Source organism: Coregonus lavaretus (assembly GCF_964263955.1).
Source record: "Coregonus lavaretus genome assembly, chromosome: 11".
Taxonomy (NCBI): Eukaryota; Metazoa; Chordata; class Actinopteri; order Salmoniformes; family Salmonidae; genus Coregonus; species Coregonus lavaretus.
In genome coordinates this window covers 42,937,084-43,008,751 of record NC_139998.1, presented here as the reverse complement: position 1 = coordinate 43,008,751, position 71,668 = coordinate 42,937,084, and the positions used below count along the sequence as shown (strand labels likewise).

General features: G+C 43.3%; 4 protein-coding genes across 5 annotated transcripts in view; 1 reads left to right on the top strand and 3 right to left on the bottom strand.

The window, feature by feature from the left end:
- Positions 1-27,574: 27,574 nt before the first annotated feature.
- LOC311137639 (mitochondrial import inner membrane translocase subunit TIM44-like) lies at positions 27,575-39,503 on the bottom strand. Its single transcript, XM_084172152.1, has 13 exons — positions 39,457-39,503; positions 38,484-38,588; positions 38,016-38,192; positions 37,731-37,811; positions 37,376-37,525; positions 36,762-36,898; positions 36,440-36,525; positions 31,127-31,219; positions 30,905-31,029; positions 28,868-28,918; positions 28,638-28,727; positions 28,443-28,553; positions 27,575-27,707 (listed from the first exon to the last, which is right to left on the bottom strand). The coding sequence occupies exons 1-13, from the start codon at positions 39,484-39,486 to the stop codon at positions 27,588-27,590; spliced, it is 1,356 nt and encodes a 451-aa protein (XP_084028278.1). The 5' UTR covers positions 39,487-39,503; the 3' UTR covers positions 27,575-27,587.
- Positions 39,504-49,111: 9,608 nt separating this feature from the next.
- Positions 49,112-56,465, bottom strand: LOC311137636 (heterogeneous nuclear ribonucleoprotein M-like). 2 transcript variants are annotated; one of them, XM_084172149.1, is made up of 15 exons: positions 56,197-56,465; positions 55,070-55,245; positions 53,366-53,418; positions 52,647-52,654; positions 52,464-52,557; positions 52,057-52,329; positions 51,738-51,941; positions 51,571-51,631; positions 51,330-51,434; positions 51,200-51,244; positions 50,984-51,055; positions 50,792-50,893; positions 50,102-50,673; positions 49,754-49,805; positions 49,112-49,512 (listed from the first exon to the last, which is right to left on the bottom strand). In XM_084172149.1, the coding sequence occupies exons 1-15, from the start codon at positions 56,235-56,237 to the stop codon at positions 49,349-49,351; spliced, it is 2,022 nt and encodes a 673-aa protein (XP_084028275.1). In that variant the 5' UTR covers positions 56,238-56,465; the 3' UTR covers positions 49,112-49,348. The 2 variants fall into 2 exon arrangements, with proteins under 2 accessions (XP_084028275.1, XP_084028274.1); XM_084172148.1 differs by lacking the exons at positions 51,200-51,244; positions 55,070-55,245; positions 56,197-56,465 and having other exon boundaries at positions 52,647-55,062.
- A 2,122-nt stretch (positions 56,466-58,587) lies between these two features.
- LOC311137644 (ras-related protein Rab-11B-like) lies at positions 58,588-66,459 on the top strand. Its single transcript, XM_084172158.1, has 6 exons — positions 58,588-58,763; positions 63,076-63,271; positions 63,434-63,627; positions 63,749-63,829; positions 63,924-64,025; positions 66,295-66,459. Exons 1-6 carry the CDS (start codon positions 58,724-58,726, stop codon positions 66,333-66,335), a joined length of 654 nt encoding a protein of 217 aa, XP_084028284.1. The 5' UTR covers positions 58,588-58,723; the 3' UTR covers positions 66,336-66,459.
- The window catches only part of LOC311137642 (E3 ubiquitin-protein ligase MARCHF2-like), a 9,263-nt gene continuing 3,672 nt past the window's right edge, over positions 66,078-71,668 (bottom strand). Inside the window, exons 4-5 of the mRNA XM_084172156.1 lie at positions 71,388-71,597; positions 66,078-71,260 (exon numbers count right to left, since the gene is read on the bottom strand). Of these exons, the coding sequence (XP_084028282.1) occupies positions 71,102-71,260; positions 71,388-71,597 (369 nt within the window). The 3' untranslated portion in view covers positions 66,078-71,101. The remainder of the gene's footprint in view (positions 71,261-71,387; positions 71,598-71,668) is intronic.

Sequence of the window (71,668 nt, the reverse complement as noted above, 5' to 3'; positions counted from 1 at the left end):
CAGATCTTTTCACATCAGATCTTTTTCAGAGCTGATCTGATTGATCAAAAGACAAATTACTGAAAAAAATATCAGAATTGTGCTGCCTGTGTAAACGCAGCCATATTGTGGACATACAGAGTCCAGGGGCCTCATTTATCAATCATACATAGGCACAAATATGTGTGTAAACCATGCATGGGATCATTTCCACGCAAAGTGTGAGATGTATCAATAGAAATGTATCAATAGAAATGCAGCAAACTAGGAAACTCTGAAATTTCCAACTTGCTGATTCGTTGAACGTGGCACGTGTATAACGACAACCAGTTAGCACGTCGACATTTCCGTGTTTCCTAGTTCTGACTAGCACGTGAACGCGGCAATACGCGTGCTTGAGAGTGTGCGTAAATGTACGCAGAGCCATGACCATGCTTACACACAGTGCCAAGTGGTGGAATAAGGGAACTAACTGATTGTCAAGCATAGAATGGGGAAAATACATGATGTGTTGAAATTGTCTGAAATTGTGAGAGTAATAACTAAATCATTTTTCGATTTCATTGTATTTCCATTGTGAATTCATGCAGCATATCTTGACAGGCATATAATTTGACCACATCAGTGCATTTCTTACGATAATAATCCATATAAAGTACAGTAATTTGTTAAATTAGAGGCACGTGTTAAAGTGAAACAACTGTTTAAATACTATAAAATACTGAGATAATGTGAAATCGAATGAGAGGCTGATCTTTCTCTGTTGGAAAATTTGGCATATGCTGAATTTCGCAGAGAGCGCGTTTTTAGAGACAGGTGGGCCTTTTTTGCGGAGAAAGTACAGATTGGCTCATCAGATATAATTTCCCAAAACCAATCTTATAGTATTTTTGCAAGGACTTAAGGCCTACTTTGAAAAGGCAAAGACGTGCCATTCTGGTGCACATCCAAGTGCTTCCCACCCTGGGGTTTTTGGCAGCGGGATCTTGCCGATCGTTTTTGATGCAATCATCAGCAAAACGAACTGTAACATACAATTTCCATAAACCATCGTACAACAGGTTGAAGTCAAGAGGGGGTTCTTTGCCATCAATGGGTTCCCAAATACGAACGGAGCAATAGACCGCACGCCATACGCCTACAGGGAGGAGCGGTTGAGGATGGATGGCTTATTGGTAAGTGTTGCCTACCCATTTGAAGTATAATATAATATAATATAATATAATATGACATTTAGCAGTATATTTTCCGTTGCTAAAGCAACTAATTGTCTTAATAGTCCTCTCTTTGTAGCTATGTTTTTATTTTTACTGGTCAAGCCACAACTGAGCGAGCCAAATAAAACATTTTGGTTGTACTCAATCTTTGACACTAGCGCCTCTCGGAAAAGTTATTTTTTCTTAGCTTTTTTTGGTTGCTACGTTGTATTTCATTGTACGGCGTTGTACGGGCTTTAAAGGGATGATTTTGACTATAAATGATTAATTAGGGGGGGGGTTCGAAATTAAAATAGCCAAGGTCGTGCACGAGCACTGAGGCTGAGAAAAATTGGTACAGTATTTATTTATCAATGGTTATCTCCTACCGGTGTGTGTATGAGGCTTGTAGGCTTGTTTGATAAAGCACACCTTTTCTATGCGTACAACATTCTAAATTCCGTTGTAAGTAGTATTTTAGAATAATTTCTACATGATATTGGTAAATGAGGCTCCAGGAATGTTTGATAAATCACACTTTTCTATGCATATGAACATTCTAAATTCCGTTCCTCAGTAGTATTTTAGAATAGTTTCTATGCAATATTGATAAATGAAGCCCTAGGGATTTACACTAACAGACGGGAGTATAATCTTTTTTTCTAAATATCCTGTGAAAGCGAGGCGTTTTGCCCTGACAACTCAAAACTGGAGCTCATACAATTAGCCACTGTTCATATAGAGACAGGATCAGGTGTTACATAATGTACACATTTACAGTACATGACAACAGAGACATACATACATTTTAAGGCTTTTTTGTTGAGTTTAACAACTCTCCACTTCCCCAAGTCCAACATCTGTCATAGCCTAATCCCTTACTAGCCCAACACTGGGCTGCACTTGAAAATGTGTGGATTTGATTACTATAACATTAAGCACCAACTGAACAAACTCCCTCTTCAAAGTGTTAAAACCACATGTTAAAGTCAGCATTACCATAAGGAATCATACAGTAATTTGTCCAATTTCCTACAGAGCACTACGGTATGTGTCTTCCCTTATGTATGTTTCTCAGCTTCCTTAGTGTGTGGGTCCCCCAGCTCATTAGTGTGTGTGTGTGTGTGTGTGTGTGTGAGTGTCTGTGTGCGTGATCAGTGATAACGGTTTAATTGTTCCTCCAGTGACCTACATGTTGTGGAGGAGCATACATCACGCTTTACATTACAGCCACTGACCAGGCCAAGACCAAGCCCAAGCCTCTCCTGGCTGACCCACACTGCATGGACCATTAACTATTACATTTTTATGTACACTGAACAAAAATATAAACCCAACATGTAAAGTGTTGGTCCCATGTTTCATGAGCTGAAATAAAAGATCCCAGAAATGTTCCATACACACAAAAAGCTTATTTCTCTCAAATGTTGTGCACAAATTTGTTTACATCACCTGTTAGTGAGCATTTCTCCATTGCCATGATAATCCATCCACATGACAGGTGTGGCATATCAAGAAGCTGATTAAACAGCATGATCATTACACCGGTGCACCTTGTGCTGGGGACAATAAAAGGCCACTCACAAATGTGCAGTTTTGTCACACAACACAATGCCACAAATGTCTCAATTTTGAGGGAGCGTGCAATTGGCATGCAAGAATATCCAACAGAGCTGTTGCCAGATAATTGAATGTACATTTTCTACCATAAGCCGCCTCCAACGTCGTTTTAGAGAATTTGGCATTACGTCCAACCGGCCTCACAACTACAGACCACGTGTATGGCATTGTGTGGGCGAGCGGTTTGCTGATTAACGTTAACGTTGTGAACAGAGTGCCCCATGGTGGAGGTGGGGTTATGGTTTGGGCAGGCATAAGCTACAGAAAACGAACACAATTGCAGTTTATCGATGGCAATTTGAATGAGCAGAGATACCGTGATGAAATCCTGAGGCCCATTGTTGTGGCATTCATCTGCCGCCATCACCTCATGTTTCAGCATGATAATGCACGGCCCATGTCGCAAGGATCTGTACACAAGTGCTGGAAGCTAAAAAAGCACCAGTTCTTACATGGCCTGCATACTCACCAAACATGTCACCCATTGAGCATGTTTGAGATGCTCTGGATCAACGTGTACGACAGCGTGTTCCAGTTCCCGCCAATATCCAGCAACTTCGCACAGCCATTGAAGAGCAGTGGGACAACAATCCACAGGCTACAATCAACAGCCTGATCAACTCTATGCGAAGAAGATGGTATCTGTGAGCAACAGATCCATATCTGTATTCTCAGTCATGTGAAATCCTTAGATTAGGGCCTAATGAATGTAGTATTTCAATTGACTGATTTCCTTACATGAACTGTAACCCAGTGAAATCGTAGAAATTGTTGCATGTTGCGTTAATATTTTGGTTCAGTATAATTACTCCAAACTAGCTGGCCAGCTCTCAGGCCGCACCATTCTGGGTACACTCTGCCTCAGAGAGAGGCCTTCTCTGGTCCATGGACATTACCTAGCACTGTAACAACCCTGGAACTGTGCAAGTACAAGGCCGGGGTCCTAGGCATTCAATACTATGCAGTCTATGTATGGGAATGATTACTGCCATTCACTATCCACTTCTTAAGAGCCAACAGGTACAGATCAATACAGTGAAGGCATTCATCAATAATGATATTCCAATGGCAGAATGAGAATGTGATGTGTGATAGGGACATTATATTCCCACAATGACCTTAGGAATTGGATTTCTACAATTTATGTTCCAGCCTGACAGAACGCAAGGCGTGTTTACCGATATAATTAAGGCAGAAATGCATTGTAGGCCATAGTGAGAATACGTTCATATTCATAAGCTGTTAATTATGCATAGCTCTGTAATGGAAGGAAACAGTCTACACTGAGTGTACAAAACATTAGGAACACCTTCCTAATATTAAGTTGCACCCCCTTTTGCCCTCAGAACAGCCTCAATTCGTTGGGGCATGGACTCTACAAGGTGTCAAAAGCGTTTCACAGGGATGCTGGCCTATGTTGACTCCAATGCTTCCCACAGTTGTGTCAAGTTGGCTGGATGCCCTTTGGGTGGTCGACCATTCTTGATACACACAGGAAACTGTTGAGCGTGAAAAACCCAGCAGCGTTTCAGTTCTTGACACACTCAAACCGGTGCGCCTGGCACCTACTACCATACCCCGTTCAAAGGCACTTACATCTTTTGTCTTGCCCATTCACTCTCTGAATGGCACACATACACAATCTATGTCTCAATTGTCTCAAGGCTTTAAATCCTTCTTTAACCTGTCTCTTCCCCTTCATCTACACTGATTGAAGTGGATTTAACAAGTGACATCAATAAGGGATCATAGCTTTCACCTGGATTCACCTGGTCAGTCTATGTCATGGAAAGAGCAGGTGTTCCTAATGTTTTGTACACTCAGTGTATATCTGTGTTTACAGAGGTTGTGTTGGTTGGCTGGTCGGAGACATCTGGGGATGTCTGATTTGATGTAGGCCTATTCCTTGTGTCGTGAACTTGATAGTGAGGAAATTGTCCCTGCAGTAACCCTTATTTACTGTACAACTCTCTCAGCTGCTTCTACCATCAATGTTCTGATTCTCTCAATAACCTCCCTCAATAGCCTATCGCAGAGCAAACTGCTTTTGCCTACAAGTCCAGCCTGAGGGTAGTCCCAAGTGGCATGGATACAAGCCAGCACAGTCTTCCTCTTTTCTCACTTGAAGTTGCAGAATGAAATGAGCCATCATTCATTTAGCAAATTAGCTACTGTAGTGTATGAAGAATTATGACTTTGCTAATGTTTTCAAGTGGAACCTGAGAGGAGGTTTATTCAGTTTTAGAGGGAGCCGTTTTAGAGTGACACCATAGAAGAGGAAGTCTGTTAGGTGTCCTCCTGGGATTGGTCTGTTGGGGAACACCCATATCAGATTACATAGCATATATACCACAGTTGGGAGAAAGGAAGACAGAATAATCATATTAGAGATGGGGCGATTATTCTCCGGGTATCTGCAGGTATCTGTAAATCGACGCTGTAACCCTTTGTTATGAATAAACCTTATGATGAAAATACAGCGTCAGCGGGTCCTCCTTGGTCATCACAGCATAATTAGCAACGTTACTCATTTTACATTTACATTTTAGTCATTTAGCAGACGCTCTTATCCAGAGCGACTTACAGTTAGTGAATACATATTTTTTTTTACACTGGCCCCCCGTGGAATCGAACCCACAACCCTGGCGTTGCAAACGCCATGCTCTATCAACTGAGCTACATCCCTGCCGGCCATTCCCTCCCCTACCCTGGACGACGCTGGGCCAATTGTGCGCCGCCCATGAGTCTCCCGGTCGCGGCCGGCTGCGACAGAGCCTGGATTCGAACCAGGATCTCTAGTGGCACAGTTAGCACTGCGATGCAATGCCTTAGACCACTGCGCCACTCAGGAGCACTATTACTCGACACTACAAAATGGCGGCGAGGATTTGGAAGGTATTGCGTTTTTCCTCAGCGTTTCATTCATGGGCGCCGAGCTGACTCTGGCTCCAGAGGCTGATAAGGGTGAGTTTGCTCACAACTTTGGGCTCTGGTCAGTTCGTGTGTCTGTGGGTGTGCGTTGAAAAAAATGCACCGTTAAAGAGCTTGCGTGTGTGCGTTGCTGATGTGCTGTGAGATAGGAGTCCGTTCTAAATTTGTTTGCGCTGGTAAACAACGCAAAAAGGGGGGAGTGTCTATAGAGATATTTTGCTTGAATGAAGTTCAAGAAGAATAGATTGAGAGGAATAAGGCCTAGGAATATGTGTGTAACTTAGAACCGCTGTGAATCTACGGAAACCCTCTTAAGGAGGTGATCATTATGATGGGTCAAAAAATCCTATAACACGTTAGGTGGAGTAGGTAAGTCCAGGGGGCTTGAGGCTGTGGTATATTTTGATTGTATGTTACCTCTCAGCTTGTGGTTGACAAATCATTTGTTTGATGTGACCGCTCATTAGATTTCCGGCGGGACCTCGTGGTAGCAGAAATTTAGAAACAAAGGAATTTTACGACACGGCGGAGGTTGAAATGATACATGCTACATGCTAATTGCTAAAATGATACATGCTACATGCTAATTTTTTACCTTGGGGGTCCATTGGAATGGATCGAGCCTCCAAAATTGTCTTTAGAATAGTGTGAGCTCTGTTAAGTGTTATTGTTTGTCTATGAGGGGTAAAAGAGAGGAAATACAGCGGGACTGTTAACTTTCTGTTGCCTAGCGTGGAGAGAGCTGGGAGAGAGCTCCTTCCACTGTGAAATCGTAGTGATGAATGTACTGCGCATGCGTGTGATTTTATGACTAGAGTGACGTAGGGGTAAATATGCCACTCCTCTGCTACACTGTGCTGCGGGGAGACGCAGACGAACGAAGGAACAAAGAGGTAGAGATTTAGAGGCTAATAGTGTATTCTGGTTGTTACATCAGCTGTTGTTTGACGATGAAACTGTTTTCTTGAGACCTATTGAATTGATAAATGAGAGAGAGATGTTGACGGATTAAAAATAATTAAATAAATAAAATAAAAAATGTTATTGAGCTATTTATATTATTCCTGAGTTAATTCGTAGCGCGAATGTGACTAGAGGAATATTGAATGGTTTAAATAACTCAGTGACTGCATAAACTACTAAATTATTGTCTGTTTCTTTGTTCTTTTGTGATATGAGAGACATAAGAGGAACGAGGAGAGAGAGAGAGAGCGGAAGTGCTGACGTGTACATCATGTGACAGGGTGTGACGCGACAGAGTCTGCTGCGACAGGATCATGTCAAAAAATCAAGGCTAGTACTGTTTTGTTTACAAAAACCTTGCCTTCCCATAAAGGATATTTTGTGTGCCTAGCTTAATTGATGTTATGACAATTTCACAGGGACTTGGCAAAAGACTGATCAATTGATGAAAATAAAAATTGCATTTTGGAGTTTTTGTGCATGAGTGGGTTTGATTAGAGTTGTGTGGGGGAATCAAGTACTGACATTATTCTGTAAAATTAGGATAATTGGGTGCTTATTAAGCAATGGGTTTATGAGTATTGTAGTGTTGTAGGATTAGAAGTCTTTATTTTTTGGATTGCTCTGAAGTTGACTACTTTCATTTAATTTCCTGATTGGATGTGGTAAGATTGCCACTAATCAATAATTTGGTAAAATAAAATAAAATGAATAGATAAATAAATTGATGAATAAATAAATTGATTAATTAATTAATTTGGGGAAGAAGAAAAAAAAATAGAAAGAGAGAAGAAAAAATAGGGAGGAAGCCATAGGCTACATAGTCTAAAATATAAATAATTTACAATAAAGGAATATAAAATAGTTGTTACATGGGGGGAAAAAGGACATAAGAACTATGAAAGTAATTACACCTGTTGATATAATTGAAAATAGTAAACATTGCAATACCATTAACTAAAGGTTATCTGGAAAAGGGAATAAAAGTTGGCCTGACATTGAACAAACATAGCCAGTGGAGGGAATCTTAACCCTGACGTCATCAACATGATGAAAGTGATTGAATAATAGAGAGAGAGAAGCAGAAACGACCATAAAGATGAATCCAAAACTCCAAAAGTAGGAAGAGAAAATGAGATGTCTGGAAGAAGAAGATGATGAAGATGAAGAAGAAGATGATGATGATCAGAGTGATTGAGAAGAGATCATGGGTGGATATGACTCTGTGATTAGAAGGAAGAAGAAGAATACAAGATATTTCAGTTCTGATGAAAGCAAAGATGAAGACAAAGATGAAGATCTGGAGATTAAATATTGGAGTGCTTCATATTCAAGAGGATTTTATTCTACAATGATTAGTAAAGAAGAAATAGAAAGAGATATAGACTGAAGTGTATTATGCCTGGATAAGGGGAATAATTTAGAAGAGACAAAGACAACTGGAAGAACAACTCAAGAAGCTGAAGATACAGAAGAGAAGAAAAAACTGCTGAGAAAAGGATCCCAAGAATTGGAGGAGAAGAATACATTGAGGAAAGGAAAGAGAGCAAAAGTAAGAAGATGATGGAAGGTGATCATTCGAGGACAGAACTTAGAATATAAGCTTTTGAAGAATACCGATATGTCAACAACAAGAAAGAACAGGACCAAGAAACTCTCAGAAAACTTGATGAAATACAACTGGGGGAGAAGAAGGAGGAGAAGAAAAGCTTTGGTTATGAAGAATCAGTGTGCACCAAATCAACAATCACTGCCATAGCTTCAACTGAACAAGGTCAAATGCAATTGTACCAGCCACAACTAGTGGTATAAGTTGTTTCATATCCATAGATAGTTTCTGGAAAGAGGGAATTTCAGAGGAAGATACAGGAGCAAGTGAAGATCATCTGGAGGACAGGTGAACCCTTAAAGGAGCAAGGATTCTAGGAGTGCCTAGAAGATCCGAAGGGGGGTGTCAGCTGGTAGCACCAATTAGGAAAAAGATCCAACAATTGAAGTGAAAATAAACAAAGGACTATGGGAAGTGATAGCGGATAGTGGAAAAGCTTTTATCTGTGTTCAGCCTGAAGAGGTTACACATCTCACTATGTAAAATTAACTAATTAGGATAGGGATTTGAGGGAGTAAAACAGCTGATTACTCTTAAGGAACCAATTGAGCTCTGCTATAAAAATCAAGAAAATTATAATACTCATACTGGTATCAGAATATATACCTATTGCATTGTTGGGAAGAGAAGCATTGTGTAAGTTGAACTGTACAATAAGATGTACACCAGACGGCTGTCTGGTAGAAGATTTTAAAAGAGTAGGGTTTTTGGGAACCATATTTGCTTGAAAAGATTATATCATAGGAAGGAGCACAATCTGTTTGAAAAATAATGTTAAAAGGGTGACTGTTATTCTTGGTTACATTCCTACACCAAGAGATTTCAAACTAGGCTAAAAGATGCTCAATCGTTTGCCAAGTCTGTGTGTAAAGTAATCATAAGCAGGTGGGGACTTCCCGATCACATATTGAAAAATTAGAGGAGAGGATTTTGTGGATAAATCAGTGAAAAGGGTTTTTAAAAGTTAGGAGAAAAGTCAGATTAAAAAGTTAGGAAAACTAGGGTTGAAGGAACTCTAGGACAGTAAGCTAAGTTTCAAAGTTAGTAGTAAGAGAGAGAGAACAGTGATGAAGGAAAAATTTAGAGTTTAGTGGGAAGATAGATATGGTAGGAGTTTAGATCTGTTAGGAGCAGATGCATTGAGAAAGTATGCGTTGCTGAATGATAAGAGAAGATTGAGGGTGATTGAGTATCTATATTTACAATTCCCAGCAGGAAGATCAAGGTGAATAAGAGTTTCTTTTTTATAATGAAAAGTTTGAAAGTGAGGGATTAGAGTTAGGACTGAGAGTGAATGTAGTGACACTAGTGGTGATAGATGGAAGTACAAGTAAAGAGTTCAAAGCTTAGGGGAAACTAGATGAAACAACAACAATGACATCAACACTTCAGCCTATTATAACAACAGTGAGAAGCAATTTAACTATTTAAACATTGACAGTTATTAAAGCCATGAATATATCACATTTGATTACAAGGGAGCCAATAGCTCTAGCACCAATTTTAGAGGAAAATACTGTTATTAGGGTTAGGATGGGTGATACAGCTCATTTTCCTTGTAGTTGTGGAAACATTTGTTTAGGCCTAGGTTTAAGTGTTATTGGTTAAATGAATTAACCTAGGTGAATTTGTTAGATAGGAAGGAAAATCAGTTAACAGCGCTTCATGAAGCATTGGAGAGGTAACCAGTGAAGGCTAAAAGCTGTTTTTGTTCTAATAAAACATATGATGGATAGGAGTTATTTAGGGGTTTGTGTGGTGAGAAAATATATTCTTACCTATGGATGGATAGGATGTTGTTTTTGTTGAAGTTGAAGCTTCCATATGAGGTTTTTAAAATTTAAAATAGGGGAAGCAAAGGGAAAGAGATAAATCTGATTCTGAAAGAGAGAAGTTTCATAGTCTGGGAAGCCTATCATTGGAGGATAAGTCTAAGAGAGAAGTGGGGATTTTTCCATGATATGGTGTAAAATTGGGGAAGATAACATAGATAATATTAACTATAATTTGAGGGGTTTTGCGAATGAAACGATAAGAGGGTTTAACCTTCTGTCAAGACTCAAAGGAGTATTGATAGATAGATTTCAGAGGTTTCAATATTAGGGTGATTTTAGTATTTTGTTATGAATCAAAGGGGGGAATAGAATGTGATTCATTTAGATTCATTTTATATATCATTTTTATATTCTTAGTTGATATTGATGTTTTAATTTGAATGTGTTGTTTTGCAAAATATACTGTTTGGTCTTTTCTTTTCTTCCAGAAGCATTTGGGGGAATATGTAGAGATTGAAATACTCAAACAAGGACAATATGAAGGGACAATATGAAAGGACAATATGAAGGGACTGGAGGAGATGGAACAAGGAAGGTGTGGAAAGGTTCTGATTCCATTATCGAAGATGCATTGGAAGTCGACACTGCTGAGGAGATGAAGTGTAGTGGACTACATTCCAGTGTCTGCAATGATATATAGACATATTTGCATGTGGAATACATAATTTGTGTCATATTCTTTGGTATTAATTTTTGTAGAATGATATTTGATGTTATTGGATACATGTGGGGATCTCAGATGTTTTTGTTTATTTCGTGAATGCTTAGGGATATGGAGTCTAGGCAGGGATAGAGAGAATCCACAGTAGGGTCCGATGGGTCGACCAGCCTGAGTGTGGACATTTTTGATAGTATTTTGTTTGCTGAGGCTTTCATGTGTATTTAATTGCAACATAGTTTCAAATGCATTGATAAAGATGTATGAATTGATCTGGAGTACTTAAGTGGTTGCCTGGGGCAGAGGGGCCGTGAGAGAATTTTACTGTCTTGATTGATTGATGGATGGATATTTGGAAAGAAGGCTGCCAGACAGGTTTTTCGCTCTCACACTCCATAGAGATTTGTTCATATTTCATAGTAATGTATTCACACTCCATAGAGATTTGTTCATATTTCATAGTAATGTATTCACACTCCAGAGAAAAGTGTTTTGGGTTTATTGTTAAAAAATACTCAATAAGAGAAATTGTTACTTGTCATAATCCTATTCTTTTTGTTTCGAGACTTTTAGTTAGTCTCGAAGGGGGGAATATGTAGTGTATGAAGAATTATGACTTTGCTAATGTTTTCAAGTGGAACCTGAGAGGAGGTTTATTCAGTTTTAGAGGGAGCCGTTTTAGAGTGACACCATAGAAGAGGAAGTCTGTTAGGTGTCCTCCTGGGATTGGTCTGTAGGGGAACACCCATATCAGATTACATAGCATATATACCACAGTTGGGAGAAAGGAAGACAGAATAATCATATTAGAGATGGGGCGATTATTCTCCGGGTATCTGCAGGTATCTGTAAATCGACTCTGTAACCCTTTGTTATGAATAAACCTTATGATGAAAATACAGCGTCAGCGGGTCCTCCTTGGTCATCACAGCATAATTAGCAACGTTACTCGACACTACACTACAAAATGTAGTCTTTCCGCATTACAATGATGGACAACGATAGGGTAGGTCCATAACATGCAGCATGGTGGAGTCAATTGTACTACATAACCCCTCTTGACATACAGTAACTCTTTCTGTGCAGTGTGTGCATACTGCTCTGGCTATCCCTTAGTGACTGAGGAGGGCTGGGTAGAGGGATGGACTGAGATGAGAGAGGACAGTTTGCACAGGCCAATTGACAGATGACGCCCATTTTAAAATTCTCCACCCGATTAGCATCGCCAGAGGATTAATTCTGGCTACATTTAAAATGATTGATCATTTTCATAAATTAATGAAAAAATAATTAATATATTAATAAGGAATGAGGACCGAGTTGCGTCAGAGGCAGCCAGCCGCGCCGATGCCATGAATCACATTCAAATGTGTTATTTTCCCCAGAGTTGCCAGTGGAGAGAACCTATCCCAGTCCCTCATGCATGTACGCATGCACACACACATGCACATGCACACAGGGCCTGGCTATATGTTGCTCTCGAAAAATAGGTTTTTAACCTCAAGGGTATTTCCTGGTTAAATAAGGGTTAAAGTTAAGGACCTCTAACCAGGATATGTCTCCAGTGGTTTGACTGGATGTCCTCTGCTCTGGATCTAACCCTTGATCACCCCCCTCCTTCCCTCTCCAGTTTAATGACTCAATATTTTCTATATAGTTGTCTATATACTGTGATTAACAGCAGACTGGGTTCAATATAGTTTAATCACAGGCTTGTCTGGAGTCATCAGAAAGCAGTGACAGGGAGTCTCCGTCAGATGAAGATATCAGCAGAGTGATTGAGGTCTTCAGTCCAATCAGTCTGGATCTCCAGTGACCCAGGGAGGAAGGAGGTGAGGCTTCCTAAACAAGGAGAGACCAATCAGGCAGGAAATTACATGTTCAGGCCCCCGAACCAGCTCCCACCAGCTCCACCCAAACACTGATGAAACAAATCCACGTCGATGCAAAATTAAAGCCCAGCAAAAACAATTATTTGACAGAGCTTAAGATGACAGTTAATAAATTAAATGGCATTTTTGCATAATTACTGCCACTTTCAAATGAAGCGTTACCAGCCACGAGGACATCAATAATGGAAAGCGTTAATTATGAGTGAAGGAGTTCTGGAGGTAATTATGTTGGGCCAAATGAATTTCTCCAGCCAACTAAAGTGTTGTTTTTTAATTAATGGGGACTCTCCTGATTGCATGGGGGAAGTCACTGAGTCGAGTGGAGTTCGTGGACCTTTAGTGTTTTGTCTCTTGGAATTCACAATATCTAGGACAAAGTCTCAGGAAAGCCATAAGAGTTCAGATGACAGTTTTTTTTTTACATGATCAGGTTACTTGGTCAAGGAAAACTCCTGGCCCTATTAATTATTTAAAATATGTAACCTGATCGGATAAAAGACCTAGCCCTGGTTATTTTTTGTGACTATTTGATCACAGTTGACCTGACCGTGAACACCTGACTGAACAAGGTGAATTAAGTTTAGTCGCGCTGAGGTTCGTAAGTCAAGAGGAAAACCGCTTGTTACCTCTGGGAACCGACCTGACCTGGGTAGTGTTAACTGAAGCAACTGCCCAAGAAGCTTCAATGGAGCCATGAAGGTATTCACTAGACCAGGGTGGGGTGGAGAGAGAGTGGGGTAGAGACAGAGGGAGAAAGGAGAGAGAGAGAGGAAGGAGGGAGGGAAGGAAGGAGAAGGGGGGCATAAAAAATTATAATTGGCTCTGCTCTCTTCATCAGTCAGCTAAAGCATATTAAAGTCAGATCACATGATGGATAGCAGACGGAGGGGAGGAGGAGGGGAGGAGGAGGGGAGGAGGAGGGGAGACGCTAGGCTGATTTTGATATTTTTGTCTGGGATTTAATTTCCTCCCTTTACATATTTTATCAAAATCTTCCCCTGCTTCCTGAATCTCCTCCTCCTTCCCTCCTCCTCCTCCCATCCATCTGATCCTTCCCTCCTCCTCCCCTCCGTCTGCTATCCATCATGTGATCTGACTTTAATATGCTTTAGCGAGGAATATAAGCCATTCATCACGCTGGCAAGGCCCAGGCACTGCCACGCGGCACATTTCATAGGCCAGTAAGTGGCGGCGGAGGCCAGCTGTAGCGCCGCTAATGCTGCTATTTATTCTGGCAGCCAGAGCCGGATCCATCCGTCACTCCCAGCCGTCTCACCAGACACCCCCGGCCACGCCTTTTATGGAGCCATGAGCCGCTCCTTAGTCAACATAATTTTGTCTCTTGATTGGCCTTTTGTATGGGAGAAAGGGAAGAGGGTAGAGAGAGGTAGAGGGAGAGAGTAGAGAGAGAGACAGACAAACGTTATATACAAAGTACAGGAACAACTGCAGTTTTTTAATTAAAACCATCAAGGTTTTAACCTTCTTTCCTCCTTGAGGAATAATAAGTAACCTATACCTCTGTGGTCATCAAGGACAACAGTCCTTTCCCTGGGCTGAGCACAGGGCACTATGGATCACTGGTGCACAGTAGTCTATGGGAATTAACTCACAACAGAAGGAAATATTTTTTTTTTTGTAGTTGTTAATGACTTAAATTACTCTTTGAAGTCTATTAGCCCATACCGTATTCACATGGGAACAGTGAGGTCAAAAAAGTACAAAGTAAATTCTTGAAAATTAAATGAGGGAAAGACCGATGTAAGAAAAAAAAACACTAATTCATAGATTTTAACATCTGGAATTAGCATGCATAATTATGTAAGTCACAGTGCTACTTAGCCATCTTTAATAAATGAAAGTGTGATGGGTGATTTGAAGGAGTCAGGCGCAGAAGGGTAAATCACAGAATACAGAGTTACGCAGAAAAGCGTCAAACAGTCCAGTCCGCAAAACAGGCGCACTGGAACCAAACAGGCACACGGGGAAAATATACCCCGGCAATACAAAATACACAGAGCTCAACTGAGCTACACTCTCCTCACAATAAACAATCACCCACAAGGACAAGGGGGCAGAGGGAACACTTATACACTTACTAATGAGGGGATATGAACCAGGTGTGTGTAATAAACAAGACAAAACAAATGGAATGATGAGATGAGGAGCGGCAGTGGCTAGAAGGCCGGTGACAACGAACGCCGAAGCCAGCTCGAACAAGGAGAGGAGGCGGCTTCGGAGGAAGTCGTGACAGAAAGACACTATTATGACTGTTAATTACTGTACCATATTATTACAGTACTATGAATACAATCAATACAACTTTGGGTTCAGTTCTTTAAAGTCAATCCATATACAGTACTTCCCCATAATTAATTGTGTGTTGCAGCTAACTGTTTTGTAACAACCGGACATGCTCAAAAGCCCTGATCAGTAAAATGCAAATAGAGATGTTCATGACCTTTGTATTAGTCCCCTTTTCGGAGCAAAGCTAGCTGTAGCTAATTGTGGTGAAATGGTTGCCTTCCTAGTTCTTGTAAAGTCACTCAAATGGTCTATAACTGTGACTAAAGACCTAACTATCAGCAGTTTTTTTTACCCCAAGGTTTGTCTCTACTTGATCCTCAACCCTTCCTCCTCCTCCTCCTCATTCTCATGCACATTCTACAGCTGTGAAATTAATCTCGCACACTGCTCACTATAACCCTCACAGTCATGCTAATAGTGCAGCACAGTAAAACAACTACACTAATGGGAAATAGCCTGAACCGCTGTACCTTTTTAATGCAAAGCTGAAAAATAAACTATTGAAGAATAGTTCCAAGGTTTCTAGTTTCTTGACAGTGGTCACCAACCACTGGAGAGCTACAGCTACAGATCTTGTTCCAGGCAAGCTCGATGTTCCAGCCCAGCTCGATGTTCCAGCCCAGCTCGATGTTCCAGCCCAGCTCGATGTTCCAGCCCAGCTCAATGTTCCAGCCCAGCTCAATGTTCCAGCCCAGCTCAATGTTCCAGCCCAGCTCGATGTTCCAGCCCAGCTCGATGTTCCAGCCCAGCTCAATGTTCCAGCCCAGCTCGATGGGACCTGCTTGAACTTGTTCAATGCTATCCAGGACCATGATTAGGGGACCCTTCTATCTGTATCTCCCCATGGTTTCTCTATGGAGGGGATCCTCCTGACCGGAGTTACCTTCCAGCTGCATCCGCATGGTAATGAATGCCTGGTGGTGTCGATGGCCTATCCTGTTGTGATTCAGTGGGTCTCTGTAATAACTGATAGAACGTCTGGGCGGTGAGGAAACGTATGTTCTTTTCTCATTCACGAGAATTAAGGAAAATTTCGAGAGATATCGATTCTCAAGAGACATTACTGTAATGGAAACTTGTGTATTTCTCACGTCTCGAGCACTAGCTCCGGAAGTCGCGCACGATACTTGACAGTTGCCCCCCTCTAAGGACAGTGTAAGCAGAATTGTCTCATTGAGCCCAATGTTCATACAGTAAAAATACTAATAGCAGAGCAATGTTTTTGAAATATCTGAAATGTAGACATTTTCATGATATTTGAGTCTTGTTTTCACCTGAAATTACTTACAGTTACATCCTGAAATTGTCGCAGTAGCTTTAAGAAAGGACAGCTCAACAGTGTTTTTTCTCCCCTTGGCTGCTCTGAGACACCATCCAGGCAAGAAGCATGCAGCAAGAAGCTAATCAACTCTAATCCAATAGGGCCTTCATCATCATTGCGGTTATTGATAGGGCGTTGAGAGCAGGGCCCACTCCACGCTCTGATTTACTTTATGGATTAACTGTCACTAGACCAGAGCAAACAATCGCTTGAGGGAGTCTGAGGTGAATCTGTCAGACCTAGGTGTTGGGAGGGGTGCGTATACTGTATATACACACAAAGATACAAATAGCTTGTGACAGGTTCTCTGTTATACCGATCCTTTATATACTATGGCAGCCCCCCAACACAGACAGGGCTTCTCCTCTCTCATTTTCTTCTTTCCTTCCCTACTTCTCCTTTTACTCAAACTCAAAGACCATCCATTCCATTAGTCTGTATGGGGTGTATTGATTATGTTGATAATCATGATGGAATGATGCCTGGTTGCTCACTTTTCAATGGGATACTATTTCCATACTGAAAGAGAAATACAGCCTAACATGTTGGCACTACATCCTCTCACATGGTAAGTGATTTCGATCACTAACCCATCACTTTGTCAGTCATACACTAACTTATACAGACAGTATGCGGTGTGCAATATATGCTATGTGTGTTGATATACTGTATTCCCAGGTACACTGTCTGGGGCCTCTGCCAAAAGATATGGCACGGCCATTATGAAGCCATTGGTTTCTGGTTGAGAGAGGAAGTTGTATTTACAGCCCGGCTCCTTTTGTACTTTTACAGAAATCATCCCTGTCTCCCTCCCGACAAAGGCAGATATGACTTGCCACTAAATCTTTGGACAAATGGCCGCCCTAAACAGCACCAACGGAGGCTCTGAGGAAGGAGAAGCTCTACGATCGATGCAAACAGGATTTGCCATTGTTTTCCTTTTACAGAGCAGAATCATAGATTCTCGTAAAGAATCCACCCTCACAATTAGAGGAGTATGTGCATGCGCGTGTGTGTGGAGGGTGGAAGGGTGATTACATTTGTGGAGAGGGAGCGAAAGGAGAGAGAGCGTGAAAGGAGAGAGAGAGAGGAGAGAGAGAAGAGGAGGGAGAGAGAGAGAGAAGAGGAGGGAGAGAGAGAGAAGAGGAGGGAGAGAGAGAGAGAAGAGGAGAGAGAGAGAGAGAGAGAGAGAGAGAGAGAGAAGAGGAGAGAGAGAGAGAGAGAGAAGAGGAGAGAGAGAGAGAGAGAGAGAGAGAGAGAGAGAGAGAGAGAGAGGAGAGAGAGAGAAGAGAGAGAGAGAGAGAGAGAGAGAGAGAGAGAGAGAGAGAGAGAGAGAAGAGAGAGAGAGAGAGAGAGAGAGAGAGAGAGAGAGAGAGAGAGAGAGAGAGAGAGAGAGAGAGAGAGAGAGAGAGAGAGAGAGAGAGAGAGAGAGAAGAGGAGAGAGAGAAAGGTTGTGCCTTCGCTTGGCTCTTCTCGCCCTCCTCGTCGGCCCCAGGCGACCTGAAGCAGTCTGTGTTTATAAACCCATTGTATGCAGGCCCAAAGAGCGCCTGTCAGCAGGCACACACTGTAAATACCCACAGATGTGACGCTAATGTGTGGGCAGTGAGTTACGGCACAGTTCCCTGTTCCCTTCGTCTCTCCGTCGAGTTGGGCAGGGACAGAGGAGAGTGGTCAGAGCACAGTCCTAACACATTACTATGACACACACCATCCCAGCCCCTCATCTCCAATGCTAAACAAATAATCAGAATCTAAAATGGCCTCTATTCGATTAGTGGTAGATATATTCATGACACGTGCCCACGTTCCCGCACATCTGATATTGACAGCTTATCTTGTGGGAGAGGAGAGGTATGAAAATGAGATATGGTTATGATTAGACAGTGGATTTTATGAGGAAGAAATGTAGCGATCTAAGCTGGAAGGTCCTGGACATCATCACTCACTCAAGCAATAACAAGAGAAGCTTTCTGAAAAGATGAGAGGAGGATAACCTTTTAAGAAAAAGTCATTTTAATAAGAAGCAATATCCCCAAACAAAACTGAGAAAGTTGCATAGGAACATTGTTATAATACTCTCGAGACCAAGATAATTCCACTGCATCCTTGCATAGTAAAGTATTAAAAGATGAATGTGATTTAACCTTGATGGTGTATTACAGAACAATACCCAGTAAAACCATGGGATTAACAAGACACTGAACCTGGAGACTCTGGAGGATGACAAACACAGTGAGAGTGATATAGAATGACTGAGTTAGTCTCTCAAGCCCAACAGACATAACAACCACCACAGTCCCACTGTGGCAACTCTCTGGTGTACAGCACACTGCCTTGTTACTGTACTCCTACGGCACACAGCCACCACCGCACACGCCCGCACACTCACTCTCACTCGGAAGCACTTCAGTTAGCCCCTGGGTCACTTAGAAGTGTGGTCCACTCGAGACAGACAGACAGATCAACAGCCCTGTCGAATACTCTCTCCCCTGGACACCTCCTGACCTTTAGCATGACTGTTACACACACACTAATAATGGCACAGTGCCCCACTGCAACACACACACACACACTAGAGATGGCACAGTGCCCCACTGCAACACACACACACACTAGAGATGGGCGATATAGACAAAAATCTATATCGTGATAAATTGGCAGAATATCTGCAATATTAAGCTGATCTACCCCCCTAAAAAATATAAATAAAATACAATTGGCGGAATTTACGCAATAACGATAAATAGAATGATACGTTTATAACATTAATGTGCACCACAGTTGTTTTATTACCCTTTAAACTACTACTGCTAGCTTGATTGTTATAGCCATCAATTGTCCCATTAACAATCACCCATATTAGCAAACGTATTTCATTACAAACTGCACATTTCTGTTGTATAGGCTACTTATCGTAATGAATGATATTAGCAAAATGCCTGCAGTAAGTGGTCGGTATGGTCGGTGTCGATAATTTCTGGTTTATCGTCCCAGCTCTAACACCCACCCACACAACAGTTGTATGCTTAATGAACTGCCTGAACCAGAGGCTCTTTTACAGAGCCAACATCCAACAACAGATGATGACAACTGAGAAACATACTCCTGGTTCACACCCCAGGGGTAGAGGTTTCTCTTCACTGGTTCTCTCACCTCTGACACTTCATCAATTAGAAACAGAGGGATAGAAGAGGGGGTGATGTTGGATAGGGAGATGGGTGCTGGGGGAACTCAAGGACAGCCAAGTTAATGGAGCATCAGAAAAAGAGGAAGAGAGGGAGATTAAACAAATAGAAAGATGACAGGCATGAAACACTTGACAGGTGGCCATGTGTCAGAGAAGGCCATTTGCCTGACTATAAACATGAATATATCACATATGAAATAATATAGCTTTGCTGAATACTAGTTTGATGGCACTCAACTAGGGAAGTTTACCGTAATGGCCAATACCAGCCAACCTACGCAATCGCAACAATTCAGTAATGCACAGCATTCAGTGGGAACTTATAATGTGTTCTCAGGGTACTTTACTGTACATGAGGGGAAAAACAAGGTTCCTTTATGAGAATGAGGCCTTGGTAGAAGGCTTTTAAAGCCATAAAACATTTATTAGACTGTTCAGATCATCTATGGCGAAATGTGTGAGCTTTAGAGTGGTGTGTGTGCATGTATGTGTTTGTGTGTGTCACAGGTGGGTGGGAGGTCAATAAATCCTCTGGGTAGGAGGATTTCCTTATTGAGCATCTGTCACAGTGCGTGTCACAGCCCACCTGCCAGCCAGCGTGTCAGGGGCTGATCGTGTGTCAGCACGAGGGAGAACTCCCTCTCTCTGGGTCTTGGCAGGGCGGTGTGTGTGTGGGTCTTTCTCAGGGTGTGTGTGTTAAAGCAGACCTCAGCTGGCATGTCTAAAAACCACTGCCACTTGTTTGTGTTTGTTTGTAAAGACTGCTTACATAGCCATGAGTAACAGTATTCATATGCGTTTGTATGTCAGGTCCTCTCCGGGTCAGTGTGTTTGTGGCTGACTTTTCTCTGACAACCGTTGTCTGTGGGTAATTCTCTGGGGTGGTGTGGATGTGTTCTTGCCTCTTGGTGGACTGTGTGTGCATGCTTGTGTCTGATAGACCCCCCCGGCTGTGTTGTGGAGGTGCAGTGTGATCGATGGGCAGCCCAGTAGGGACCTACAGCCTCCGCATATGCCACCAGCTAGGGGGATCCATTATCGCAGACAGCCCTGGAATAGTGTGGGTGACTCAATAGGCAGGAGGTGGGCTTGTTCATCAGGTTTCCCTCACGTTCCCAAGGCCCGGGTAATCAATCCTGGTGCATCAGAGCTGGGAGCATCCACATGCAGACACTGTCCTCAGCAGGCCCTGCTTCTCTGTATTCTACGCGCTGTGCTGTCCGCCATTACAGAGGTAATGGGTGACATCAGTCACGATAACACCACCTGGCCACGTATCGTAGCGTAGTGTGTAGTCAGTCAGTCAGTCAGTCAGGCTCACCTTAGAACAGGAGAGGCCAATGAGGAACACCAGTTTTTTGGGGAAAAATAAGAATACTGTTAGTGAATAAAATATGACTTAACCACAGCCTCAATTGTGAAACTTTTGCAATCTACCCGTGTTGACACTCAAAGGACTGAAGTTGAACCTTAAGACAAACCAAGAAGTTTGCCATTAGAAAACAATTCATAAATATGTACAAATCCAACATGGCTGGAATTCAGACATTTTGATCCTTAAGTTGACTACCTCATAAAGCTGGTTGAGAAAACGCCAAGAGTGTGCAAAGCTGTCATCAAGGCAAAGGGCTACTTTGAAGAATCTCAAATATAAAATATATTTGTTATATAGATTTGTTTAACACTTTTTTGGTTACTACATGATTCCATGTGTTATTACACAACAACAAAGAGGAGAGATCACTTATTCCTCTCTGACAAACGGTTTCAACTCGCTATTTGCATTTGAGGTTTGGTCCAACAGAATCGGTCATATGGACACCGAAACACATGGAGACATTATTTTACTGTAATAGAGGAGAAGGTAACCTTTGATCATGGTGATCATTCACCATGATCTTCTGCAAGAGGTTGTGTTTTCTCTAGCAGGAGGTAAGCTTGGCTTCTCATATGGTGTTGAGTAAAGCTTAAACCATGTATTTAGATCGTAGGTAGGTAGTTTATTTAGGTAGTTATTGTAGGTTTCCGTAGGCAATTATTGTAGGTAAGTATTGTTTACGTATTGTTTAAGTATTGTTACGGCGGAGCCCGGCGAAGCACGAGGCTAGCTAGCTAGCGGGTAGCTACTGGTAACGTTTATTGGTAATTATCTGTTTAGTGCAATGGTGGAGAGTGGTTTCCAATGTTAATGTGCTAGCTAATGTGCTAGCTAGCCAACGTTTAATTTTTTGCTGCGTTATGAAAGGAACTAGACACGGACATGAATTATCTGTTTAGTGTGTTAACACACTCTTGGTATGCTAGCTAGCTAGTGGGTAGCTACTGGTAACGTTTATTGGTAATTATCTGTTTAGTGCAACGGTGGAGAGTTGTTTCCAATGTTAATGTGCTAGCTAGCCAACGTTTAATTTTTGCTGCGTTACGAAAGGAACTAGACACGGACATGAATTATCTGTTTAGTGTGTTAACACACTCTTGGTAGTTTGTTGTAACCAAGTATTGGTGCTAAACTGTGTGTTATTGGATGCTAGCATGCTAGTTAGCTATGGCGTCATAGCTAGGCATCGTGGGCTGTTGTGGGTAGTTACTGTGGGTTGGCATTGTTTTTCGGCGGTGCCGGGGGTAGCTAGCTAGCCGTTCTTCAAACAAGGTCAACACAGTGGCCATTGCTAGCTAGCCAACAGACACGGACACGAATTATCTGCTTAGTGTGTTAACACACTATTGGTGGTTTGTTGTGACCAAGTGTTGGTGCTAAACTGTGTGTTTTTGGATGCTAGCATGCTAGTTAGCTATGGTGTCATAGTTAGCTAGCTGAATAAAGTGGGTTGAGTCTATTCCTTTAAACATTGAACCGCTGTGGTTCACAACAATTCTGATTTCTAAAGGTGGAAGTTGGTAGAGTTTTTGTTCGGGTGGTTCAGTGAAACAATTATAGTTTCTGAGGTAGAAGTTTTTGGTGAGGAAGGCCCTGCTCTCTACTCTCCCAGATGTTTAGTTCATTTCATTCCGATCTCCTCTGCATTATTGTAGCCATTTGCTACAGCCTGTCAACTATGCCTCTGCCTATCCCTGTTCTCTCCTCTCTGCACAGGCTACACAAACGCCCCACACCGCGTGGCTGCTGCCTCTCTAACCTGGTGGTCCCTGCACGCACCCCACACCTGGAGTTCCAGGTCTCAGGCAGCCTCTGGAACTGCCGTTCTGCTGCCAACAAAGCTGACTTCATCCCAGCCTATGCTAATCTCCAGTCCCTCGACTTCCTGGCGCTGACGGAAACATGGATTACCACTGAAAACACTGCTACTCCTACTGCTCTCTCCTCGTCTGACCATGTGTTCTCGCATACCCCGAGAGCATCTGGTCAGAGGGGTGGTGGCACAGGAATCCTCATCTCTCCCAAGTGGACATTCTCAATTTTTCCCCTAACCCATCTGTCTATCTCCTCATTTGAATTCCATGCTGTCACAGTCACTAGCCCATTTAAGCTTAATATCCTTGTCATCTATCGCCCTCCAGGTTCCCTTGGAGAGTTCATCAATGAGCTTGACGCCTTGATAAGTTCCTTTCCTGAGGATGGCTCACCCCTCACAGTTTTGGGGGATTTCAACCTCCCTATGTCCACATTTGACTCATTTCTCTCTGCCTCCTTCTTTCCACTCCTCTCCTCTCCTCTTTTGACCTCACCCTCTCACCGTCCCCCCCTACTCACAAGGCAGGCAATACGCTTGACCTCATCTTTACTAGATGCTGCTCTTCTACTAATCTCACTGCAACTCCCCTCCATGTCTCCGACCACTACTTTGTTTCCTTTTCTCTCTCGCTCTCCTCCCACACTACTCACTCTGCCCCTACACAGATGGTAATGCGCCGCCGCAACCTTCGCTCTCTCTCTCCCACTACTCTCTCCTCTTCCATCCTATCATCTCTTCCCTCTGCTCAATCCTTCTCCCTCCAATCTCCTGATTCCGCCTCCTCAACCCTCCTCTCCTCCCTTTCTGCATCCTTTGACTCTCTGTGTCCCCTATCCTCCCGGCCGGCTCGGTCCTCCCCTCCAGCTCCGTGGCTTGATGACTCATTGCGAGCTCACAGAACAGAGCTCCGGGCAGCGGAGCGGAAATGGAAGAATACTAAACTCCCTGCCGACCTGGCATCTTTTCACTCCCTCCTCTCTACATTTTCTTCATCTGTTTCTGCTGCTAAGGCCACTTTCTACCACTCTAAATTCCAAGCATCTGCCTCTAACCCTAGGAAGCTCTTTGCCACATTTTCCTCCCTGCTGAATCCCCCCCCCCTCCTCTCTCTCTGTGGATGACTTCGTCAACCACTTTGAAAAGAAGGTTGACGACATTCGATCCTCGTTTGTTAAGTCTAATGACACTGCTGGTCCTACTCACACTGCCCTACCCTATGCTTTGACTTCTTTCTCCCCTCTCTCTCCAGATAAAATCCTGCGACTTGTGACTGCAGGCCGCCCAACAACCTGCCCGCTTGACCCCATCCCCTCCTCTCTTCTCCAGACCATCTCCGGTGACCTTCTCCCCTACCTCACCTCGCTGATCAACTCATCCTTGACCGCTGGCCATGTCCCTTCCGTCTTCAAGAGAGCGAGAGTTGCTCCCCTTCTCAAAAAACCAACACTCGATCCCACTGATGTCAACAACTACAGACCAGTATCCCTTCTTTCTTTTCTTTCCAAAACTATTGAGCGTGCCGTCTTTAGCCAACTCTCTTGCTATCTCTCTCAGAATGACCTTCTTGATCCAAACCAGTCAGGTTTCAGGACTGGTCATTCAACTGAGACTGCTCTTCTCTGTGTCACGGAGGCTCTCCGCACTGCTAAAGCTAACTCTCTCTCCTCTGCTCTTGTCCTTCTAGACCTGTCTGCTGCCTTTGATACTGTGAACCATCAGATCCTCCTCTCCACCCTCTCCGAGCTGGGCATCTCCGGCGCGGCTCACTCCTGGATTGCGTCCTACCTGACCGGTCGCTCCTACCAAGTGGCGTGGCGAGAAGCTGTCTCCGCACCACGTGCTCTCACCACTGGTGTCCCCCAGGGCTCAGTTCTAGGCCCTCTCCTTTTCTCCCTATACACCAAGTCACTTGGCTCTGTCATATCCTCACATGGCCTCTCCTATCATTGCTACGCTGACGATACACAACTAATCTTCTCCTTTCCCCCTTCTGATAACCAGGTGGCGAATCGCATCTCTGCATGTCTGGCAGACATATCAGTATGGATGACGGATCACCACCTCAAGCTGAACCCTGGCAAGACGGAGCTGCTCTTCCTCCCGGGGAAGGACTGCCCGTTCCATGATCTCGCCATCACGGTTGACAACTCCGCTGTGTCCTCCTCCCAGAGTGCGAAGAGCCTAGGCGTGACCCTGGACAACACCCTGTCGTTCTCCGCCAACATCAAGGCGGTGACCCGCTCCTGCAGGTTCATGCTCTACAACATCCGGAGAGTACGACCCTGCCTTACACAGGAAGCGGCACAGGTCCTAATCCAGGCACTTGTCATCTCCCGTCTGGACTACTGCAACTCGCTGTTGGCTGGCCTCCCTGCCTGTGCCATTAAACCCCTACAACTCATCCAGAATGCCGCAGCCCGTCTGGTGTTCAACCTTCCCAAGTTCTCTCACGTCACCCCCCTCCTCCGCACACTCCACTGGCTTCCAGTTGAAGCTCGCATCCGCTACAAGACCATGGTGCTTGCCTATGGAGCAGTGAGGGGAACGGCACCTCTGTACCTTCGGGCTCTGATCAGTCCCTACACCCAAACGAGGGCATTGCGTTCATCCACCTCTGGCCTGCTGGCTCCCCTTCCTCTGCGGAAGCATAGTTCCCGCTCAGCCCAGTCAAAACTGTTCGCTGCTCTGGCACCCCAATGGTGGAACAAGCTCCCTCACGACGCCAGGACAGCGGAGTCACTCACCACCTTCCGGAGACATTTGAAACCCCACCTCTTTAAGGAATACCTGGGATAGGATAAAGCAATCCTTCTACCCCCCCCCCAAAATTGTAAAGTGGTTATCCCACTGGCTATAGGGTGAACGAACCAATTTGTGAGTCGCTCTGGATAAGAGCGTCTGCTAAATGACGTAAATGTGCCCTTGAGCAAGGCACTTAACCCTAATTGCTCCTGTAAGTCGCTCTGGATAAGAGCGTCTGCTAAATGACTAAAATGTAAAATGTAAATGTTATTTCATAGTTTTGATGTACACTACCAGTCAAAAGTTTGGACACACCTACTCATTCAAGGGTTTTTCTTTATTTGTACGTTGTAGAATAATAGTGAAGACATCAAAACTATGAAATAACACATCTGGAATCATGTAGTAAACAAAGTGTTAAACAAATCAAAATATAGTTTATATTTGAGATTCTTCAAATCGCCACCCTTTGCCTTGATGACAGCTTTGCACACTCTGGGCATTGTCTCAACCAGCTTTATGAGGTAGTCACCTGGAATGCATTTCAATTAACAGGTGTGCCTTGTTAAAAGTTAATTTGTTGCATATCAAGAAGCTGATTAAACGGCATGATCATTACACAGGTGTACCTTGTGCTGTGGACAATAAAAAGGGCACTCTAAAATGTGCAGTTTTGTCACAACACAATGCCACAGATGTCTCAAGTTTTAAGGGAGCGTGCAATTGGCATGCTGACTGCAGGAATGTCCACCAGAGCTGTTGCCAGAGAATTTAATGTTAATTTCTCTATCATAAACCGCCTCCAACGTCATTTAGAGAATTTGGCAGTAGGTCCAACCGGCCTCACAACTGCAGACCATGTGTAACCACGCCAGCCCAGGACCTCCACATCCGGCCTCTTCACCTGTGGGATCGTCTGAGACCAGCCACCCGGACAGCTGATGAAACTGAGGAGTATTTATTTTTGTAATAAAGCCCTTTTGTGGGGAAAAACTTATTTTGATTGGCTGGGCCTGGCTCCCAATTGGGTGGGCCTATGCACACCCATGGCTGCACCCCTGCCCAGTCATGTGAAATCCATAAATTAGGGCATAATGAATTTATATCAATTGACTTATATCCTTATATGAACGCACAGTAAAATCGTTGAAATTGTTGCGTGTTGTGTTTACATTTTTGTTATATATATATACTTTTTTTTGGGGGGGGGGGGGGGACTCAGTCGGAGGTCTTTAATTTACTGTTGAGAGTTAGAATAGTAGAATACGCAAAGTGCAATTTCAAAATTTGGTTGTGCAGCAGCAGTAACTCAATTAGCCCATGTCACCTAATATTTTTTTGATTGTTAGGTTTGTTTAGATAGTCTAGCGCCCAGCTATCTACCGACCGGGGGGGTGGCCCATTGATTTTGTTAGTCACTCTCACTCAGATATCATTAAAAACTGCTAAACCTTTCTCTCTGCCCAATGGCGAAATTAGTAGAATTGTATGAAATGAGTTATAAAATGGCAAAATGTTCTCTCCGCCCCATGGCAAAATGTGTAGAATTGCAGGAAATGAACTGGCTCTGACTGCATGTGTGGGTATGGATGTGGGTACGTAGACCTGCACGAGGAGTCAGATTTTCTGTGGCCCCCAACCCCATCAAAGTTGCCCATCCCTGGTCTAGGGCATTGGTGAACCACATGGCATCCAAGATGTCCTCCCCAAACTGGGAAGGGATCAACATAGGCATTAAAGACACCCTTCACTTCATCCTCTAGTGAACACAATGAAGTTTGGGAGAGGAGGAGGACAGTATCAACTTATCTAACCATGGTGTGACAGACAGACACGCTTGAGTGGTCTACTGCCCCTAGTGTCACCTAGTGGGAACACAGGTCCATCCAGTTTGGGTCTCCTCTATCCTGGTCTGTGAACACTACTAGTCTGGTCCATGAGGGGCAGCCAGAGGAGACAGTCCACAGTGGGCCACCCAAAGCCATGTTCAGGGAGGAGATAGCTGGGTTGCTGACAGGGCCAGCACTGCTTGTTCATGTCCCTGTGGTAATTCCATGTTCCCCTGTCCAGCCTGCCTCCCCTCTCCTCCTCGGTCTTCCAGCCGTGTGTGTGTGTGTGTGTGTGTGTGTGTGTGTGTGTGTGTGGGCCTCTCAGAGGATTTGTTCAGTGCTGGAGGCAGAGATGTCCAGGAGTCTCCAGGCTGCGTAAGGGTTGAGCTCCTCCTGGTCTCGACACAGGGCCCACACGTACATCATCCTCAGCACCTTGTCCTGTGGGCCAACACAGTCAAACACATAATGACGATCAGAGGTATTGGCAAATTAAATCAATTTTCAATCCTTTGGAACGTGTGTCCAAAGTGTACAATGTACCACCCTGGCTAACCTGTTCTCTCTCAGACCAGAGACAAAGGGCAACAAAAGTTGCGTCATCAACAGCAGAGGACATAACAGCCCAGCCTCCATAAATCCCCTGGCAGTGCCCTGCGCCAGACTGAGGGGCTGCCAGCTTCCTGCGGCTGAGTGGATGCCCTTCCATTAGGAAGATGTTCCTAATGTTTGGTATACTCAGTGTATATTGAGACAAATTACAGACAGTAGCCTACAAGTAGCTAAATATAGCAATTGATTGAACATTAAATGCATTTCAATATGATTGAAATAGGCCTATAGCCGAGTGGTCTGAGGCAGGCGTTAGATTATGAACTTTTTCAAGTGCTGCGTTAATAGCAATGGTTTTGGGAAACAGCTCAGAGATTTAACGATGCTCCTACGAAGGTTCTAACGGGCCCTGGATGCATTCATGTGGAGCCTGGATGACAATCAGCAGGGCTCCATTGAAAGACGATGGGAGGAAGCCACTATAGACTATTGAAATGCACCCCAGGTCTGAAACATTGCCTTGTCTGATTAGCCAAGCTAAAGAGACAAACAGATCCCTGCTTTAATACTTTTACAATGCAAACCTTATTTCCAGGGTTGAGATCAAGGGTGTATTCTACTCACAGGGTCTCCCTCTATGACGTCGCCTTTAGTGTTGCGGATCACCATAACCAGCTGGGCCTGGAAGGTGATGATCAGCACCGGACCCTGCTCCATCATCTTCCCCATGGCCAGCTGTGAACACACCATAAAATACTATTAGAAAAGCACATCCCACAAACCAATAATAGGAAAAGTATATTGTAAAGGTTAACTCACATCAATGTTGTCTATGTCCAGGATCTTAGAGTGGAACTGCAGGCCCATAGCCTTGGCCTGTTGGATGGGGTGGGCCAGCTGGCTGTACGTCTATGCACAAGACAGAGGTGTGGCAAACAGCAACGGCAGGAAAAAATGACAGAAAATTGCAGGTCTACATTTACAGTACAATTCATCTTCTGCTGGTGTACAAATGACTAGTCGATCCATTGGTCAATAAAAGTGCTTACCGCTTCATAACACCAGTCCTTCAGCACCTCAAGCTCCCCTCGGATCATGGCCTACAGACACACACAGAGACAGAGACACAGAGACAGGTAAGGCAACCAGAGAGAACAGAGTATGTAGGGTGATATCCACACCTCATGAGGCACTGCAGATAGACAAAAAGAGCAATACAATGCATCTGGACAGTGGGGAAAGAAGTCCTCCATTGATTTTACAATTCATCTGGATATTCACCCGATTTAAGTGAGACTTGAGACTAATGTTGAAGGTCGCAGACCGAAAAATTTATCTGGTGTCTCTATTAACTGCAGTGACATACAGTGGGGAGAATAAGTATTTGATACACTGCCGATTTTGCAGGTTTTCCTACTTACAAAGCATGTAGAGGTCTGTAATTTTTATCATAGGTACACTTCAACTGTGAGAGATGGAATCTAAAACAAAAATCCAGAAAATCACATTGTATGATTTTTAAGTAATTAATTTGCATTTTATTGCATGACATAAGTATTTGATACATCAGAAAAGCAGAACTTAATATTTGGTAGAAACCTTTGTTTGCAATTACAGAGATCATACGTTTCCTGTAGGTCTTGACCAGGTTTGCACACACTGCAGCAGGGATTTTGGCCCACTCCTCCATACAGACCTTCTCCAGATCCTTCAGGTTTCGGGGCTGTCGCTGGGCAATACGGACTTTCAGCTCCCTCCAAAGATTTTCTATTGGATTCAGGTCTGGAGACTGGCTAGGCCACTCCTGGACCTTGAGATGCTTCTTACGGAGCCATTCCTTAGTTGCCCTGGCTGTGTGTTTCGGGTCGTTGTCATGCTGGAAGACCCAGCCACGACCCATCTTCAATGCTCTTACTGAGGGAAGGAGGTTGTTGGCCAAGATCTTGCGATACATGGCCCCATCCATCCTCCCCTCAATACGGTGCAGTCGTCCTGTCCCCTTTGCAGAAAAGCATCCCCAAAGAATTATGTTTCCACCTCCATGCTTCACGGTTGGGATGGTGTTCTTGGGGTTGTACTCATCCTTCTTCTTCCTCCAAACACGGCGAGTGGTTTAGACCAAAAAGCTATATTTTTGTCTCATCAGACCACATCACCTTCTCCCATTCCTCCTCTGGATCATCCAGATGGTCATTGGCAAACTTCAGACGGGCCTGGACATTCGCTGGCTGGAGCAGGGGGACCTTGCGTGCGCTGCAGGATTTTAATCCATGACGGCGTAGTGTGTTACTAATGGTTTTCTTTGAGACTGTGGTCCCAGCTCTCTTCAGGTCATTGACCAGGTCCTGCCGTGTAGTTCTGGGCTTATCACTCACCTTCCTCATGATCATTGATGCCCCACGAGGTGAGATCTTGCATGGAGCCCCAGACCGAGGGTGATTGACCGTCATCTTGAACTTCTTCCATATTCTAATAATTGCGCCAACAGTTGTTGCCTTCTCACCAAGCTGCTTGCCTATTGTCCTGTAGCCCATCCCAGCCTTGTGCACGTCTACAATTTTATCCCTGATGTCCTTACACAGCTCTCTGGTCTTGGCCATTGTGGAGAGGTTGGAGTCTGTTTGATTGAGTGTGTGGACAGGTGTCTTTTTTACAGGTAACGAGTTCAAACAGGTGCAGTTAATACAGGTAATGAGTGGAGAACAGGAGGGCTTCTTAAAGAAAAACTAACAGGTCTGTGAGAGCCGGAATTCTTACTGGTTGGTAGGTGATCAAATACTTATGTCATGCAATAAAATGCAAATTAATTACTTAAAAATCATACGTGATTTTCTGGATTTTTGTTTTAGATTCCGTCTCCCACAGTTGATGTGTACCTATGATAAAAATTACAGACCTCTACATGCTTTGTAAGTAGGAAAACCTGCAAAATCGGCAGTGTATCAAATAATTGTTCTCCCCACTGTACATGGAAGGGTTCATTTCCAAGTGTCTTCAGCTCGAAAAGAGCAACCCGTGTTCCTCCTGTATACCTTCATCACAATCTGTACCACACCAATGTTAGGAGAGGAAATCTCTTTCTTTACCTCCAGGACGTTGGGTATGATGTCAAATTCACACTGCTTGAGGAAGACATCCTTGTCGAACGACGGGTCCACCTTCAGAATCTCTGTCAGCACCTCTGACATCTCTGTCTTGGAGAAGAGCCCACCTGACCAGACATACACACGTTAGACAAGAACAAAGACAGAGCCCACCTACCAAAGGCTGATGTGATTGGGGTTGGTGGTATGAAGTCAGTAGGTTACCTAGGAGGTCAGTCATTTTATCTGTGACGGCACGAGACGCTCTGACGAGGGCATTCTCGCTTTCATCATACTTCATCTTCATCTCAAAGAACCCTGGGAAAAGAGGGAAGAGTGAGTCATTTAGTCACAGGGCATCAACATCACACAAAGGGTTACAGGCGGGGGGGTGAGGGGGCATAAGTACAGTATTTCCCCAAAGCTAGTGCACCGAGTTGGATCATATGGATCAAACATGGGGACTGAGCTGTGGGTCATTGAACACCATAGCTCTGCTCTGCGATTGATGACTGCTCTGCGATTGATGCTACAAAAGGAAGTCAATACCACAGCATTTCTATTGACTTCTCACAATGTCATTACTGTATATCATAGCTCCTTTTCACCAATCAGAAACATTTTATTGTCAGTGCTGTTTATTTGGGTAATACTCAATAGAATGTTCCATGTATAAGGCTACAGTGTAAACCAGGGGTACTCAAATACTACACTGAACAAAAATATAAATGCAACATGTAAAGTGTTGGTTCCATGTTTCATGAGCTGAAATAAAAGATCCCAGATTGCATAAAAAGCTTCTCTCTCTCGCATTTCTCCTTCGCCAAGATAATCCATCCACCTGACAGGTGTGGCATATCAAGAAGCTGATTAGACAGCATGATCATTACACAATGCCACATATGTCTCAAGTGTTGAGGGAGTGTGCAATTGGCATGCTGACTGCAGGTATGTCCTCCAGAGCTGTTGACAGACAATTGAATGTTTCTTTACCATAAGCCTCCAATGTCATTTTAGGAAATTTGGCAGTACGTCCAAACAGCCTCACAACAGCAGACCACGTGTATGGCGTCGTGTGGGCGAGCAGTTTGCTGATGTCAACGTTGTGAACAGAGTGCCCCATGGTGGCGGTGGGGATATGGTATGGACAGGCATAAGCTACGGACAATGAACACAATTGCCATGAGTGTGCAAAGCTGTCAAAGGCAAAGGGTGGCTACTTTGAAGAATCTCATATATTAAATATATTTTTATTTGTTTAACACTTTTTTGGTTACTACATGATGCCATGTGTTATTTCATAGTTTTGATGTCTTCACTTTTATTCTACAATGTAGAAAATAGTAAAAATAAAGAAAAACCCTGGAATGTGTGCCTGGACAGTGCTAACTGTGCCACTAGAGATCCTGGTTCGAATCCAGGCTCTGTCGCAGCCGGCCGCGACCGGGAGACTCATGGGCGTCTCACAATTGGCCCAGCGTCGTCCAGGGTAGGGGAGGGAATGGCCGGCAGGGATGTAGCTCAATTGATAGAGCATGGCGTTTGCAACGCCAGGGATGTGGGTTCGATTCCCACGGGGGGCCAGTATAAAAAAATATACATATTCACTAACTGTAAGTCGCTCAGCCCAGTCAAAGCTATTCGCTGCTCTGGCACCCCAATGGTGGAACAAGCTCCCCCACGCCACCTTCCGGAGACACTTGAAATCCTACCTCTTTAAGGAATACCTTCTATCCTGTTGTAGGCCTGTTGTAAGGCAGGTCCTCACCAGACATCACCGGCAACAACGTCGGCTCTGGGCACAAACCCACCGTCGCTGGACCAGACAGGACTGGCAAAAAGTGCTCTTCACTGACGAGTCGCGGTTTTGTCTCACCAGGGGGGATGGTCGGATTCGCGTTTATCGTCGAAGGAATGAGCGTTACACCGAGGCCTGTACTCTGGCGCGGGATCGATTTGGAGGTGGAGGGTCCGTCATGGTGTGTCGGACTGAGCTTGTTGTCATTGCAGGCAATCTCAACGCTGTGCGTTACAGGGAAGACATCCTCCTCCCTCATGTGGTACCCTTCCTGCAGGCTCATCCTGACATGACTCTCCAGCATGACAATGCCACCAGCCATAATGCTCGTTCTGTGCGTGATTTCCTGCAAGACAAGAATGTCAGTGTTCTGGCATGGCCAGCAAAGAGCCCGGATCTCAATCCCATTGAGCATGTCTGGGACCTGTTGGATCAGAGGGTGAGGGCTAGGGCCATTCCCCCCAGAAATGTCAGAGAACTTGCAGGTGCCTTGGTGGAAGAGTGGGGTAACATCTCACAGCAAGAACTGGCAAATCTGGTGCAGTCCATGAGGAGGAGATGCACTGCAGTACTTAATACAGCTGGTGGCCACACCAGATACTGACTGTTACTTTTGATTTTGACCCACCCTTTGTTCAGAGACACATTATTCCATTTCTGTTAGTCACATGTCTGTGGAACTTGTTCAGTTTATGTCTCAGTTGTTGAATCTTGTTATGTTCATACAAATATTTACACATGTTAAGTTTGCTGAAAATAAACGCAGTTGACAGTGAGAGGACGTTTCTTTTTTTGCTGAGTTTATGTGTGTATATACACATACATAAAAATGTATGTAACTGTAAGTCACTCTAGATAAGAGCGTCTGCTAAATGACTAAAATGTAAATAAAAGTCTGTGGACACCCCTTCAAATTAGTGGATTCGGCTATTTCAGCCACACCCGTTGCTGACAGGAGTATAAAATCGAGCACACAGCCATGCAATCTTCATAGACAAACATTGGCAGTAGAATGGCCTTACTGAAGAGCTCAGTGACTTTCAACGTGGCACCGTCATAGGATGCCACCTTTCCAACAAGTCATTTCATCAAATTTCTGCCCTGCTAAAGCTGCCCCGGTCAACTGTAAGTGCTGTTACTGTGAAATGGAAACATCGAGGAGCAACAACAGCTCAGCCGGGAAGTGGTAGGCCACACAAGCTCACAGAACGGGACCGCCGAGTGCTGAAGCATGTAAAAATCATCTGTCCTCGGTTGCAACACTCACTACCGAGTTCCAAACTGCCTCTGGAAGCAACATCAGAACAATAACTATTTGTTGGGAGCTTCATAAAATGTGTTTCCATGGCCGAGCAGCCGCACACAAGCCTAAGATCACCATGCACAATGCCAAGCGTCGGCTGGAGTGGTGTAAAGCTTGCCGCCATTGGACTCTGGAGCAGTGGAAACCCGTTCTCTGGAGTGATGAATCATGCTTCACCATCTGGCAGTCTGACGGAGGAATCTGGGTTTGGCGGATGCCAGGAGAACGCTACTTGCCCGAATGGATAGTGCCAACTGTAAAGTTTGGTTGAGGAGGAATAATGGTCTGAGGCTGTTTTTCATGGTTCGGGCTAGGCCCCTTAGTTCCAGTGAAGGGAAATCTTAACGCTACAGCATACAATGACATTCTAGACGACTCTGTGCTTCCAACTTTGTGATAACATTTTGGGGAAGGCCCTTTCATGTTTCAACACGATAATGCTCCTGTGCACAAAGCGAGGCCCATACAGAAATGTTTTGCCGAGATCGGTATGGAAGAACTTGACTGGCCAACATCAGTGCCCGACCTCACTAATGCTCTTGTGGCTGAATGGAAGCAAGTCCCCGCAGCAATGTTCCAACATCTAGTGGAAAGCTTTCCCAGAAGAGTGGAGGCTATTATAGCAGCAAAGGGGGGACCAACTCCATATTAATGCCCATGATTTTGAAATTAGATGTTTGACAAGCAGGTGTCCACATACTCGTCAGCCCGTATTGATCCCGTCAGCCCGTATTGATCCCGTCAGCCCGTATTGATCCCGTCAGCCCGTATTGATCCCGTTACGCGGTCCACCTATTGAGTATGACTGGTGTAAACCTAAGACAGAAACACAGTAGCTTTCAAGGCAGCTCTCGTACCTGATCCCTAGGGAGTCCCTGGCCTCCCATCATCTGCTGCTCATTATTAATGGGGCCATTAGCTCCAATGTTAATAGGAGCAGGACAGTTTTCACCAGACTGATACAGCAGTCAATCAGCTAGCAGAGGGTTTCCCCATATACACCTTGCTGCTCACCCCACAAACAACTCCAGGGCTAGGTTTGGATCCCTTAATGACTTTGTGATTTGAGACCGGTACGTTTCTGACTGGCAACCATGATGATAGTCCGGGTGGTTCTCTGTAGCTCAGCTGGTAGAGCACGGCGCTTGTAACGCCAAGGTAGTGGGTTCGATCCCCGGGACCACCCAGACACAAAAAATAAAAAATAATGTATGCATGCATGCATGACTGTAAGTCACTTTGGATAAAAGCGTCTGCTAAATGGCATATTATATTATTATTATTTATTATTATAGTTCGAATTTGGCAATGAACAAAAATTAATCTTCAATGTATAGTCAAAAGTAAAGGACACTTTGTCAAGTTTACAAACGCAACTGCACCTCGGAGCAACAAGACACTGTATATGGGCATGGTTCCCACAGAGCCTGATTCACAGCACTAAACCACTGATCGGTAGTTTTACACTTGAACTTAGCCCCATCTACTGGACAAACATATTACAGTGGCAGACGCTCATAAAAAAAAGTGATATACACTCACTGGCCAGTTTATTAGGTACATCCATCTAGTACACGGTCGGACCCCCCTTTGCCTCCAGAACAGCCCAAATTCTTCAGGGCATGGATTCTACAAGTCAGAACTTTCCACAGGGATGTTGGTCCATGCTGACGCGATGCCATCGCGCAATTGCTGCAGATTGGACGGCTGTACACCACCGCCACCAGTTTGTACTGTTGACACCAGGCAGGTTGGGTCAATGGACTCATGCTGCTTATGCCAAATCCTGACTCTGCCGTCAGCATGACACACCAGGAACCGGGATTTGTCGGACCAGGCAATGTTTTTCCACTCCTCAATTGTCCAGTGTTACTGATCGCGTGCCCACTGGAGCCGCTTCTTCTTGTTTTTAGCTGATAGGAGTGGAACCTGGTGAGGTCGTCTACTGCAATAGCCCATCCGTGATAAGGATCCGAGATGCCGTTCTGCACACCACTGTTGTACTGCACCGTTATTTGTCTGTTTGTGGTCCCATTGTCACACCAATACCGGGAAACTCTAGACACTGTCGTGTGTGAAAAGCCCAGCCGTTTCTGAGATACTGGTTCTGGTGTGCTTGGTACCGACAATCATTCCACACAGTCGCTTACGTCACTAGTTTTGCCCATTCTAAAGTTCAATCGAATAGTAACTGAATGCCTCGATGCCTGTCTGCCTGCTTTATTTAGCAAGCCACGGCCCACGTTACTCACTGTCTATAGGAGCGATCAATTTTTGTGAACTGGCCGGTGAGTGTATATTTTAAAGGAATAGCTCTGTTGTCATAACATATTATCCTATATTATGATTCAGAAGGGTGATACTTAGAGACTTCAATGAATACTACAGACACCAGACAGGTAAAAAAAAAAAAACTGTGATAAAGAGACAGGCTCACTGTTGAAGACCATGTTGTTGTCCTTGAAATCCTTCCACTGTGCGTACCATTTAGAGTCCCTGTGCAGCACCACTCCCATGGCCTCCCTAGAAAACAAATCACTGCTCAGTGCTCACGCACATGCCACCAGACATAGCACAGCAGAAAGTAAACAGTTATCTAGACTATACATTAATTTCACTGTGGCTGTGTATCCAAATTACACCCGAAAGTGCAATTTGGGCACTGAAAAATATGTTGTGTCATTGAACACAATTCTACTTGAGTAATGATCTAGAGATCTACAGATACAGAATAAGAGTGGGAGACTGGCAGCACGTACTCATTGGCCTCGAAGACCTTGTTCTCATTTTCTGCAGCCTTGGACGAAAAGTCGCTCCTCTTCCGTAGTCTCTTGGGTGCCCGGTAGGGCCCACTCTGATTAAGATCATCAATCTCCTTCTTCACACTCTCCATACCCTGTGTGAGCACATAAAGCAGGCTTTAGAGGAAATACATGGGCTGTTATGAGCTACCTAATCAAATCCAATTTTATTTGTCACATGCGCCGAATACAAAAGGTGTAGACCTTCCTGTGAAATGCTTACTTACAAGCCCTTAACCAACACTGCAGTTCAAGAAATAGTTAAGAAAATATTTACTAAAAAAAATAAAGTAAAAAATAAAATCAAAAAGTAACAAGAAAATGACATAACAATAACGAGGCTATATACAGGGGGTAATGGTACCGAGTCAATGTGCGGTTGATTGGGTTGATTCTGGGTTGATTCTGTACATTCCCTCCAGATCATTAGACTTGCTTGGTTCATGCAGTGACAACAACAAAATTTTGCAAGTGGTTGCTATAATGCAGTGAACATGACCGAAACCGGTATTTGACTTTGAAGTGCTGGATTGGTCCTTTTTGTACCTTGTCCCTGACTATCCAGTACTCACCTGTGATATTGCTCTGAAGGCACCAGTCTTTCCCAGTTTCTCTCCACTCTTGGACACAGACTCCGCAGATGTCTTGGCTGTCTTTGCAGCTTCCTCCATGCCTTCCTTGATCTTCTTCCCTATATCTGTACGACTGACCTCTTCCAGACCCTAAAAACAGACAGACAGGAACATAAATGTTTTATGTGAGACACTCACACCCTTTCTGTTGACATGACAAAGACAAAGGCCTACATATGTAATTAATGTCCATGTTGCCATTTCATTGACAACATGCAGCACTACATTTACCATACTCAAGTTCAGTCATCAAAGCTGATGACAGTGACTACAGCAGACAATCCATGTACAGTACCTCTTTCACAGTCTCTGAGAAGGTCCCTAACTTCTTCTTCAGAACTTCGGACGTCTTCACGGTTTCAGACTCTATGGTTTTCTAAGGAAGAAAGTGAAATGGCATATATTATAAATAGGGAAGACAAAAAACAAGTAATTGTCCAATCCAACCTGCCTAACAACAGCCTTTGTCCGATGTAACAATGAAACAACGTGTGACATGCGCTTCAATATTATTTACTTGGCCGCATATTTCAACCTAAATATAAAGGAAAGAAGCTGTTCAAGTTATTGGAGTACTCACATATTTCCTCCGAGCTTGATTCAGAGCTTCCGATTCTTCCAGCTTTTTGGCCTCCTCGCGAAACTTCTTGATGTTCTCCTTCATCTCCTTGTTCTTGCTGAGCTCCTGCTTGAGGTTGTCCAAGAACCCCCCAAAGAAGCCTTTTCGGCCACCTCCCCTGTCTGATGCATACCGCACCTAGAGCAAGATATGGTCATTGTATGAGTTAGAGAGAGGAACACATTTCTGCATAAGAATCAACAAATTCTGGTTATCTGACAAATTCTGCATTCAACCACGCTACATTGCAGGACACGGCCAAGTTGGCTAAAGCAGAAACTGATTGACACACTGCTGTCTAAGCTCTTTGAATGTTAAAAATAAGAACTTAGCGAACTGTAAAACGGAAGGGAATGTACAATTCAAATTGTATACCGGTATACAATTAATGATAAGCATGATTATCACAAGCGGAACATTCACTGTTACCTGTGAGGAACTTGTGAGGGACCCACATATCCTGTATACATGAGGTCTGTTGTGTAGGAGCAAATATGAAGGACAGGACACAAGCAAACTTCTTCTGACACATAGCTGGAGAAAGAAATGCACAATAAGAAAAACTCATAAAACATTACGAAACATTTTGTTCTGGCCACATTATGATTGGCCGAGATGCTTTGTTAGGACTACAATATAAATGCCTAAGACAATTGACAAAATCAATGATATTGCCAACGCAAGAGATTATGGCAGCAGGTAGCTTAGTGGGTAAGAGCGTTGTGCCAGTAACCGAAAGGTCGCTGGTTCTAATCCCCGAGCTGACTAGATGAAAAATCTGTCGATGTGCCCTTAAGCAAGGCACTTAACCCTAATTGCTCCTGTAAGTCACTCTGGATAAGAGCATCTGCTAAATGACTAAAATTTAAATGTAAATTATGATGACAAAACTGTTAAAGACAACATAGTCTATCTTGCTTATGAAATGGACAGTTTCAATTGTGAGCTAACTTTGGTCTGCTATGTATTGTATGATTTTCAAAAATAAATGTTCAGAGTAAAAAATAAAAAACTTCAGATTGTCTGGTCATACTCAATTGTTGCACAAAATGTAAACGATATCCATGTAATTTGTCTATGCTATTGAAATACGTACGGATGTGTAAATAATGCAAATTCGAAATGTGCATATTATTTTACTGAGACCAATAAACTATTGCTTGGTGCACATTTTCTACTACATTCTTATGAATCAAGGCCCAAACACACACATGACATGACATGATGAGATTCCATTCAGAGAAGTCTTGCTGCTAAGTTAGCGAGCTAGTCTGGTTCGAATTTTGCAGTGGAGGAGACGCTTCGAGTATATAGGCGCTTCATCACTATTTTCAATAATGAGTAACTTTAATTATTGATGGTTAAAAGACAACTTGGAAAAATATGTTTAATGATAACTCACCTGGTAATACAGACACAAGGAAGCCGCCATCTTGGTTCTTCTTCTTCTTCTTCAGTGGGGTTTATCGGCGGTTGGCATCCAACGTTATGGTGCATTACCGCCACCTACCGTACTGGAGTGTGGGCCAGAGACAGGGATAAACTAAATCCTACCTGCCAACCAAGTTTCTCTTAAAAAAGACAATAAAATATGTGATACTATATCTAATGACGTTCTACTCAATATACTCTTTAAACGAATTTCCTGTATCCCCTTCTCCCTCATACTTAATCTCATCCTCTCTCTTTCCCTCTGATACTGCCCACACTGTAGCAATACATGCTCCACAGTCTCTATTTCCTGACAATAATCAAATTTTCCTGATGGATGCTTTCCTATCACGCTTAGTGTCTTATTCAACTGGCTGTGTCCCACCCTTAATCTTGTAAATATAGCCTCCTCTCTTCTGTCCCTTCCTGCCTTCCTCCCCGACTTTCCTCTGTACTTGAAATAAATGCCTTCCCTTAATATTTATATTCCACTACTCCTGCCATCTCTGCACCATCACTGTATATATCAGTCTTTTTGCCTCTGCCTTGCTTATTGACACTTTAACATCAACATCCCCACTACTAAGTGCTTGTTTAGCCTTTGCATCTACTGCCTCGTTCCCCTCCACCCCCACATGGGCTGGAACTGTAGTATCGAGTAAATGCTGGCAATTATTGCTGAGAAACAAAGGAGTCTGCTCATACTGAACCTTGATCATAAGTTTATTCATATCACAAGCTTTCAGCATGAGTTACAGGTGTCATGCCCACCCGGAGAGCGACGTCCCAGATTGCAATGGTCGCTCTAACCTCTTCTTCGTTTTTCCCCCAGTATATATAATCTCCCCAAGATGTGGGTGGCTCCCTCTACTGTCCAATCCCCTGTCTACAACACACAGACTTCTCTGTCCTATCCGGGGTGTCACATTAAAACCATTCCCTCTGACACTAAAATAAACGTCCTCTCCGGTTCCACTTAAAAACATTAACAACGTCATAATCTTCATATACGACAGAACCCAAGTAAATCTTATCTGAATACCCATCTGTTTAATCCTGTGCCATCTTGGTTGCATTGCATGTGACCTTTTCCGATGATGACCTTCTGACGTAGGTGTGGAGGAGGAGCCTGAAGGTGGCACATTTAGCCATGGACGCTTTGCGTGTTGTTCATATATCCATTTGTGGTTTCAGGATGGGTGAAAAAAAAGCGTTGGGTATAGTGGAATCGGTGAGGGTAACCAGAAGTGGTCTAGTGATAATTGTTTGTGTTTCTGTTGGTTAGAGGGAGATGGCGCTCAGAGTTAAACAAATGAGGGAAAGAATTGTGAATTATTTTGCTCTCAAGAAAAGGGCGCCATTGAAAGGAGTGATTACAGGAGTAGCAGTAAATGTAAAAGTTGACCAAATTTTACATTTACATTTACGTCATTTAGCAGACGCTCTTATCCAGAGCGACTTACAAATTGGTGCATTCACCTTATAGCCAGTGGGATAACCACTTTACAATATGTTTTCTTTTTCTTTTTCTTTTTTGGGGTGGGGTGGGGTAAGGGGGGGTAGAAGGATTACTTTATCCTATCCCAGGTATTCCTTAAAGAGGTGGGGTTTCAAGTGTCTCCGGAAGGTGGTGAGTGACTCCGCTGTCCTGGCGTCGTGAGGGAGCTTGTTCCACCATTGGGGTGCCAGAGCAGCGAACAGTTTTGACTGGGCTGAGCGGGAACTGTGCTTCTGCAGAGGTAAGGGGGCCAGCAGGCCAGAGGTGGATGAACGCAATGCCCTCGTTTGGGTGTAGGGACTGATCAGAGCCTGAAGGTACAGAGGTGCCGTTCCCCTCACAGCTCCATAGGCAAGCACCATGGTCTTGTAGCAGATGCAAGCTTCAACTGGAAGCCAGTGGAGTGTGCGGAGGAGCGGGGTGACGTGAGAGAACTTGGGAAGGTTGAACACCAGACGGGCTGCGGCATTCTGGATGAGTTGTAGGGGTTTAATGGCACAGGCAGGGAGCCCAGCCAACAGCGAGTTGCAGTAATCCAGACGGATTAAGCAAATGAAGGGGAAGATTCCCGGTGTTTGTGATGCTCGTCGTTTGGTGCGACGCAAACAGGGTGGCGAGAGTGGGGAAACAGAATAGTCATTTTCTGTTCTTTTGAGTTTTGAAGTTGATTCTTTGCCTGACAAAATTAACTTAGTTATATAAGTTATCCTGTACAAGCTTATGTGCCGAATACATTACGATGTTACAGGTGTCAAATTTATGGGCATGTGGCAGCAGTGTGTAGGAGGGAGGTTCCAAGGTGTGAGAAGTGTGCAGAAGGGCATGAGACAAAGGAATGTGTAGCATTGGGGAAAGTAGTGGTATGTGCTAATTGTAGGGGTGTCCATGGGGCTGGGGATAAAAAATGTCCCGCGCAAGAGAGGCAGGTTGAGGTTTCCAGGGTTAGAGTAGTGAAGAAGTTGTCATATGCAGAGGCAGTGAAGAAAGTAGAGGAAGAGGGGTCAAGGGGGGGAAGTGGTGAGAGTAGTAGATATGTACTAGTACAGAGGGATAGGCCAACAAGTGATATATGTTTCAGTAAGATTGGATTTTTAGCGTTTATAGCAATGGTTATTAATTGTACTGCAGGGATGGAACGTAAGTCGAAGAAAATTGAGGTTGTGGTGGCAGCTGCAGAGAGGTATTTGGGTGTGCGAGACTTGACATCAGAAGCATTACAGGGAGTGTTAAGTGGTGATGTCCCATCATTTCAGGTTGAGGGCATGAGGTAGAAATTAATATATTTAAATAGTGGAGTAGGGTGGTGTTAATTATTAATAATATTTTTTAATTTGAGAGTGTAGTGTTAGATGGTAGGGTATTTCTTTATTTAATTTTTCAAGCAAAATATAAGGGAGTTGTACTCCAGTCTAGTAGGTGGCGGTAATGCAACAAATTGGATGCCAACCGCCGTTAAACCTCATTGAAGAAGAAGTGTTGTTCATATACCTCAGTGGTGTGGCAGGTAAGCAAGAAATACATCCTTCCATTTGTGATAAAAGCACCAACTTTGTCACAGATGTAGATTCACGCATCATCGTTACAAAAATATTTTTATTTTTTCAAAAACAATTTCCAGACCAGGAGGTGGCAGTAGCACCAACTAAGGATCGTATTTCTCAGTTCAAACAGAAACCAGAAGACGGTGTAACGTGGGAAAGTATTAAAATAAACAAACAGACCCCAGGCCCACACGTCAACGACACAGAAAAAGAAGCGAAAACATACATAAATAAGTAATGCACAAGTATCCCTGGCGTTTAACGCTGGTCCTTATGCTGAATAAAAAAAGTGGTGGTTAAATCAAATTTAATTTGTCACATGTACTGAATGGTGTAGACTTTATAGTGAAACGCTTGCTTAGGAGCCCTTCCCAAAAATGCAGTTTAAAACAAAATAGTAACACGAGGACTAAAATAAAATACACAAGAATGAAGCTATAACAGGGAGTACCAGATCAATGTGCAGAGGTATGAGGTATTTAAGGTAGATATGTACAAGAAGTCAGGGTAAACTGACTAGGCATCAGGTAATAATAAAGAACAGTAGCAGCAGCAAATTATGAGTGTAAAAGTGTGAATATGTGTGTGCGTATGTTAATGTGTGTGGGAGTTACAATGTAGTGTGTATATATTCTAGTGAGGGTGCGTAGAGTCAGTGTAGATAGTTCGAGTACCATTAATTGACTATTTAGCAGTCTGGCTAGCAGTCTTATGGCTTGGGGGTAGAATTTGCCTGTTGGTCCAAGAACCAATGCTCCAGTGCCGTTTGCCGGACGATAGCAGAGCGAACAGTCTGCGGCTTGTGTGGCTGGAGTCTTTGGCAATTTTTCGGGCCTTCCTCTGATATAGAAGTCCTGGATGGCAGGGAGCTCGACCCCAGTGATGTACTGGGCTGTCTGCACCACCCTTTGTAGCGCTTTGCAGTCAAGGGCAGTGCATTTGCCATACCAAGCAGTGATGCAGCCAGTCAAGATGCGCTCGATGGTACAGCTGTATAACTTTGAGGATCCAAGGGCCCATGCCAAATCTTTTCAGCCTCCTGAGGGGGAAGAGGCGCTGCCGTGCCCTCTTCATGACTGTTCAGGTGTGTGTGGACCATATTAAGTCCTTATGGACACCAAGGAACTTCAAGCTCTCAACCCGCTCCACAACAGCCCTGTTGATGTGGATGGGGTCATGCTCTCCCCTCTTTGGCCTATAGTCCAGGGTTTCTCAAAGTCGGTCCGAGGGGATCCCCTGGGTGCACGTTTTGATTTTTGCCCTAGCACTACACAGCTGATTTAAATAATCAAAGCTTGATGAGTTGGTTATTTGAATCAGCTGTGTAGTGCTAGGGCAAATACCAAAATGTGCACCCAGGGGGGGCCCCAGGACTGATTTTGGGAAACCCTGCTGTAGTCCACGATCAGCTCCTTGGTCTTATTGACACTGAGGGATAGGTTGTTGTCCTGCCATAACACTGGTCTCTGACCTCCTGCCTGTAGGCTACACATGCAATTTTTAAAATATATTGTTTTATAATAATTTAGATCACTTGTCAAAGTAATTCCACGGAGGGCCGAGTGTCTGCAGGCTTTCGCTCCTCAGTTGTACTTGATTGATGAATTAAAGTCACTAATTAGTAAAGAACTCCCCTCACCTGGTTGTCTAGGGCTTAATGTAAAGGAAAAACCAAAAACCCGCAGACACTAGGCCCTCCATGGAATGAGTTTGACATCCCTGATTTAGATGGTACAATGATTCCCTATACTATTTAGTGCTTATTTTCTCACATAAACTGAAATTGAGGGAACAGTGTACAATTTTTGTAACAAGGAAATGAGTGATTTCCACTAGATAACACAGCTTTCCCAACAGATGCCGCTCTGGCAGGAATAATCAATAGGCAGATATCACAGCCAATCACAACACTGGCGTTTAAGTAGTACTGTGAAACAATTTCATTCCACTATTAGCACCAGCTATATTATGGACATTTTCTGAAATGATGATGCGAAAAACAAACAAAATCCTGTGGAGCACCTTTAATCTCACACACCCTGTCAGATGTCCGCAAACTAAAGAGTATTACCGATAAAGGGAACTTCTGAACCCGTGAGATGTAGAGGCTAGAATTTTAAGATGGTCACAAAACTGACGCTGAAGTAACTGCAGTGCCTTGTTGCTCTGCTAGCACTGTTGTGTTGGTAGAGGGTGGCAGAGAAGCTTGTGGGAGGGCAGGGTCTTGTCCTCCTGACTTGGCCTAAAGCTGCAATATGTAACTTTTTGAGCGACCTGACGAAATTCACACAGAAATGCGAGTTATAGATCTGTCTCATTGAAAGCAAGTCTAAGAAGCAGTAGATCTGTCCTACAGCATGTGCGCCATTTCTATGCTTCCCATTCTTAACTTTCGTTTTTGCATCTTTTACTTTTGGTTTTGTACACCAGCTTCAAAACAGCTGACAATACAATATTTTTGGTTATTGAAAATATATTTCATAGCAGTTTAGATGGTACAATGATTCTCTACACTATACTTGCTTGTTTTGTCACAAACTGAAATTAGGCAAACTGTTAGAATTTTAGCAACCATGAAATAGCAGTGCGATTTCTTCATATTGCACCTTTAAGAATCTGTGCTTTTACACAGGTTGGATCCATCTCTTACTCAAACATACAGCCCCTGATTGGGGCATATTATACTGAACAAAAATATAAATGCAACATGCAACAATTTCAGAGTTACAGTTCATAATGAAATCAGTCAATTGAAATAAATTCACTAGGCCCTAATGGATTTCACCACTGGGCATAGGCCCACAAAAGGGCTTTATTACAGACAGATATACTCCTCAGCAACCCTCCCCACTCCCCTCAGACAATCCTGCAGGTGAAGAAGCCAGATGTGGAGGCACCTTGTGTATTCTACTATTCTAACTCTCAACAGTAAATTGAGACCCCCCCGAAAAGTATATACACTGCCGATTTTGCAGGTTTTCCTACTTACAAAGCATGTAGAGGTCTGTAATTTTTTATCATAGGTACACTTCAACTGTGAGAGACGGAATCTAAAACAAAAATCCAGAAAATCACATTGTATGATTTTTAAGTAATTTGCATTTTATTGCATGACATAAGTATTTGATACATCAGAAAAGCAGAACTTAATATTTGGTACAGAAACCTTTGTTTGCAATTACAGAGATCATACGTTTCCTGTAGGTCTTGACCAGGTTTGCACACACTGCAGCAGGGATTTTGGCCCACTCCTCCATACATACCTTCTTCAGATCCTTCAGGTTTCGGGGCTGTCGCTGGGCAATACAGACTTTCAGCTCCCTCCAAATATTTTCTATTGGGTTCAGGTCTGGAGACTGGCTAGGCCACTCCAGGACCTTGAGATGCTTCTTACGGAGCCACTCCTTAGTTGCCCTGGCTATGTGTTTCGGGTCGTTGTCATGCTGGAAGACCCAGCCACGACCCATCTTCAATGCTCTTACTGAGGGAAGGAGGTTGTTGGCCAAGATCTCGCGATACATGGCCCCATCCAACCTCCCCTCAATACGGTGCAGTCGTCCTGTCCCCTTTGCAGAAAACATCCCCAAAGAATTATGTTTCCACCTCCATGCTTCACGGTTGGGATGGTGTTCTTGGGGTTGTACTCATCCTTCTTCTTCCTCCAAACACCGCGAGTGGAGTTTAGACCAAAAAGCTCTATTTTTGTCTCATCAGACCACATCACCTTCTCCCATTCCTCCTCTGGATCATCCAGATGGTCATTGGCAAACTTCAGACGGGCCTGGACATGCGCTGGCTTGAGCAGGGGGACCTTGCGTGCGCTGCAGGATTTTAATCCATGACGGCGTAGTGTGTTACTAATGGTTTTCTTTGAGACTGTGGTCCCAGCTCTCTTCAGGTCATTGACCAGGTCCTGCCGTGTAGTTCTGGGCGTATCACTCACCTTCCTCATGATCATTGATGCCCCACGAGGTGAGATCTTGCATGCAGCCCTCATCTTGAACTTCTTCCATTTTCTAATAATTGTGCCAACAGTTGTTGCCTTCTTACCAAGCTGCTTGCCTATTGTCCTGTAGCTCATCCCAGCCTTTTGCAGGTCTACAATTTTATCCCTGATGTCCTTACACAGCTCTCTGGTCTTGGCCATTGTGGAGAGGTTGGAGTCTGTTTGATTGAATGTGTGGACAGGTGTCTTTTATACAGGTAACGAGTTCAAACGGGTGCAGTTAATACAGGTAATGAGTGGAGAACAGGAGGGCTTCTTAAAGAAAAACTAACAGGTCTGTGAGAGCCGGAATTCTTACTGGTTGGTAGTTGATCAAATACTTATGTCATGCAATAAAATGCAAATTAATTACTTAAAAATCATACAATGTGATTTTCTGGATTTTTCTTTTAGATTCCGTCGCTCACAGTTGAAGTGTACCTATGATAAAAATTACAGACCTCTACATGCTTTGTAAGTAGGAAAACCTGCAAAATCGGCAGTGTATCAAATACTTGTTCTCCCCACTGTATGTGTGTTATATATATATATATATATATATATATATAGAACAAAAATGTAAACGCAACATGCAACAATTGTACTGTGCTACAGTTCATATAAGGAAATAAGTCAATTGAAATAAATTCATTAGGCCCTAATCTATGGATTTCACATGACAGGGCAGGAGCGCAGCCATGGGTGGGCCTGGGAGGACATAGGCCCACCCACTGGGGAGCCAGGCGCAGCCAATCAGAATTAGTTTTTCCCAACAAAAGGGCTTTATTTCGAACAGAAATACTCCTGTTTCATCAGCTGTCCGGGTGGCTGGTCTCAGACGATCCCGCAGGTGAAGCTGGTTGAGAGAATGCCAAGCGTGTGCAAAGCTGTCATCAAGGCAAAGGGTGGCGATTTGAAGAATCTCAAATATAAAATATATTTCACTTTGTTTACTACATGATTCCATATGTGTTATTTCATAGTTTTGATGTCTTCACTATTATTCTACAACGTAAAAATAAAGAAAAACCCTTGAATGAGTAGGTGTGTCCAAACTTTTGACTGGTGGTAGTATTTATATTATATATACACACATACACTACCATTCAAAAGTTTGGGGTCACTTAGAAACGTCCTTGTTTTCGAAAGAAAATATTTTTTTGGTCCATTAAAATAACATCAAATTGATCAGAAATACAGTGTAGACATTGTTAATGTTGTAAATGGCTATTGTAGCTGGAAACGGCAGATTTTTTATGGAATATCTACATAGATGTACAGAGGCCCATTATCAGCAACCATCAGTCCTGTGTTCCAATGGCACGTTGTGTTTGCTAATCCAAGTTTATCATTTTAAAAGGCAAATTGATCATTAGAAAACCCTTTTGCAAATATGTCAGCACAGCTGAAAACGGTTGTGCTGATTAAAGAAGCAATAAAACTGGCCTTCTTGAAACTAGTTGAGTATCTGGAACATCAGCAATTGTGGGTTTGATTACAGGCTCAAAATGGCCAGAAACAAATAACTTTCTTCTGAAACTCATCAGTCTATTCTTGTTCTGAGAAATGAAGGATATTCCATGCGAGAAGTTGCCAAGAAACTGAAGATCTCGTACAACGCTGTGTACTACTCCCGTCACAGAACAGCGCAAACTGGCTCTAACCAGAATAAAAAGAGGAGTGGGAGGCCCCGGTGCACAACTGAGCAAGAGGACAAATACATTAGTGTCTAGTTTGAGAAACAGATGCCTCACAGGTCCTCAACTGGCAGCTTAATTAAATAGTACCAGTAAAACACCAGTCTCAACGTCAACAGTGAAGAGGCGACTCTGGGGTGCTGACCTTCTAGGCAGAGTTGCAAAGAAAAAGCCATATCTCAGACTGCCCATCTTAATCTTTTCTTTTTATTGGCCAGTCTGTGATATGGCTTTTTCTTTGCAACTCTGCCTAGGTCAGCATCCCGGAGCCAGTTTGCGCTGTTCTGTGAAGGGAGTAGTACACAGCGTTGTACGAGATCTTCAGTTTCTTGGCAACTTCTCGCATGGAATAGCCTTCATTTCTCAGAACAAGAATAGACTGATGAGTTTCAGAAGAAAGTTATTTGTTTCTGGCCATTTTGAGCCTGTAATCGAACCCACAATTGCTGATGCTCCAGATACTCAACTAGTCCCAAGAAGGCCAGTTTTATTGCTTCTTTAAATCAGCAAAACAGTTTTCAGCTGTGCTAACATAATTGCAAAAGGGTTTTCTAATGATCAATTAGCCTTTTAAAATTAAACTTGGATTAGCAAACATGCCATTGCAACACAGGACTGATGGTTGCTGATAATGGGCATCTGTACACCTATGTAGATATTTATTTGTTTAATTTTTTTTTTTTTTTTTATCAGCCGTTTCCAGCTACAATAGCCATTTACAACATGAAATGCCTACACTGTATTTGTGATCAATTTTATGTTATTTTAAAATGGACAGAAATTGATTTTCTTTTGAGAACAAGGACATTTCTAAGTGACCCAACTTTTGAACAGTAGTGTGCATACACACACATTTGGATTCTAAGCTAGTACATTTCAGTGGCAAGGAAGACAGAAAACAAAAATTCCAATGTCGATATTTATTATCAAAACACCTTATAGAACAAAGGCAATGAAGTGAAGCATTACAGGTAAAATATAAAGAAATTTAAATTTGGTCACCAAAAAATTATGCAGGGACAAGAAATAACTAAAAGTACACATTTGCGCAGTTACAATTGCCTAACAAACAAGAAATATGTGGAAAGGTCAGTACAGGGCGGCAAATATCAGGGCCATAATGACACTGGATCTGTGGACGATTACGCGTTTCTGTCGATTCTGACGTCGATCTCTCTTCCATTCAGCCTGTAGCCGTTCATGGTGCGACAGGCTCTCTCTGCAGTCTCTGGGTTGTCAAAGCGAACCACGCCACAGCCCTTGGACTTGCCATTCTCCATCTTGATGTCAGCATACTGGACAATACCTACAGAAGAAAGCACATTGGGGCTGGTAAATATTTTAGCAGAAGGTCCAATTGAATCTTGGGTCAGAAATACTTCCATGGTGTCATTGCCTAATGAACTTAAACCAAATGGGAGAATTGTAATGTAACTTCAAACCATTACATTTGCATGCTTCTCAATTCTGTCAAATAACATTTCTGATAAGTTTCTTGTGTGCAATAAAGTCCCTACATTAATGAAATGAGTGGATTATGTTCTTACCGCATGTATTGAAGTTATCCTTCAGCATTTTCCAGGTGAAGTCAAAGGGCAGCTACAGAGAAGAGTCAAAACAATAAGTTTAGGTTTGCAATGGTCTGTTGAATGTGTGGTCCTCTGTAGCGCAATTGGTAGAGCATGGCGCTTGTAACGCCAGGGTAGTGGGTTCGATCCCCGGGACCACCCATACGTAAAAATGTATGCACACGACTAAGTCGCTTTGGATAAAAGCGTCTGCTAAATGGCATATTATTATATTATTGAATACAACCTTCAAGATGAGTCTTAAAATCAATTTTCTGAATACACTCCAACGGGACACTTGAGATCATTATTTCTATAGATGCTTACATTTCTGACAAAGATCTGACATCCCTTCCTGGCGTTGGCTCCAGGACCTCCGGCCCCGGCTCCCCCAAAGCCATTTCCTCCAAAGCCCCCACGCTCCATCTCAGCTGGCCGGTCAAACTGGCCTCCAACACCGGCAGCGCCCATGCGGTCCATGGTGGAGCCCATGCGGTCAAGCCCGGTGGTCGGGAAGCGGTCGATGCCGGCAGGCCCCATGCGGTCAAAGTTGGTTCCCATCCTCTCCATGCGGTCCGCCATGCCCATGGGGGAGGTGAAGTCCAGGCCAGCGGGCATGCGTTCCAAACTGGACGGGCCTAGGCGGTCAAACCCAGCTGGGCCCAGGCGGTCCACGCTGGAGCTCATACGATCCAGGCCAGAACCAAGTCTGTCCATACTGGGCCCCAGCCTGTCCAGCCCGGAGCCCATCCGGTCAAAGCCAGACCCCCCTAGCCTGTCCAGATCAGACACGCGGTCCATCCTCTCCATCCCCATGCGCTCCATTCCACCCAGACGGTCCATTCCACCGCCCAGGCGATCCATGCCAGAGCTCATGCGGTCCATGCCCAGTGAGCTACCTGTAAGTCGAGGAAAAACAAAACAGACTAGTGAGACATTTTAGGTCCTGTGAGAAATCTGCATCAGGCGTGTTCAACGTGTTAGCAAGAAATTGTGCAAATCCTTAAAAGTACTAACCCATTCCTCTTTCAAAGGACTCGCCAAAATTATTGCGAGACATGCCCATTTCATTTCGAGCAAACTCCCGGTCAAAAGAACCACCAATCCCACGGTCCATCTCTGACAATGCAAGATATTAAACTATTAGAAGACAAACGTTTATGTTTCATAAACATGTGAATTTGTAATGTGTGAATTTAATTTCCTTACCATTCATCCTGCCCATTCCAGATGGTCCAAAGCGCTCCATGTTGTTCATTCCTCCACCGAAGTTATCCATGCCTGGGAAAAAATGACAACAAGAAAGTTAATCTACAATATTCAAGTGTATCAGAAAAAAAAGAAGGGGGGGGGGGGGGGGGGGGGCACCATGCACATTATTTTAGACTATACCCATTCAATGGACGCAGTACAATAAGTACATACCTCCCATTCTACCCATGCCACCACCGAAGCCCATGCCATCCATGCCTACAAACCAAACGAACAGTGAGTGACTGAACCAAGCCAAATTAAAAGTTATCTGCAAAGGAGGATCACAAAGACAGCTCCTTACCTCCAGGTCCCATGTTGCCCATTCCTCCACCTCCTCTGTTCAGTGCAGTGGCGTCGATGGGTTGGCCACCAGGCCCAAGTCCCAGCCCGATGCCACTAAGGCCCCCTGAGGGAAAAGCAATAGATGATTGAGAGAAATAAATACAACCGACCCTTCTATTGAAGATCCTGTGGAAGCTAGCCTTGAACATACTCAATATTTGTGTGTTGGACGGAGTTAGCGGGGGGGACATTGTACGTACGGGGTAGTGCTGGGGGTCTCTCAGGTGGTGCAAAGTCTCCTTTTGGCAAGGACTTCTCATCCTGAAATACCCAACAAGCATTGCTTAAAATATATTCAAAATGTGTACAAAGATTATAACATTTATACATTTTAGTGTGTGCACAATCTCTGTAATATGTTGCTTACCAGTTTGACATGCATGACCCGGTTGAACAGCAGTTGACCGTTGAACATACTGACGGCTTGGACAGCTTCAATAGGCATGTCAAAGGTGACGGTGCCCATGCCCCTGCTATTCCCATCTTTGTCCTCCAGGATGTCAGTACGCACCACCACTCCTGCCATGCCAAACACCTCCTTCAGCTTCTTCCAGCCAACCTTGTAGTCCAGCTGGAAACACAAAACATGGCAGTTACTTGATTAAAATACTTGCAATAACATATCATATGAAATGATATCAAAAACAATGTATATTAGGCATACTGGACTACAATCTCCGACTTACATTAGCTACGAAGACGGTGCTTCCGATCTTGCCAGCCTGCAGTCCGTGGATGATCTCATTGGGGATGTTGGAGTTGTTCATGAGGCTGGGGGGAATGTTGACCATGGGTGGGGCGCCCGGTCCTGGGCCCATGCGGTCCATGTTCATTCGCTCCATGTTCATGCGATCCATTCCCATGTTCATTCCACCATGGCCACCGGGTGGTCCACCACCTCCTCCACCACCACCCTGGGACCTGTGGGCGTCCCTCTGCGCAATCACACCATCTGGGTCCTGGAGAGAGGAAGAGAGAGACATGGGCAACATGACTAAATAGGAAATAAAGGTTTAGTGATAGATTTTTGTTCTTCTGGTGGCAACAAGTGCCAGTAGCATCTTTTTTTTTTTTTTTTTTAAAGACTGCTCACCTCTTTGACCTTTAGGGGCCGCCCATTCAGGTTGTGCTTGTTGACCTTCTCTACAGCCTTCTTCATCAGTTCCTCAGTCCTGAACTCAACAACCCTGTTGAGACAAATACTTTGATGAACACCAGGAACTTAGAATAACGCTGAGACACCTATTAGAATGAAAACGGAATGATAAATACTTACGCGCAACCCTTTGTTGATTGAAGACCGTACAACAGCATCATTGAAGTAGAAAAACAACATTCAAGTTAGTAATCAGCTGTGGCACTGTAGAGAACACTGGTATTCAGGGGGCTGAATTACTCTTATGAAAGACATCAAATGACCTTCATGCATATTCAATAACAAGGCCAAACACACGCTACTCACTTGTATGGCCTTAGCCTTGAACAGTCAGTTACTCTTTCAAAATTATTAGACAGCTTAAAAGCTGGTCACCAGACAATATAACAAATGCAGAGGTTGTCTGGTGAATCTAAAACCTTAACATTGTACACATCAAAAGCAGAAGTCCCACAGACAAAATGCACTCCCTTGAAGGAAATAGCTGTTCCACAAAAACAATTACATGGACTCAAATCTACTACATGTAACAACATCAATGTAACAGCCATGTTACAACCTCTTGGGGCTGGGCCCCATTTTAGATTAAGTCCCAGGAACAAGTCCACAGCAAAAAGGGACTTTCCCAGCTACTGCAATCACATGGGATTGGCTACAGAAACCCAAATTCCCAATCAGACACCAAGATGACCTCATTCAGTGCCACAGACTGCACCATGTTTTCTGTTCAGTGTCACCCACTTGACATGTTCATCAAAACTCATCCAGGTTTGAACATCCCCACAATGAAAGAAAAGGAAACTCAAGCTGACAAACACAGGTTCGTCTATTGCACTTACCCTCGATTTGCCTTCTCCGTCCATTAAGTGTTCCACGTACGTTACCTCACCCACTACAAATCAGATTCCAGACGACACACACCAAGGGAGAGAAGCCGAGAAAACAATGGGGGTTTAGAGCAGACAAGCGGTTGGTGAACGTGAGCTCGGCCTGCTACTCCAGAGCCTCCCCCCAGCACCTCAATTCTGGTACAGGTCTACAAAAGGCAAGCTCTTACTGGATCTTAAAATGACTTCTTAGCCTGTCCTTGTAGAGTCGCCAAACACCAAGAGCAATAGATTGAAGAGAACAATCGTCAAATAGCTAACAACCTCTAATCGGATGAGCTATCATAAAGGAACCATTTTCGAAGTGAGGATCAAGTTGACAGAATGACAGTTTTAAATTTGCAGTCATTTGAAACCATGAGTCCACCCTTCCAAAATCCATGTTCCTTGTTAAATGTATTTGGAACCCCTGACTGATACAACTGTTCAGACACACCTTTGAATGTAAACTACACTAAAAACTAAATTGTACCAACTCTGCTAACTCCAATGTCTGAAGAACATTGACACTTTTGGAAAGCTGTACATACATTGGACCTGGAGAGGCACAACAGTGTCCAAGTGTGTTTAACAGAGGGACAACCATGGCTAATTCCAGCAAATGAGTCTGCGCCATAAATGGACAGGAACCAATCCTCAGCTGAAACAAGAACAGCCGTGAGAAGCTGCTTCATTTTGTAGACCTGTACCCCAAGAAATCCCAAACACACATCCGTAATTGGTACAACATGGAGATCTGCGGAAACAACAAACCTAAAAAAGAGAATGCAATTTAACGCCACATTCAATCATTATATCCAAACACTAAAAACTGTTTCTGAAAGGCATTGGTAATCTCTCAGAACACCCATGCTTTATCATGATTAAAAGCAGGTGCTATTTATTACATTAGTGCTAATATATATTATAGCTTTGCCAAAGCCATGTAAACAACCATTTAAACAGAACACCGTTCCCTTTGTTGCAGGATTCAAATTGAAGACAAAAAGAAGTTGAGGACAACTGGCCCATGCTGCAAATTTACATGAAAGAGAACCCGTTAAACATTAAATAATTCTTAATTTGACATAATTTCCAAGAAAATGATCACGCAGAGAACATAAGACCAGCTTTAATAATCGTAGTGTAAGCACCTGAGAGCCATTACGTCTCAAGGCAATACGGACATTTTCCGCTATGTACACACAAACCACAAGACCCAACACAACAGTGCAATTGATGATCCATACACTATAAGCCATGTACTTAATTTGAAGACCTCCCTTTAGTTTGTATATTCCCATTGTTCAAGCAAGTATAGCTGTAGAGATCAAGGACTCCAAAGTTAAGTACAAATTCATAATGCTATTCGCAGCACTACAAAAATGACTAGCCGAAGGCAGAAATCACAGAGAGAACTGTTCTGAAATCTAAACCATCCAAGAGTTAGCAGAACACAGGCCAATCCATGGAAAGGCCACTCCCATTTGAAGTTGCCAGTCTGCATACCAAAAACCTCAGCTACAAATTGCAACCTGGGCCCTTTACAGATTTGCCAGCTGCCATCCAGTCAACAAGGTAAAGTGGTTCAACGCAAATGACCTGTTATGGGAGGTTTTATTAGCCTTGATGGACTCCATATCTATAAAGGATCCAACTTAACTCTGAACACAATACCTTTTTCTTTCATTAGATCTTTGAGTGCCTGCCATTTCACATCATATGGGATGTTGCTGACAAACACACGGTATCTCTTTGATGGGTTTCCATAGGGTTCAAAGCGACCACCTCCACGCTTCTGGGGCCTCTCCTTCCTGGCATTGGGTTCATGCTTGGCCTTGCCGTTCATTTCCCTTTGGAAAAAAATTACATATTACATTAGCTTGCTACAGTTACCAGTACACATAACAATAACTCGTTAAGAAAAAAAAAATCTGACCGCTTTGCTAGCTACCCGACCTAAAAAAAAAACGGCTGCCTGGAGCCTTGTGAGACAAAGAACGGGTAGTGATTGATGGAGTAACAATAATACGTCGGTCTGATGGTGAACAAAGGTTGAAACGTCCACTAACAACAAATAACTAGAACTGTAACTAGTTATAATTTACTAACTAGCTTCGTCCTGCAACTAACGTTAGGCACCGAATTAGGCATGTATATTAACCTTTAAAATTAACGATTCTAACTTTTACTTTATTGTTTACAGATCCATTAATATTGCTTAATGTTAATTAATACATAATATTTAGTTACGGGACGAAGCTACACCAATCAAGAGTTGTGCCTAACGTTAATGACTAGGCTACGACTCCCATATTACACGCTAACTTGTATTAACATTAACTAACTTCCCTTTCTCCCATTTTCAGACACGCGATATATCATATAGCTAGCTAACGTTATTTCGTATTTTGTGAATAATTTGAATAGTTGGCCAGTACACGAGTTTAGTTAACCAAAATAGCAAGTGATGGCGTACTAAACAAAAAAATGGAGGGAGAGGACAAGTTAGGTAACGTTAGCAGGCTAGCTAATTTGCTAATCTCATGGCGGTGTGGTGCACGCACGCAGATCACATTGTGGCTAGTATAGCTAGCAGAATCCCATTGTTTAGCTAGCTAACTAACTGTTAGTAGTGATTAGCCTGGTAGATTTCCATTAAACTGGTAATTTCTCAAAACAATCAAGATTTAAATTCACGAAACCTTGGCGAGCGGGAAATGAAAATAAAGGTTACTAGGTAACGTTAGCTAGTTAGCCAGCCAAAAAAAGAATTAATGACAATGAAATAATCAAAACGTTACCCCTGGCCTGGTTTCTCAGGAGCAGCGGCCTCGGTCGACATCTTCTTGCGCAGTTCGCTAATCCTGTTTTGTTGCGGAATTAACTTGTGGTCAGTAGAATACCTCAACAGTGCTAATAAAATATTGCCTAAATTTGGCAGTGGTCCTTCACTTTCGCAGTATCGAATAAATAACGGTTTTAATGTATGACTTTGGAGAGCCGCGCTACTAGCCAACAAGCTAACGTTAGTGAAATGGCGGATGAATATACCCGTTTCTATTTATTCACTGGGTTGCCAAGGAGAGTGAAGCATGCTGGGAATTTGGCTCTGCGACCGACGACCACTCAGAATCAAAGTGCAATTTTCAAAAAAATAATGTACATGTGTCTATTGCAAACATATAAATCAGTTTGGTACATTTGTTTCTCAGTTAGAATTTTGTTTACACTGTTTTAATCATGGCAACGAAACAGAGTTTCTAAACCCAGAGACGCAACATCACGAGACTTCCGGGAACGCTTGCGAAACAGACCAAACAGACCAGGCTGGGGTTTGGAGTTTGAGAAGTCAATGAGAAAAGTGAAAAAAATAATTTTTATTTGTTAATTTTCTCGACATTTAAAGGCACAACCTAGATTAGAGCCAATGTCTTAAGTAGTTGAACATGTTATTACTCTATATATATATTTATTTTACCACCTGCGGTAAATTTTTCTAAGTAAACCTCATTGTCTCAATCTCATTGTTCTATCTGTGGGCCTACTACTGTTTTGTTAGACTTCAGTGCGGTTTTTGACATTATCGATCATAGTCTGCTGCTGGAAAAACGTATGTGTTATGGCTTCACACCCCTGCTATATTGTTGATAAAGAGTTACCTGTAGTCCCCTGTAGCTCAGTTGGTAGAGCATGGCGCTTGCAACGCCAGGGTTGTGGGTTCGTTTCCCACGGGGGGCCAGTATGAAAATGTATGCACTCACTAACTGTAAATTGCTCTGGATTAGAGCATCTGCAAATTGACTAAACATTTTAAAATGTAACAGAACAGGGGGTGTTCTTTAATGGAAGCCTCTCCAACATAATCCAGGTAGAATCAGGAATTCCCCAGGGCAGCTGTCTAGGCCCCTTACCTTTTTCAATATTTTCTAACGACATGCCACTGGCTTTGAGTAAAGCCAGTGTCTATGTATGCGGATGACTCAATACTATACACGTCAGCTACTACAGTGACTGAAATGACTGCAACACTTAACAAAGAGCTGCAGTTAGTTTCAGAATGGGTGGCAAGGAATAAGTTAGTCCTAAATATTACAAAAACTGAAAGCATTGTATATAGGACAAATCATTCACTAAACCTTAAACCTCAACTAAATCTTGTAATGAATACTGTGGAAATTGTGCAAGTTGAGGAGACTAAACTGCTTGGAGAAACCCTGTATTGTAAACTGTCATGGTCAAAACATGTTGATGCAACAGTAGCTAAAATGGGGAGAAGTATGTCCATAATAAAGCGCTAGTCTGCCTTCTTAACAACACTATCAACAAGGCCGGTCCTACAGGCCCTAGTTTTGTCACACCTGGACTACTGTTCAGTCGTGTGGTCAGGTGCCACAAAGAGGGACTTTGGAAAATTACAATTGGCTCAGAACAGGGCAGCACGGCTGGCCCTTAAATGTACATGGAGAGCTAACATTAATTATATGCATGTCAATCTCTCATGGCTCAAAGTGGAGGAGAGATTGACTTAATCACCACGTGTTTTTGTAAGAAGTGTTGACAAGCTGAATGCACCTAGCTGTCTGTTTAAACTACTAGCACACAGCTCGGACACCCATGCATACACCACAAGACATGCCACCAGAGGTCTCTTCAAAATCCCCAAGTCCAGAACAGACTAGGGGAGGCACACAGTACTACATAGAGCCATGACTACATGGAACTCTATTCCACATCAGGTAACTGATGCAAGCAGTATAATCAGATTTAAAAAACATATAATATACCTTATGGAACAACGTGGACTGTGAAGAGACTGTGAAGAGACACACGCACAGGTACAGACACACGCATATGCACACGGCGCTAGCACACACACTCTACACACACGTACATTGTGGTATTGTTGTATGGTGGCATCGTGAATTTTGTGTTGTGGATATGTAGTAGTGTAGTAATGTTATATGATGTACTGTTTTATATTTTGTTTTATGTGTAATGTCTTGATGTGTTTGGACCCCAGGAAGAGTAGTTGCTGCCTTGGCAGCAACTAATGGGGATCCCTAATACAATACAAATACAATACAAATACTGTAATTAATCCCATTAATATTGTCGTACAGTTTACATGGGCGCCAGTGAACTCCTCCCCTTCTGCAGAGTAAGGAATATTCTGTCTTCCTGCGGTCAGTCGGGGACTGTGAAAAACCAGCGTTGTCTCGCGCATTTGGTTACAGAGAAAAAGGGAAGGCGCAAACACTGCAACCAACTTCAGAAACTCTAGACCAAGAATATATCGCAATTAAATCGGAATCGGACTATTTTTAAGACATGGGCAACAGAGATGATGAATACGATTTCTTGTTCAAAGGTAAAATAACTGTTAACCATTTCTACCCATCTAGCTGTAACCAGCTGCCTCTTGGTGGTAGCAACAACACATATGATTTGTGTCTCATTCTGTCAGTTATGAGGGTACCGTTAGAAGCTCCCACAATGTATTTTATTCTAACATATCACTTTAGAATGTCCAGATAGATTAGGAATTGATGGCCTCCATCTGATCTTGTGGCTTGCTAAATATAATACTGAGTATACTAGGTTTGTCGCATTGTGTTGAGCAATGCACAGCTCTAACTTAGCTAACAACATAGGTTTTCTCAGGTTGCTTTATAACACCAATACCATCATCCTCAAAGGTGCTGGTTTATAGCCAGCAACATGTCGATTTTTATACAATTAATATAGCTAGTAGGATCCTTCTCACAAGTGTACCAAGTGTACCAAAGGGTCAAATCTGAAATAATTCATTCATAGTGATTTTAAATTAGTTGTAGCCTATAATTAGCCAGCAATAATTCATAGGTAGACCTAATACTCATACAGAATTAGCCTAGTATAAATACTCAATCATAAACAGTTGTTTACATTATAATATGACTTACCTTACGATAAATAATAGCTGAACATGTCCAAAAAAGACTGTCCTAATTGTATCAGATAAGGATGGGATAATGACCAGGAAGGAAGTTCCCAGTGGGTCACCCTATTGATAGTCTGATGCTCTGACCATTCCATAATCTATTCCACTCAATGTAGCACATTTGTCAAAATCTTACAGATACCAATTTATAACTCTACTGATGAGCTACTGTTAGATGTTGTGTTTCAATGTTTATTTATTTTTTCACCTTTATTTAACCAGGTAAGCCAGTTGAGAACAAGTTCTCATTTGCGACCTGGCCAAGATAAAGCAAAGCAGTGCGATAAAAACAACAACACAGAGTTACATATGGGGTAAAACAAAACATAAAGTCAAAAATACAACAGAAAATATATATACAGTGTGTGAAAATGTAGCAAGTTATGGAGGTAAGGCAATAAATAGGCCATAGTGCAAAATAATTACAATTAGTATTAACACTGGAATGATAGATGTGCAAGAGATGATGTGCAAATAGAGATACTGGGGTGCAAATGAGCAAAATAAATAACAATATGGGGATGAGGTAGTTGGGTGGGTTAATTTCAGATGGGCTGTGTACAGGTGCTCTGACAACTGATGCTTAAAGTTAGTGAGGGAGATAAGAGTCTCCAGCTTCAGAGATTTTTGCAGTTCGTTTCAGTCATTGGCAGCAGAGAACTGGAAGGAATGGCGGCCAAAGGAGGTGTTGGCTTTGGGGATGACCAGTGCGATATACCTGCTGGAGCGCATACTACGGGTGGGTGTTGCTATGGTGACCAATGAGCTAAGATAAGGCAGGGATTTTCCTAGAAGTGATTTATAGATGGCCTGGAGCCAGTGAGTTTGGCGACGAATATGTAGTGAGGACCAGCCAACAAGAGCGTACAGGTCACAGTGGTGGGTAGTATATGGGGCTTTGGTGACAAAACGGATGGCACTGTGATAGACTACATCCAATTTGCTGAATAGAGTGTTGGAGGCTATTTTGTAAATGACATCGCCGAAGTCAAGGATCGGTAGGATAGTCAGTTTTACGAGGGCACGTTTGGCAGCATGAGTGAAGGAGGCTTTGTTGCGAAATAGGAAGCCGATTCTAGATTTAACTTTGGATTGGAGACGCTTAATGTGATTCTGGAAGGAGAGTTTACAGTCTAACCAGACACCTAGGTATTTGTAGTTGTCCACATACTCTAGGTCAGACCCGTCGAGAGAAGTGATTCTAGTCGGGTGGGCGGGTGCCAGCAGCGTTCGATTGAAGAGCATGCATTTAGTTTTACTTGTGTTTAAGAGCAGTTGGAGGCTACGGAAGGAGTGTTGTATGGCATTGAAGCTCGTTTGGAGGTTTGTTAACACAGTGTCCAATGAAGGGCCAGATGTATACAAAATGGTGTCGTCTGCGTAGAGGTGGATCTGAGAATCACCAGCAGCAAACGCGACATCATTGATATACACAGAGAAAAGAGTCGGCCCAAGAATTGAACCCTGTGGCACCCCCATAGACTGCCATAGGTCCAGACAACAGCTCGGAAACCGGATTGCATAGGGGAGAAGGTACGGTGTGATTCGAAATGGTCGGTGATCTGTTTGTTAACTTGGCTTTCAAAAACATTCGAAAGGCAGGGCAGGATCGATATAGGTCTGTAACAGTTTGGATCTAGAGTGTCACCCCCTTTGAAGAGGGGGATGACCGCGGCAGCTTTCCAATCTCTGGGGATCTCAGACGTTACAAAAGAGAGGTTGAACAGGCTAGTAATAGGGGTTGCGACAATTTCGGCGGCTAATTTTAGAAAGAAAGGGTCCAGATTTTCTAGCCCAGATGATTTGTAGTGGTCCAGATTTTGCAGCTCTTTCAGAACATCAGCTGTCTGAATTTGTGTGAAGGAGAAGTGGGGGGGGGGGCATGGGCAAGTTGCAGCGGAGGGTGCAGAGCTGGTGACCGGGGTAGTGGTAGCCAGGTGGAAAGCATGGCCAGCCGTAGCAAAATGCTTGTTGAAATACTCGATAATTGTAGATTTATCGGTTGTGATAGTGTTTCCTAGCTTCAGTGCAGTGGGCAGCTGGAAGGAGGTGCTATTATTCTCCATGGACTTTAGTTTCCCAAAACTTTTTGGAGTTAGTGCTACAGGATGCAAATTTCTGTTTGAAAAAGCTAGCCTTTGCTTTCCTAACTGCTTGTGTATATTGGTTCCTAACTTCCCTGAAAAGTTGCATATCGCGGGGGCTATTCGATGCTAATGCAGTACGCCACAGGATGTTTTTGTGCTGGTCAAGGGCAGTCAAGTCTGAGGAGAACCAGGGGCTATATCTGTTCTTAGTTCTGAATTTTTTGAATGGGGCATGCTTATTTAAGATTGAGAGGAAAGCACTTTTAAAGAACAACCAGGCATCCTCTACTGACGGAATGAGATCGATATCCATCCAGGATACCTGGGCCAGGTCAATTAGGAAGGCCTGCTCGCTAAAGTGTTTTAGGGAGCATTTGACAGTGATGAGGGGTGGTCGTTTGACCGCGGACCCGTTACGGACGCAGGCAATAAGGCAGTGATCGCTGAGATCCTGGTTGAAGACAGCGGAGGTGTATTTAGAGGGTAAGTTAGTCAGGATGATATCTATAAGGGTGTCCATATTTACGGATTTAGGGTTGTACCTGGTAGGTTCCTTGATAATTTGTGTGAGATTGAGGGCATCTAGTTTGGATTGTAGGATGGCAGGGGTGTTATGCATATCCCAGTTTAGGTCACCAAGGGCTGAGGGGGTTCTGTAGCAAGCGGCAACAGTGAGAGACTTATTTCTGGAAAGGTGGATTTTTAGAAGTAGGAGCTCAAACTGTTTGGGCACAGACCTGGATAGTATGATAGAGCTCTGCAGGCTATCTACAGTAGATTGCAATTCCACCCCCTTTGGCAGTTCTATCTAGAATCAATCCCACAGAAGCACACCACACCCGCTACCCAATCTAGTGTAGTATACAGCAGTCTCTATAAAATACATTCCAAATGTATTTAACTAGGCAAGTCAGTTAAGAACAAATTCTTATTTACAATGACGGCCTACACCGGCCAAACCCGGACGACGCTGGGCCAATTGTGCGCCGCCCTATGGGACTCCCAATCATGGCCGATTGTGATACAGCCTGGAATCGAACTAGGGGGTCTGTAGTGACGCCTCAAGCACTGAGATGCAGTGCCTTAGACCGCTGCGCCACTCAACACTTAAAACATGATAACAGAAAATGTGAAAAAGGGACAGCGTGAGCACAAAGAGGATTTCCAAGGGACAATGACTGGAGGAGACGATAGGAAGAGAGGCCCTCTGAAAAGTGTCAACTCCGGGTTCCCAGCAGGAACAGGTTCTCAGCTTCCTGCACCATGACTCCAGAAGGACACATTTCAGATCATTTTCCCCCTCTGAAGAGGCAGAGCAGCACTTTGTATAATATAACTCATATAACCACTTTATTTCTGAGTGTTTTTCTGTTGTCTCAGTCTTCAGCAGTATTCAATCAATGAAAATATTGTATTTCCAAAGCTTTAAAAAAAAGCCAGACATGCAAACCTAATATATTATGATAAGCAATCCACTTGGTATACGTGTAATTGGTTTACTGTAGTATCTGTTGATCTGTTATGTGATCTCATATTTTCCACTGTACTGCACTGCACATACAATGGCAGCCTGTCATTGCAGTGCTAATGTGGTCTGTGTGTTTTGTTGCAAGTGGTGCTGATCGGAGACTCTGGTGTGGGGAAGAGTAACCTGCTGTCCCGTTTCACACGGAATGAGTTCAACCTGGAGAGCAAAAGCACCATCGGTGTGGAGTTTGCCACCCGCAGCATTCAGGTAGACAGCAAGACGATAAAGGCCCAGATCTGGGATACAGCTGGACAGGAGCGCTACAGAGCCATCACCTCAGCGTGAGTGGACCAACGAAATGGATTGTACCAAGCAATCAACAACTTTGTGCTCATAACGCCCTTCTGAAACCTGCCATGAACCATGTAAACTGTTATGAGGTACTTCTCTATCTTAGTCCTACAACCTTTGACTTCCTGTTCTCCTTGCTCTGTCCTAATCAGGTACTACAGGGGGGCAGTGGGGGCTCTCCTAGTGTATGACATCGCCAAGCATCTGACCTATGAAAATGTGGAGCGCTGGCTGAAGGAGCTCAGGGATCATGCTGATAACAACATCGTCATCATGCTGGTGGGCAACAAGAGTGACCTGCGCCACCTCAGGGCAGTTCCCACAGACGAGGCTCGTGCCTTTGCAGGTAAACAACAACCACTGCAACAATAACACTGGAGGAGACAACAGCTCACTCTGGGGACAGAGATGGTTAAAAAGCCACCCATGTTTGTCTTAACTCAATCTTTTCTCTTTTTCTCCCTCAGAGAAGAATACGTTATCATTTATTGAAACATCAGCTTTGGACTCCACTAATGTGGAAGAGGCGTTCAAGAACATCCTCACGGGTAAGACGAGGGATCCACGACACACCTCACATTACTGGAAACTAGCTAGTCTATACATTTTCTTTTCAGTAACTGTCTCTTCCTTTTCCTACAGAAATCTACAGAATCGTATCACAAAAGCAGATAGCTGACAGATCAGCACATGACGAGTCTCCAGGCAACAATGTAGTGGACATCAGTGTCCCCCCCACCACCGGTGGGCAAAAAAACAAACTACTGTGCTGTCAAAGCCTGTGACCCTCACAACTCCTGTGACCCCCTTCACCCAACCCCCCTCCACTTCCTACATCACTCTCTCATCCTGTACCGCCCATTCTGTCTTTGTTCCCATATGTGGCGACGCCTTGCTTTCCCCTCCCTGTCTGTATACAAAACATCATTTTTATTACTTGTGAACTCACATGTGCTCTTCTGCCATGAAGTGAAACTTTAAAAAGCCTTTCTGTCACTTTGTCAGTCAGTCATGGATTCAATGTTGAGGTTTCTGCAGTGTAGGAACAGGGCAGTTTTCTTTGAAATGGATTGAGCTGTACAGGTGTATGATCTTTATTTGACTTATATTGTCACAGCAAAATAATGTTTAGTCTATAATATTATCTGGTCTAAAGTAGCCTACATGAAAAGTGCAATACTGTTAATATAACCGTGACGTGAGTTAGTGTGGGTTTTCAGTGAATTTATGTAAATCACAAGCTCATCTGCGTTTCCTGTGGTGCAGGAAAATCTCAGCAACAAAAGAGTGATCAAATTGCGATCCTACACCTGTATTTTAAGTTCTATAGAGTGTGCTGGACTAGTAGATTTGAACAATGACCACTAGATGTTTTTTTTTTTTTTTTTTTTTTTTTTTTAGTCATTTAGCAGACGCTCTTATCCAGAGCGACTTACAGTTAGTGAGTGCATACATTATCTTTTTTTTATTTTTATTTTTCATACTGGCCCCCCGTGGGAAACGAACCCACAACCCTGGCGTTGCAAACACCATGCTCTACCAACTGAGCTACATCCCTGCCGGCCATTCCCTCCCCTACCCTAGACGACGCTGGGCCAATTGTGCGCCGCCCCATGGGTCTCCCGGTCGCGGCCGGCTACGACAGAGCCTGGATTCGAACCAGGATCTCTAGTGGCACAGCTAGCACTTCGATGCAGTGCCTTAGACCACTGCGCCACTCAGATGATGCTGTGTATATAGCCACTCATGAATAAGGCAGAATTATTACATTGGTATATGTATGTGTTTGTCTTCTAAGTGGCTCTTACTTTCTTGCAGGCAGTTATCATGGCAAAAATGTACCTTATTGCGTATTTATTCAAATATATTTGGCTCACCTTTTCATTGTTTTATTTTCAATAAGCACTGTAAGACTTTTCAATTAACTCCTTTAAACAAAGTAATACGTAAGTAATTCATTCATCATTAACATATCATATATGACTTATCAGTGCACTATACAGTATTGGAATTCAAATAGCTCAACCTTAGATGTATGTGGGTAAAAAATGTGAGATGTCTCCTGTGTACCTGTTCTGGGGTTATGGAGACTGTTGTAGAGGCAGGGGTCTACAAAGGTTGTTTCCGTTCCCCCACGCCCAGCCCTGTTCCTCTGACCTAGGACAGCACTATACACCATGAGAGCTAGCCTAGTGGTGCCAAATGTTGTGCTAAAGCAGCATATGGAAAATATTATGCCAGTGTTTATTCTAAGCCTCATATAGGCCTATCTGCCAGTCATTGAGTGGGAGTGAGACATTCTTTAGGTCCAGGAACTGTTCACAGGGATTACATTCAAAATGTCCCCCCTCCCATCAGTTGTTTACGTCGTTGTAGCCAAGAGAGAAATATAGGCCATTGATGGAAAACAGAATTATTGCATGACATGACCCTCTCATCTTTGGTGGTCTATTTTAAGTGGATTTAGAAACAAGCCTTATCTTAAATGGAGATGATGGGTTTTATAAGTTGAGAATGTTGACCAGTAAGTTAACATTAGACTTTTTGACATTTAAGACGTGACATTGGTTGTTGAACGATGAGTGACTGAAAACCCAGGCACTGGATAACACACAAATTCGACATGTTCCATGTAAACAAAAGTGCAAAACACTATAAAGACCAAGCAACATTTTGTAAACAATTCTAGTTTTGACTGAATGTGTTGTGATACAGTTAATCGTAAAGTCTGAAAGAACATTCAATAAGGGGCCAGTGTAGTACATGCAAGAGTCCGCATCATTAAGAAAACAAAAGGAGTGATTTATGTTTATTTTTTATTTGCTTTGCACACTTTCTTGGCTGATTGCAAGCACCAACATATTTTGGTGAAGACATCTTTCTTTTTCCACTGCACAACATAAACATTATAGTATTTCAAAACATGTTAAAGCTGGAATCCTTAATGGTGAAACTGCCACGTCCGTTTGCGATATTACAACAAAAACAACTAACACAATTTTTTCCCCAACAGACATCATTGCACCCGCGATAGAAGAGCACACGTTTTTTTGACCATGCTGTGCGACGCTCCTCAGCTACTGCAGATTCCATCCTTAATGAATAATTGAATATAAATTACAAATGATCCACATCAATATGTTAAAAACAGTGGCAAAATTAACGAGATTAAAACATTAAACAAAAACAAAGTCTACAAATCTGGTATGTTGCGCCTTCTACATACGAGCATGACAATACCCAGGAATCTTTGTTGAGTCTTCAAATCAAAAACAAAATCTGAGGAGCAATATCCAACATTTTACAATATCAGTAATGCTTTTAAATCCCTTTCAAAGTCAGTGTTATAAGACTATATAAACAACCAACCTGTATTTATTTCCATGATAGTTTTGTGAAAGTGTCATTTGATATATAAAACAAGAATCAATGCTTCTTTGGAGAGAAGGACCCGTTTGAGTTAGCGGTTAGAACACTGGAGTAATGAGGCAAGTACGTCTCTGAGCTGCCTTCAAAGGGAGCAGTGTTGCATATTGTAGGCAACTCAGACTCACATAGCAAAAGAAAACATCATATCATGGCCCTCTCAGACTGCACAAGTGAGCAAACTGCTATGATCCTTCATATGCACTAGCTTCTACATTATATTTCTGATTTCATTACATATCTTTAAGGTTATACAGTGAGGGGAAAAAGTATTTGATCCCCTGCTGATTTTTTACATTTGCCCACTGACAAAGAAATGATCACTCTATAATTTTAATGGTAGTTTTATTTGAACAGTGAGAGACAGAATAAGAACAGAAAAATCCAGAAAAACGCATGTCAAAAATGTTATAAATTGATTTGCATTTTAATGAGGGAAATAAGTATTTGACCCCCTCTCAATCAGAAAGATTTCTGGCTCCCAGGTGTCTTTTATACAAGTAACGAGCTAAGATTAGGAGCACACTCTTAAAGGGAGTGCTCCTAATCTCAGTTTGTTCCCTGTATAAAAGACACCTGTCCACAGAAGCAATCAATCAATCACATTCCAAACTCTCCACCATGGCCAAGACCAAAGAGCTCTCCAAGGATGTCAGGGACACGATTGTAGACCTACACAAGGCTGGAATGGGCTACAAGACCATCGCCAAGCAGCTTGGTGAGAAGGTGACAACAGTTGGTGCGATTATTCGCAAATGGAAGAAACACAAAATAACTGTCAATCTCCCTCGGCCTGGGGCTCCATGCAAGATCTCACCTCGTGGAGTTGCAATGATCATGAGAACGGTGAGGAATCAGCCCAGAACTACACGGGAGGATCTTGTCAATGATCTCAAGGCAGCTGGGACCATTGTCACCAAGAAAACAATTGGTAACACACTACGCCATGAAGGACTGAAATCCTGCAGCGCCCGCAAGGTCCCCCTGCTCAAGAAAGCACATATACAGGGCCGTCTGAAGTTTGCCAATGAACATCTTAATGATTCAGAGGAGAACTGGGTGAACGTGTTGTGGTCAGATGAGACCAAAATTGAGCTCTTTGGCATCAACTCAACTCGCCGTGTTTGGAGGAGGAGGAATGCTGCCTATGACCCCAAGAACACCATCCCCACCGTCAAACATGGAGGTGGAAACATTATGCTTTGGGGGTGTTTTTCTGCTAAGGGGACAGGACAACTTCACCGCATCAAAGGGACGATGGACGGGGCCATGTACCGTCAAATCTTGGGTGAGAACCTCCTTCCCTCAGTCAGGGCATTGAAAATGGGTCGTGGATGGGTATTCCAGCATGACAATGACCCAAAACACACGGCCAAGGCAACAAAGGAGTGGCTCAAGAAGAAGCACGTTAAGGTCCTGGAGTGGCCTAGCCAGTCTCCAGACCTTAATCCCATAGAAAATCTGTGGAGGGAGCTGAAGGTTCGAGTTGCCAAACGTCAGCCTCGAAAACGTAATGACTTGGAGAAGATCTGCAAAGAGGAGTGGGACAAAATTCCTCCTGAGATGTGTGCAAACATGGTGGCCAACTACAAGAAACGTCTGACCTCTGTGATTGCCAACAAGGGTTTTGCCACCAAGTACTAAGTCATGTTTTGCAGAGGGGTCAAATACTTATTTCCCTCATTAAAATGCAAATCAATTTATAACATTAGTGACATGCGTTTTTCTGGATTTTGTTGTTGTTATTCTGTCTCTCACTGTTCACATAAACCTACCATTAAAATTATAGACTGATCATTTCTTTGTCAGTGGGCAAACGTACAAAATCAGCAGGGGATCAAATACTTTTTTCCCTCACTGTAGGTAAGAGTAAAGTTATCAAATTGCACACTTGCTGTAACTACACCCTACATTGAAAAGTCTCCATAGATTTACATTTACATCATTTAGCAGACGCTCTTATCCATAGCTCCCAATATGTCAGGTGGAGGCGAAAGGACCAATCAGAGACAGCATGTGACAGGGCAGTGGCCCATCACTGACAATGCAGATAAGAACTCTCTCCATGCTGAAAGATCCTCAACACTGTTCCACTCCACAACACACATTGGCATACAGGAAAATAACCTCATACTAAGCTCTAGTATTACTATTTAACAACAAATTTATTTTCTAGACAAGAGGATTCCTTTAGAGTCCCAACTGACAATTTACAAAAGAAACAACAACAAAGAACATGGAGGATACTTCTATTTTTAGAAGGGGTCTCCCAACAGGACACCACTGAACTAGGCTGACTAGTGTCTGTCTATGCTGTTCAAGTTTAGAGGATGACCTTCTTATTTCATTTACTGTGACTGGAAATCAAAATTGTTCAGGTTGATTTCAGAAAGCCGCATAACACTTACACGGCTTAGCTGTCCCACTGCAAAGCCCCTCAGGTGATCAACCCTCAGTCAAACCTATGCATGAAGCCTACAGGTACTGGAAGAGTTGAACCTGCACATACAAATAAGCAATACACAGGAGTATGATCACCATGAAGGGATTCTAACAAATACTATTATGAAATAAATAAATTAGCGTCAAATCTAGCCTGAGGTTTATGGCTTCTGTGGACCATAATTTGAGCTTTCTACTGAGGAGGCTATTTGCATTCAGTCTCTCTTCTATTCAGGCCTGTTAACATTCAGGGTCAATACTTTTACGTTCAACCATGGACGACACTATGATTAACAATACATATAGAAATATGCAGAAATTAAGCTTGGCTAAAACAGAGGGGCTTCCGAAAGGACCATACAAGGAACAAAGTAAAACATACAAAACTGAGCAAAGAGGGACTCAAACCAAATACCCATATATATTCATTAAAAGATCCAAACAGATGATAATAACATGGCCAGCCATATACATCTGTGTTTTTGCATATCTCTCTTGTCCAGAGGTCAACTCATGCGTTTTAAAGCTGTGGTAGATGGGTGAGAACAATGCCTACACTGGTCTTGCACCACACACTGGGTTCTACTGTCAAGGTACAGTCGGCATCTGTAGACGTCTGAGTCTAGACGTCAGTCTGGTCGCCTGCATATCAGAAAGGGAATACAACTGCTACAAAACCTGAAGTAACATCAATTAACCAATCTATGCTCTTGCTGCATGTGATTACTAGCGAATGTTATGACTACACAAAAAAACACACAATATTTAAAAGCCTTTCATTGGTTTATCGTCGTAGGAGAGCAATGTACTAGCTATTGAAGAGTGATCTTGACCTTGTGCTACTCTAACATTGTTCTGGAAAGGTAAGACTTACTTTCCATCAACCACAAAAAGTTTGAACTTCATGTTTGTGGAATATACATTTCCATAAAGTTTTGATTTCTCCCATCAGTGACCTACCTACCTAGATCAGCTCACTCTATTTGGACAGTTTTCATTAAGTGCTGATAGTATGCGAGACCTCTCTATACTCTAGGGAGGAAACCCAGTTCAACATACTAACTAGTAACACTAGATCAATGGGAGCTCAACCAACCTCTCGTACAATCCCCCACAGTAAAACAAAACAAAAACAAATACTTTCCCCTGAAAAATTTAAGTAATAGTACATGCGTGCAAAACTGTGCATGTTGGTAGCAGTCTCATCACGTACTGTGAGAGGAAACTGTGTCCAGTGTTTTATTGCACAATCTCCATCTTTATTAACAACATTCCTGCTCACACCAAGGGGGAAAACAGATGGAGTTGAATTGAAGGGAGTCAACTGGCTTGCGTAGAAATGTCATAAGCATCTATAATCCCCCCAGTCTAATAGCCTGTGGCTGGTAAACAGGAATCAAAGCTTTAAGCTTCTTACTTCTACACTCAGTGGTTAGGGAACCAACCGCTGGATGGATCGCCTTAGTTAGATCAGCGGCAACGATCCATGCTACACTTTTAGAGTCGGCTGTGAAGGACTGAAATGAAAATTAGGGAGGAGAAAGAGGGAATTGTCCACTTAAACACTAGAGAGTTTGGTCTTAAAGCTTCAGCAGCCGTCTCCACTGAGCATCTGTCCAATGAGTCCTTGGTCGTCCCTTTGCAGTGCCCAGCGAAGTCCCATCCAATCAACTGCCCTTCTCAAAACCTTCAGAAACACCATACTGCACGGTAATCACTGGCCTCTAACATACTGGTTTCTTTACCAGATCACTAAAAACACCATCAGAGGCTCACACGACAAAATAAAAAAGGGCGGAAAACGAAGTGCTGACGATGATGATACACGTAGGTAAAAAATGATTTTAATAGAAAAAGAGATAAAGTGCTTGGGCTCTGGTTGGAGACGTGGTTTTTCATTGAGAACCTCCAGCACACGAAGAACACCAACTTCAACCTTCCCACCTTTGACCTCAAACTATGGTCTCGTCTGCTGTCTTTTTCAGCAGCTTGGTGGAGAGCAAGGAATGCTGGGTAGAATGCCGCCCCTTTGCGTCGGGAAGGAGCAGGCGTACTTTCTGATGGGTTCGTCTCCACTCAGAGTAGAGCTGACAGTGGTAGCGGAAGGATACCTGCAGGAGAGAAGGGTAGAGTAGAGGAGAGGATAGAGTAGAGAATATTGGTGTTCATCCAAGCTATAAACAAAGTTAAGGTTAGGATTTGGGGAGGGCAGCTGATCCTAGATATGTGCCTACTTACCAGAGTCCAGAGGATGTAGATGGTGAAAAGGGCGATGGTGAGGGCGATGAGGCCCACGGCCTCCAGTCTGCTGTTGAAGTGCAGGTGGTCTTGGGCTCCCCTCAGACACAGCCAGCCAGAGATGGCCGCCAGGGGCGTGATTAACAGGAAGCACACCATGTCACAGAACAGCGTGCGCTTCTCGGTACGAGGGCCCGGGTCCCGCAGCCACTGTGGAAAGAGAAGAGAGGACAGAGAAGAAAGAGAAAATGTACTGAGCCTACATGAGCTCTGAGTATGCA

Bases quoted from the DNA above. Each gene is read 5' to 3' on its own strand.
- LOC311137644 (XM_084172158.1), top strand. From the start codon at position 58,724: ATGGGCAACAGAGATGATGAATACGATTTCTTGTTCAAAG. The intron at 58,764-63,075 runs GTAAAATAACTG...TTTTGTTGCAAG, and splicing joins ATACGATTTCTTGTTCAAAG to TGGTGCTGATCGGAGACTCT. The intron at 64,026-66,294 runs GTGGGCAAAAAA...TTTCCCCAACAG, and splicing joins CAGTGTCCCCCCCACCACCG to ACATCATTGCACCCGCGATA.
- LOC311137639 (XM_084172152.1), bottom strand. From the start codon at position 39,486: ATGGCGGCTTCCTTGTGTCTGTATTACCAG. The intron at 36,526-36,761 runs GTACGTGCTGCC...TTTGTTTTCTAG, and splicing joins AAGGTCTTCGAGGCCAATGA to GGAGGCCATGGGAGTGGTGC. The intron at 28,728-28,867 runs GTAAGCACTTTT...TCTTGTGCATAG, and splicing joins AGGACTGGTGTTATGAAGCG to ACGTACAGCCAGCTGGCCCA.
- LOC311137636 (XM_084172149.1), bottom strand. From the start codon at position 56,237: ATGTCGACCGAGGCCGCTGCTCCTGAGAAACCAGGCCAGGG. The intron at 51,056-51,199 runs GTATGTACTTAT...ATTTTTTCCCAG, and splicing joins TGGCATGGGTAGAATGGGAG to GCATGGATAACTTCGGTGGA. The intron at 50,674-50,791 runs GTTAGTACTTTT...CTCGACTTACAG, and splicing joins GTCCTTTGAAAGAGGAATGG to GTAGCTCACTGGGCATGGAC.